General features: G+C 39.6%; 2 protein-coding genes across 47 annotated transcripts; both read right to left on the minus strand.

Moving 5' to 3' along the window:
• Positions 1-6147: 6147 nt before the first annotated feature.
• On the minus strand, positions 6148-7668 carry LOC117500120 (E3 ubiquitin/ISG15 ligase TRIM25-like). Its single transcript, XM_034152818.1, has 2 exons — positions 6799-7668; positions 6148-6738 (listed from the first exon to the last, which is right to left on the minus strand). Exons 1-2 carry the CDS (start codon positions 7666-7668, stop codon positions 6193-6195), a joined length of 1416 nt encoding a protein of 471 aa, XP_034008709.1. The 3' UTR covers positions 6148-6192.
• Positions 7669-28870: 21202 nt separating this feature from the next.
• On the minus strand, positions 28871-52188 carry LOC117500376 (inner centromere protein A-like). Of its 46 annotated transcripts, none has more exons than XM_034153266.1 (23): positions 52164-52188; positions 43203-43259; positions 42591-42650; positions 41980-42039; positions 41369-41455; positions 40759-40818; positions 40147-40233; positions 39536-39595; positions 38925-39011; positions 38313-38372; positions 37701-37760; positions 37090-37149; positions 36479-36538; positions 35868-35927; positions 35256-35315; positions 34647-34706; positions 34036-34095; positions 33424-33483; positions 32813-32872; positions 32402-32461; positions 31791-31850; positions 31183-31242; positions 28871-30376 (listed from the first exon to the last, which is right to left on the minus strand). In XM_034153266.1, the coding sequence occupies exons 2-23, from the start codon at positions 43225-43227 to the stop codon at positions 29208-29210; spliced, it is 2475 nt and encodes an 824-aa protein (XP_034009157.1). In that variant the 5' UTR covers positions 43228-43259; positions 52164-52188; the 3' UTR covers positions 28871-29207. The 46 variants fall into 46 exon arrangements, with proteins under 46 accessions (XP_034009157.1, XP_034009148.1, XP_034009147.1 ...); XM_034153257.1 differs by having other exon boundaries at positions 42591-42677; XM_034153256.1 differs by lacking the exon at positions 52164-52188 and adding an exon at positions 46820-46844.
• Positions 52189-72089: the final 19901 nt, after the last annotated feature.

The raw sequence follows: 72089 nt of genomic DNA on the forward strand, positions 1-72089 counted from the left end.
CAACAGGAGTTCCCGCAGCTCTGTCTGGAACGCAAGACACTGTTCTTGGGATGACAGGAGTGTTTCCTGTATCCCATTGAACTGTGGGGGGGGGGAGGCGAACTGCAGGGTGTACCCTCTGCTGATCAGCCTGCTCATCCATCTGTCCATCAGACACACGCGCTGCCACTCTGAGAAATTCTCTGAGAGCGGGCGCACATGGTCGAGATGTGTTGTGGTCGTCTTGGCAACGAGCCACGTCAGAGCCCTTGCCGCCGCTGCCTGTGAGGCAACCCAAGGTGGGCCTGACGCGAAAGGGCTGTGAGGGAGCCTCCACACGTTGCGTTTCACTCTGGCTCTCATCATGAGGCGTGTACACGCTCAGGGGATGAATGGAGACAGTGTTAACCACATGAGGCGTTATAACGGCGCTCATGGGTTTATTATGACCGTGTGTAGGAGACGTATCTCGGACAGAGGAATGCCGCGAACTCTGCGGTTTATTATCCGATAGGTTAAAACCAGCAGGTTTCTGCAGCGAGCCCTGCTGCCTACTAATCAACAGATTGGTGGCAGCTGGCTTAGTTGGCGAACTCTGCAGTTTATTAATCGATAGATTAAAAAGTGCAGGTTTTCGCAACGAACCCTGCTGGCTACTAACCGATAGGTTATAGACAGCTGGTTTACACAGAGTGGAGGATATGTGAGAAACACTTGATGATACTGATGACTCAGACAAAAAGTTGAAAAATGAACCCATTTTATTAGTCTCACTATCCCCCCCAACACGTCAAAGGCGGCTCTGTTTTTTTGGAGGCTCACGTGGAGCGGATACAGAGCGGGAGTGCCCCCCTCCCCGTTGGCTCACCGCCGAGAGACCCCTCCGTCTCTGGGGTGGCGGGGGAGCGGAGACGCGGGGTGGAGCCCCTGCCGCCGCCGACGGGCGCTGACGCCGCGGTTGCGGTTGGTATCTCTCCGCCTGCCGCCGTGACCGGGTTGGACGCTGCGGCTGCTGCGGCCGCTGCGGCTGCTGCGGGTGTTGGTGCCGCCCAGCAGGCTGGAGCCAGCTGACGTGCTGGCGGATGTCGTCCGCCTGTTCCGCAGCCGCCTTCATGGATTCCACCATGGCGTGGAACTGGGGTCCGAACAGCCCGTCCGGGCTGATTGGAGCATCCAGCAGCACTTTTCTGGCCGTTTCCGTAATGGACGCCTGCTGCAGCCAGAGGTGGCGCTGGATTTGCATCACCCACGCGGCGATTCTGGCCTGGGAGACAGCAACAGACGCACACAGTGTGAGCGCCGTGCTGGCAGCCTTGGCGATCTCTTCCGCTTCGTCAGCGGCCAAGGTGGTGGACCGCTCCACCAGCGTCACCACCGAATTGGACAGCAGCGCGATGTTGTTTGCCGCCGCCGTCGCCTGAAAGGCACACTGGTGCACCCGGTCGGCCTGGCGGGCAACATACTGGTCCCTGGGGGAGGCCAACGTAGGGCGCCGTCCGGCGATCATGTTGGCCTGCCTTACCCCAAAAAACGCCATCAGGCCCGGCTCCAGCGAAGGGGTGGCTGGGAATCCCACGTCTGTAAAACCCTCCACCTTGGTGAGGGGAACAAACGTGGACACCGGGGCCTTGAGAGTCCTCGGGTTCGCCGCCGCCCCCTCCTGGTACCTCCTGATGGCGGGAAAGCGTGGCCAGATCGGGTCACTCCTGACCGTCTGCACCCGCGAAAAAACTCCGGCCATGTCGTCCGGAGCACTCCTCTCCTGAGCTGGGGGAACGGGGAGACCTCTGCAGGCTCCCCGTTCACTTTCACATTAAAGAACAAAGACTTCACTTTTGTCTTCCTGTTATCCTCAAGTTTACTTTACACCTTTGATCCTTGGGGGTCATTTTGACCGCCCCCGTTTAAAGCTCAAGAAAATGATCACATTCAAAATTCTTACAAAGATGTGTTTCTGGTGCTTTATGTTTCTTTGTTGACTACCTAAATAACTATTTAAATAAAACATGACCCCCCCCCCCCCCCATTATACATCCAGAATCCCTATTATGTGACTATCCAAAGATATATAAAGCACCATCAAATCTTACTGATTGACATTTTAAAGAAACATCTTTTCGCTGTTGTTAAAGGATCTATATTATTTCTTAGTTTTGGCGTTTAATAAAAACAATGTATATTATCAAGGAGAGTAACGGACAGCAGCAGCTCAGTCTGTAGGGACTCGGCTTGGGAACCAGAGGGTGGCCGGTTAGAGTCCAGAAAAAATTAGGGAGTGTGGACTGGTACTTGGAGATGTCCCAGCTCACCTCCTGGGCCCTGCTGTGGTGCCCTTGAGCAAGGCAGCTGCCAACTGCTCCTAGTGCTAGGAGGGGTTAAATGCAGAGGTCAAAGGTCACTGTGTACATGTACATGTGTGTAACAAACAACTTTAATGTCAATCTTTCAGTTTGTGTGTACAGACAGAGAGATCGAAATGACGTTTCCAACAATCCCGAATACAAAAATACAATTATAAAACGGACAAGTAAAATCAAGCAATCTGATTGGTTCTTAGCCGTGGTATACTGAGCGTATACCACGGGTAGAATTGTAAGTTACTTTTCACAACAACTCAGTATCCCTCCGCGTCTGAGATAAACAGTATACAGTTGGGCTGTCAAACTGGAACAAGAAAGCAGCGGAGAAGTAACGGAGCAGAAACCCTCCTTTTTACGCAACGGTCCAGACATAGACATCAAACGGCAAAAACATATTCAGTGTGCAGTTCCTTTGGCATTAGGGCAGGGATATTTAGATACTTTCCAAGGTTTGACATAATGAATTGTGCTACTTTTAAAGCAAGCAACGATGTTTTCAAATCTGTAATCAAAAAGGTCCGCAAAAACATTTAAGATTAACTTCGACCTCCGGGGGGGGGTCTTACTATGGAGGAGTGGATTGAGCAGTGCCTATCTCCAGAACAAAAAGCACCTAAACGACGACATGTAGAGCTACGTGAAGAGCAGGTAGACCAACTGGAAAAGTATCACCATTCAAAAGCTTTCTGATGCGGGTCTTGAAACAAAGCAGAGAAATTATGACCGTTAGTGGCCACAGGTGCGAAAGCTCTCTCCAGAGCTACTGGAAGCCGAATCTCGGGGACCGGAGAAAGTGGAGCAATATTCTCGCCACGCCAAGCAACAGCCTAGAACAACCTCAGCCTATACAAGTAACCACGTAAGCCATGCTACTGATGCTGGACAGTTTTTCAGTGGGTGCACAATAAACGGCAACATACACATTAATGTAAATAAATAGCCAAATAATGGATCAACGCTCTCTGTCTAATATGTTCGCTAGCTGTTGTTAGTGTTGTTGCATAGCAACCACCTCGCACTATGTTTCGTGCAGAAGGCAACAGAGGGACTATTTTATTTTGAACATCATTATTTACTAATAAAAACTATTTAAATTAGAGTGTGTATTTTTCTTTCATATTGCCACACTTGGTAACCGTTTTATAAAAGCAATAGCTCACTTCAGGCCGTGATATATGCTCATTATATCACAGCTAAGGGGGTTGTCGACCCTCCGCTTCGCGTCGGGCCGAACCACGCCCCTTAGCTGTGATATAATGAGCATATACCACGGCCTGTCGTGAGCTATTGCTTAATTATACAATATACAGATATGTATACAAATATGTATAAAATATATATATCCTATATACACAATCAACAGACACATTTACACATATGCACACATTTAGATAAAAAACACAACAATCAATATATATAAAATAACAGTCACTTCAATATCAATATCTTTGGGATTTATTGCAAGATTGTCCATAGCAGCGTAAAGAAAGTGTCTGGTGACAAATAAAGAGGGTTACATTCCTCCATTTCTTCTAACATGTGTTGTGTTTGGGGTCAATAAGGAAACATTGCCCTTCCAGTGTCAGCAGTCCAAAGGCTTGCTGTTGCCTCTCCTTTTGATTCCTACACTCCGGCAAAAATGAGCAACAAAGTGTGGGCTTGCAAGTGGGTCCAACTCCTTCTAACTGTGCCACTATGCCCCCCCTCTAAATCCATCATCTCAAGTATATCCTTCTCATTGATGGTATTATGAAGAGCTCCAATGCTGACTTCATGTCTTACAGCGTATCTTGTGAGGCCTTGAACCATTTTCATGACATTAGACGCACTAAAGCTACTCTGTTGTTCAAGAGAGAGCGGAACCATGATAACTTTACATGTTTTGGAAAGTGTCTGCTTGTGTTTGAGAGACAACAGGAGCATCTGCACTGGGGTCTCATTGTCATCAGAGGAGGAAGCCTCATAATCAGAGTCCTCCTCAACATTATCCTCTGTCTCAGACACTGTCTCTTCTTCGTCACTTTCACCGTCAAAGAGCTGTGACAAAACTCTGCTGAGAGAAAAACCTTTTCTTCAAAGGTAATTTTCGAGTGAGAGAGAGACATAAGAGAAACCACACAGAGCACCAAGAGAAACGGTTCAGAAGGCTGCTTTGCAAGCTTTAGTATGTTTGCCCCTCCCCTACGTTGTGTAAACTAAATGTCCTCACAGGAACCAAATGTCCCATGTTGCTGGAAATATCAGAGTTCTCGCAATTTCCCACATCCACCACAAACTCTGCTTTTTGAAATGTGGGACTGCATTTGACAATTTCTCGAGCTTTCTGCGTTCATGATAACTTCACTTTGACTGTCTTTTTAGCTCTTTAATGAATAAGAAAAACCCCTGCAATTGTATGATTTCCAGACCTGAAGTGGTAAACATCTCTTGAAAGTGAATTTACAATGCAGTAAAAACTGAAAATCCATGCATTTCCCTCATGAATGATTTCAGTCCAGCTTCCCACAAACAGAAACGGGATAATGTAATCCTCTGGGATTAAAATATAATTCAGAATGGCTGCTGATGCTGCTAAAATAATACATAATGAAATGATACAATCAACCCTATCGGTAAGAAAACATAAGCGCTTCGTAACAACACCAAAACACACACACACAAACATTCACCCACCCACACACACACACCCACCGGTCTGACATCAAACTGCTGCTGGTGGAGAAACGGCTCACCAGCCTCCATTATTTATTTCCTGCTACATCTTAGCAAGAGATGCCTTTTTCATCTTGTACATGTATAGGCCTACACCTTTTTCAGCTCTGGTTTCAATGTCCTCCCGGTTTTACGGTCTAAAAAGTGTTGCAGCAGTTTACATCACTCTCTGAAGAACAAGAAGACATTTATTTTACCTTTTATGACTTTAAACTCGATGTTTAAGTTTAAAATGTACAAACTACGGTGGCCGGCAGGTGCAATAGCGTGTAGTAGCGTGCTGCAGTTTAAAAAACGATGAAACATATTAACAGCAATGTGCCAAAACACATGCGAATGAAGAGAAATCTACACCAACCTGACGAGACATGAGCAGGGTTTACTAAAAGAGCTGCATCAGCTAAAAGGCTTTCACATGTTTTTCTGAAAATAAATGAGAAAATCTGAATGTATTCTTTCTTTCTTAATCCTACTGATAAATACAATATTTATAAAAAAATTCAAATATCTTGTTTCAGAAAAATAATTAATAGATATTTTTATAATTAAAAAAACTAAAGACTGAGATTTTCCAAACATTTTATTTTTTACAGACAAGTAAATGTGGCACTCATCTCACATCTTGAAAATAGAAACACAATTTATTACAAACTCAACCTGTTAACTTTTCTTTTAATGTGTTTTATTTCCTTCTTCAAACTTTTATGCATTCAACACATTGAGACTTAGTCAAAAATAAAAGGCCTTTAGAATAACATATCTACAATGAAAGAAGCTCTGGTGCTTTCTCTCTCTCATGCTTTACAAGAGAAACAACATCATACAAATACATCAATATCAATATTCAACAAATATTTAGAGCAAAGTTTACATTTCCATGCAGAGAAATATGAGTTGAGGTTAACAGAAATCCTCCTGAGCAGTGACAGCCTCCATGGCTAAACAGACACAGGAAGGAGCGCCGCCTAAAGAAACTCCAACATCTACAGAACAACTCATGAGAAGATGTTAAAGCACATCCCATAATGTTTGATTGACAGCTGATCTCTGTGCAGTGAAGACATGAACAATCAGCTCTCAGCAACAATGATGGACACACAATGAGTTTAAGAAGTAGAAGAGTTCCTCAAATGACTTCAGGCTATTTCAGTTTACAAAACTCAGCAGTGGTTCCATAATCACAAAGCCAAACTCCAGCATGTAGCGGCTGAGTGAATGTGGTCTGGACTCTGTGGAGGAGAGTCATGGTTTCAGAGATGCTGTAGAAGGACAGAATACCTGCTCTGTGATCCAGGTACACTCCTACTCTGGAGGACCGAGGACCTGAGACGGGAGTGTAGATACTGTTGTAACGAAATAAATAACTGCTTTGGTTACAATCTAAGGTCCAAGATTTGTCATTGAATCCAAATAAACTTTCATACCCTGCTCTGCTGATATTCTTGTATGCGACTGCTACACGGACTTCTCTCCCTCTCCGCTCCACCTCCCAGTAACAACATCCAGTCAGACTTTCTCTACTCAGGACCTGAGGATAATTAGTGAATCTGTCTGGGTGACTAGAATAAAACTGTAGTTTCACGAATGCTGCTTTTCTGCTCCCCTCAGATAATAACAGCCGTGTGTTTGCTGTGTTTGGATCCAGTGTGATCTCCTGTGAATATTTTAAGAACCCAGCTCTGGTGGTGGGCTCTGCTGCTGACAGTAAAACATCCACTTCAGTCAGTGAGACGTTTGTCCATTCAGCGTCTCTCCTCTTCAGATCAGCCATCTCCTGCTCCAGCTTCTCCTGAAGCTCTTTGACTCGACTCACTTCACTCTTCTGATGGGATCTGACCTGCTGCCTCACATCAGAGCTTCTTTTCGCCATGAGACGGATCAGCTCAGTCAACATCTTCTCACTGTCCTCCACTGCTTTATCAGCAGAGCCATTGACGGCCTCCACCTCCTGCTGAAGCAGCTTCACCTCCTTCTCTCTGTCCTGGATGCTCTGCTGGATGTTTTGTCGACTCCCCTCCAGCTCTCTCTGCCTCTCAGTCCTTTCTGCTGCAGCTGACACTGTGTCGTGGCCTTTGTGTCCGTCCACAGAGCAGAGATGACAGATACACCGCTGAACAGCGCGGCAGAACATCTTCATCACCTCGTCGTGATGAGAGCAGATGTTCTCCTGGAGCTTCTTGGAGGGCTCCACCAGCTTGTGTTCTTTTAATGGAGCTACGTCATAATGAGGCTGGAGGTGTTGGTCACAATAAGAGGCCAGACACACGAGGCAGGACTTACAGGCTCTCAGTTTTCTCCCAGTGCAGACATCACAGGCCACATCTTCAGCTCCAGCATAGCAGAGATCAGCAGGAGCAGCTTGGAGTCCAGTCTTCTTCAGCTCCTCCACTAAAGCTGCTAACATGGTGTTTTTCAGCAGGACAGGCCTCGGTGTGAAGCTCTGCCTACACTGAGGGCAGCTGTGGATCTTCTTCTCATCCTCTCCATCCCAGAAGCCTTTAATACACTTCATGCAGTAGCTGTGTCCACAGGGAGTCACCACCGGATCCTTCAGTAGATCCAGACAGATCGAACAAGAGAAGGTTTCCCGGTCCAGCTGAACTCCTTTCTGCGCCATTTCACCTCTCAGTGGCAACGAGTGTCTGAGTTTCACTTCCTGAGCAGTGATGATACCTGTATTAAGCAGGTGAAACAGGAGCAATGAGGACACGGTGTGTTATGTTTCCTTCCAGATCGCTTCTCTGGTTGTTTTATTACACAACAAAATCATTTAAACATATTAACTCTCTCTAATATGCATTTCTGTTTTCATTTACATTCCCAAAGTGTTATTAATGTGATAATAAAGTGCTACTGAAGAGTGTAAAGTGTTAATTAAGGGTAAAGGGAACAGACCTGCTCTGTGTATCCGAAGCTGAGGCTGTAAAACAGCGTCCAGTAGTTTCTGGAGTCTCTTGTTCTCCTCTTTGGAAAGAGACAGCTCCTCCTCGTACTCTGCTATCGTTTTTTCAAACAGAGCAAATATATCTTCAGCAGCAGCAGTGAGTCGCTGCTTCTTCAACGACAGCAGCATTTGGACTTTACTCATGTTTACTAGTTCACCTTTTCCTGCAAACTCCGTTAAACACACCGTTTCTCTCTCCATCAAACTCTCAATCTGACTAGCGTTGCTAACGTGTTTCCAGCTAGCATGCTAAGCTAGCTCCTATAGTCCGAGGTAAACGCTCCAGAAAAAAGAGCACACAGTCCATTCAGAGGTTTATCCAAACACAGATGATGGATCAGTAGTGCTGGAGCTCAACTGGGAACAACTGTCGAATACAGAGTGGAGCTGGCTGTGTCTGAGAGCAGGAAGAAGAGGGAGGGCTTATCAAACTCTGACTCATTCCAGGAGGAGGAGCAGCGCTGACACTCTGAACTGTTTCCTCATTTACAAACGGAGCCTCGCTTACAACCTGCTCTACATTTGAAAACAGTCTTCAGCTGTAAAATATTTGTTTTAAATTCAGGCTTTCGTAGCACACAGCTCCACACTCATGGTAGCAGTGGTGAAAGAAGTACTCAGATATTCTACTAAAGTAAAAGTAGAAATACTACAGGGTAAAAATACTGTGTTACAAGTCAAAGTACAAAAGCATTGGTATCAAAATATACTTAAAGTACCAAAAGTAAAAGTACTCCATGCATAATGGCCCTTTTCAGAATCGTATATATATATATATATATATATATATTGAGTTACTGGGTTACTATAAGGATTATTGATGTGTTTTATCACAGTTAGTAAATGTAGAGCTCATTTGAATAACTGTATGTCCTGCTGCTGGCTATATTATCCCATAAATAACTGTCAAAGTGTGTTTAATAATTGATTTATATTTTTGAATTATCTACTAATCTATATCTAACTAGTAACTAAAAGCTGTCAAATGAATGCAGTGGAGTAAACAGTACAATACTGTCTTCTAAAATGTAGTGCAGTAGAAGTATAAAGCAGCATAAACTGAGACGTATTGGCATCAACCACTACTTACTACTTACTGTGCATAATGTCTCATTTTAGAATCATATATATTGAATTACTGGATTATTTCATTTTTTATACATTAATGTGTTTGTTACATCCCTATTAAAGTGTAGGGGAAATGGAGACAGTAACACACAACAACCAATAACAGTCAGGGTGAAAGAGAACACAAGTTTATTTATTTACACCAAAATAAATGCCAACAAATGTTCTTTAAGTGAGGAGACAAAGAAGATTATGCCAAATTAAATAAATGAATATAACAAAACTCAAACAAAAAGCCCTCACTATCTGTTCTACTAACAAGGAAACAAAACAACTACAGGGTGGCAACAATTGATTGATTGATTGAAAAGTTTATTAACAGCTTGTATATTGGGTACAGTACAGTACAGCTCAAAACATACAATTGTTAAGGGGATGCAGACCAGAGAAAGACTTTCGTCTTGTTTACATCAGGGTCCCCCATTTCCAATTCATCATATCATTTAAGACATATAAGACATATTTGACATACAGATGGCTTATTTACAATTTACATACAGGTGGTTTTTTACATACAGATGGCTTATTTACAATTTTCATTTTAGATTTCGTTCTAATACATCCTAACCGGACATTTAAGACATACCAAGTCTACAGATATACAGTTAGTAACAGAGTCTAAAATGCGAGTATATACATAGATGGGGGGGGGAAGCTGTCCATTGTACGACAGGTTGAGATTTGTACCATTACCGGGGCCAGTTTTGCAATGCTTTCCCCCGAAGGTGCTCTTTAAGAGAGGTTTTGAAGGTAAGTATAGTTTTACTTTCCTTTACAGTTGTGGGAAGAGCGTTCCACCTTGATGTGGCATAATTGCGAAACGTGTATTCCCCTTTTTTTGTGCCAAATCTGGGTTTTACATGATTTGTGGAGCTCCCTCTGGTGTTATGATCATGGTATTCCTTGACCTTTGGGAAGAATTTTGACATGTACATGGGTACCATAGAGGTGTAGTGGATCTTGTAGACCAGGCCCATTGCAAGTAGCTGTACTCTGTCGTCTACTCTAAGCCATCCTAGGTTGTCAAAGTGGGCAGAGGTGAGGTGGGTTCTAGATGAAAGGTCAAGCAGTAGTCTGACCAGTTTATTTTGCGATGTTTGAAGTTTTATTTTTAGCGCCTTGGAGGTGCTATGGTACCATGACGTGCAAGCATAGTCATAGTACCCTTGAATGAGTGCTCCTGCCAGAGTTTTCAGGGTGTTTTTGTTTACCAGAGAGGAGATCCGGTATAGGAATCTAGTTCTTTGATTGACTTTTTTTATTACATTGGATGCCATTTTGTCACAGGAGAGGTTTGCCTCAAGAATAGATCCTAGGTATGTAATTTCCTTCTTACTTGTGACAATAATGTCACCCACTGCAACTGAGAAGTCGTCGGATTTGCTGAGATTATGTTTCGAACCGAAGAGAATGGACTCTGTTTTACCCAGGTGTAATGATAATTTATTATCGGCGAGCCAGGTGCAGATTCTGCCGAGCTCGGAGCTGAGGGTTTTTTCAACCTGCAATCTGCTCCTGTCAGAGACCAGCAGGGCTGAGTCGTCCGCGAACAGGAACAAGTTGCAGTCACATGCTGATGACATGTCATTTGCATAAATTAGGAACAGTAACGGACCTAATATGCTTCCTTGTGGAACACCACAGCTCACTGGGAGGGGGGGGGACAGAGTACCGTTTACCTCCACCATCTGTTCTCTCCCCTCCAGGTAGGATTGCATCCAGCTCACCGATAGTTTATCAAAACCAATTGCTTTTAGCTTGTCAATCAGAATGGGGTGATTGACAGTGTCGAAAGCCTTTTGTAGGTCCAGCATCACCATGCCGCAGTATTTACCCTCGTCCACCTCTTGTTTGATGTGGTCGTTCAAATAAAGAAGGCATGTGTCAGTGGAGTGGGATGTTCTAAAGCCAGATTGAAATTCATAGATTAGTTTCTTTTCTGCAAGGTACTTTTCGACCTGTTCATATACTATTTTTTCCATGACTTTCGAGATGGAGGTAAGTATAGAAACAGGGCGGTAGTTGCCTGGGTCCAATTTGCTGCCCTTTTTGTGCAGGGGGGTTACTCTTGCAATTTTGAAGTCTTTGGGTACTTTTCCCTGTTTTATGGAGAGGTTAATTATGTAATCTACTAACCTAGTGTGTTTACCTATGTGAAGAGAGGTAGAGGGAACCCCAAACTTACCCAAATCCTCCCCCTCCCACCACACACACATTTAACAATACTAAAAACAAGATGGCAGAATAATGACCAAATCTATCAGAGACCACAAAGAGGCTCTGGAGTCAGCAGCAGGTCTGAGAGAGTGAAGGCTTCCTGGATTGCCTCCTATAATGACAGGCCCTGGCTACCTTCTTAAATGTTCAAATATGGAAATAAAATATAAATATAATGTCTTTGATAATTCACTATAACTAAGTTCTAAATGTGTCCTCTGTTAAGATGTTGAATTAACACCAGAATTGAATAAATTAATACATTATTTCTGATAGCAGTATGTGAAATTAAATCTGTAGCAATATGTTAAACTCTACTTGTATCTCATCAGTTAATTAGTTACAAAAATACATATAACTCTTCTCTGGTTCTTGCAGAAACAGTTCTTTCTGAAATGTTTTGGGACACTTTGTTGTACCCCTTTTAGTATGATAATTGGCCTATTATCATTAGCCAGACAGCATTGTGTGACTTGTTGAACTGGTTTACCTGCATGTGTGGGTGTAGGTATTCCTTTTATTATGATAATAGGCTAAGCCAGGTAGTATTGTGTGACTTAATAGGATTCAGATACTTGTTGCATCGGGAGACCTGGAAGGGGGTTGTGCATACATTCCTTTTAGTATGATAATAGGCTAAGCCAAACAGAATGAACACTGGTTCCACCTCCCTATCTATTCCTTCAGGTAATCTACTATTACAATATAATAAGCATATGTATTCAGCCTGTCGGGTGTTCTTTTACCCAGAATGACCGCCTCGCTGCACATTATCCTGTTTATTACAAGGCCACATTCTCAACAAAGTAACGACATGACTCCCAATATTAATTGAAATGCTTTTATAGATTTAGAAAATGTTTTTATTGATTTAAAAAATAGTAGGCTATTATTGATTTTAAATGACATGCATCCACTAAGAAAAATAGTCCGTTGTTACTGTTTGAACGTGGCAACGGCAGGAACTGCTTCGATAGTGTTTTTGCGGACCTGTTTGATTACAGATTTGAAAACATCGTTTCTTGCTTTAAGAGTAGCACAATTCATTATGTCAAACCTTGGAAAGTATCTAGATATCCCTGCCCTAATGCCAAAATAACTGGCAACTGAATATGTTTTGCCGTTTGATGTCTATGTCTGGACCGTTGTGTAAAAAGGAGGGTTTCTGCCCTGTTACTTCTCCGCTGTTTTCTTGTCCCAGTTCGAAAAGCATTGCTTTTCGGCCAAACATAGAGAGGCGAAGTCCCTCCCTTTCCGGTGGACCTCATGGGACCTTATTTCGGAAAAATTATGCATTGAAGTCAATGGCGAGAGAAAAGTTATCTTTCGATCCCATTTGAATTGTGCCACAAATTACACATAGATGTTTGTCAATTTAAAAGATAATTTTGCAAGTTAAAAAAACATTTTTTTGCCGTAAAATTGTGAAGTAAGACTTTTGTTGTGTGAAACCGCTCAATGAACTCAATCTCTGGTCTCGCACAACAACAGACGTCACCAAGATGGCCGTCACTACTGTCTTGCCAAACAAGGGATTGACTACCCTCACTATCACCACAATGAAACAAGTCCAGAAGAATGTCATGCAAAGCTGCCTGTCTGCATGCCTTCCTTCGATTCTCCCTGAACTGCCTGTTTTTTTTAATGTTCAATGTTAACCATTTGTGCAGATAGCATGAAGTACAAAAGATTGCCGATGCTAATGTAGAGTTAGTGTTAGCATGTCTCCCCGGGGGCACCCGGGCTTAAACGGTGTATTATAGAATGATCACACCGATGTGACAGTACTCTTCAAAGGGTTCACGAAATATGACTACTACTCTTACTGTATCACATTTTGGGTTACTTAATGTTACTTCATGTTAAGGCATAGCCGCGGGAAGTAGGGGTGCTGGAGGTGCTGCAGCACCCCCTGTTGGCGAATGGTGTACATTTGAAAAACTGAGCGACCACCTAAATACAAATGATCAAACTACATAAAATAGTTAGGATTTGACTTAAAATAAAGTAATCCAAAATCACCGACTGTGTGAACGTGAAAATGAATAGAATATCACCTCCCATCTTCAGAGCAATCTGACTATTATAACATTAGCGTTAAGAAAGCTTACTTAATTATCTGCCACAACATAAGTAACCGGATCAAAGTAACATTACGTAGCCTACAGTCCGCGGCACTGTGAGTGCAGACGTCGATGTGTCCCATTATCATTCATATCTCATGATATCACATCATAATGTATCATATATTTCCTTATCTGAGTCAGCTTCTTGAGCCGTATCTGGCGTGCAACACTCAGTGTCACATAGGCCTACTGTATGCAGAAGTATTATTTTAAGCAACACATTAAGTTGACGAAACACTCGAGTCAAATGTAATTAAAGTCAGATCCACTCGTGTCTTAGCAGTGATATCATAAAACTGTTAATGAACGTATTAAAACACTTTTTCTTTTACCAGCAGTATTCACCTTGCAGCTGCAACTATGTGGCTTTTATCCTGGATAAAGTGTTTAAGTCATGACTGTTTAAAGTTTAACCTGTTCCACTCTGAGCCTGTTTTTCAGGTCTCAGGCTCGAAAATGACATTCCCAGAACAAATGACCATATCTTCCCTTCTAAAAGGGTTAAATTAATAATCTTTTCTCAAAGTAATGATAAACCTGTGAGTTGGATGTAGAAGTGTCAGAATCAATATAAATGTTTTTTATTTTAAAGAAAATTCAGATTTTACATAGTAAAAAACTGTAAATTATAGTGTCCGTCCAAAAATTATTTTTTACAGATAGTGAAAACTACCCTTGGATGATGGGTTAGTAGACTCAAAGCTTTAGGAATCCAAAGTACAACATATAATAAGTACCCTGTATCAAGATTGATGCAAAACAAGTGAAATTTGACCTTTTTAGAGAGAATTAGCCAAAAACTGGGCCATCTGGGGTCATTTGGGTGGATTTGACCTATCTCTGGCCCCCCTTGCTCGATCTGGTTGGTTGACATACCCTTGTGACCGTTAGAGCCAATAGAATCGAAGGAGGAGACTCACATAGACACACATTATAAAGAAAAAATGTTGCCGCTTCGCGTGTGGAAAGCGAAACTAAACTGGAGGAATGTCTCCTTCTGGAGTTTGGAAACTAAAACGCAGTTGTATTGCTTATGGATTATCAGAAATAATTTCAAAGAAGGCACAGACACATAGGATGAACCTATGGATTAACTGCAGCATCGTTTTTTTATCGTTTTAATGCCATTGAAGACCACTTTTGACCAAGGTGAGCCATATTTACATGTTTAGCTTCTTGGCTCCACATGTGATGATGTACGCTTTCGTTGATAGCGTCGCGAATGTTTATCACTGAGTGTTGAGGTGGGCACCGTTAGATTCAGTGTCTCCAGGACACCAAAAAATAGTGTTTGGTTGTGCATCTAGGATAAGTAATAAGGGAGTTCTGAGTGAGTTTATGTGCCTTTGTCGGTCCCGTTTTTTCGATCGAGGCTAATTCAGAGGCTGAGTGCTAGCATTGTGGGTTTTTTTTGAAAAAAAAAATTAAAAAGATCAGTTAGCTGAGTTTCTTCCCGTTACATGGATATAACACATTCATAGTTTTATTCAATATTAAGATTCCTTAGACGTTGTTTCCTGCAAATGACGCGTTTATCCGCCCGGTACCGGGGGGAAGGCGTGAAACAGGTTTTAACGTCTTCATATTTGTCTAATATTAGTTTACTTTTCATTCAGGAAATTATGACGCGCTGCGCTGTCAGTACACGGCTTGTCCATGTTTGTGATTGGTCGATCACTCCAAATACCACCCCTTTTATGTGAACGCGCACCTAACTAGATAGGACACGGCTGGCTTGAGCGATCAAGTTGATAGCTAGTGTCGTAGGACAGTTTAGCGAGAGCGGGTTTGTTTTGGATTAAGTCAACCGGATAACTCAAAACATATCCAGGATATGTTGAACTAGATTCGTAGTATAGGCCCCAGGCCTCTGGTCACAACTTTAAATATTTGACCATGTTTATGTGCAAATGAAGAACTCTCACTGGTTCAGAACCTTTTTCCTTAAAGGTAGGGTAGGTAAATTTGAGAAACCGGCTCGAGATACACTTTTTGTTATATTCCATGGAATGCTCTTAACATCCCGATAGCAATGAATATCTTAAGTGCTTTGACAAAAAATCCATAAAAAAATGTCATCTGTGGAAGCCGTAATACTGTAAAAAGTACGACCAATCATTTTAGCCGGCCCGGCTAAAATAACTGGATGGCCTACCTGCCTGTCAGCCTTCCATCGGTGCACAAACTTATCTCGTGCCCTCATTGGTCATGTGCGCTCTGTAAGGAAGTGGCAGATTTTCTCCGGTTGTGTATTTTCAAATTCTAGCGCACTCGAGCTGGTTTCTCCAACTTACCTACCCCACCTTTAAGTGAGTCTCTTTTCTTTTCTGACTTTATGGGTATTTCACTTTATATTAAATACATAACAATAATAGTGCAGAACATCTAATACACTTCACTATGAATCCAGAACAATACAACTGCAGGAGTATGGATAAAGCGAGATGTTTGCATGCATTTTGAGCAGATTTGGGCAGAATCCATCAGAGTGGATCGTGCTGTTCATCCTATGTAATCTATATGTAAAGAAAAAAAGTTTAAATATTTAAGATAAAGCTGTGAAACAATCTCAATAATTTTTTTTAATTGGAATAAAAGAATACATGTTGAGATTTGAAGTTCTAATATCTTAAGAGAAGAGCTTGAATATTAAAAAATACAAACTCTTTTGGCTCCTTCCTGTCGTTCTACTGGGTCTTTCTTGGCTTTGTACTGGCTATCTTCTAGCTCTATTCAGGTTTTAGAGTTTCTTTCTAGCTCTATCCCTGATAATTTTCAGAACCTGAAGGCTCTATACGGACTATCTTCTGGTTCTCCTCTGGATCCATCCACTATCTCTTGTCTCTGTCCAGTGAATTACACTTGTGTTACTGGAGCAGGTAAAGCATACAACAGATACTTTCAGCATTATTGGAGCACAAAGTGGAAGCTTGGATGAAACACAGCGGACTTCTAAACAATGAACACCCGCAACTTGGAAGAAATAAAGTTTGTTTTTATGCGTTCTAATATTGCAATGCAAACCCATGATGTAAGGACAGTAATTAAGAATCATTTAGTCATTGAATGCTCATTTCAGTAGATTTAATCAAACAAAACATAAACATATTGGACATGGCCTCAAGACTGTAACCTCTTCACATTCTGTTGAAATAGTCAATTACTAGCCATATCTCACACAATGCTGTTTTGAATCATTAATATGTGGATGACAGTTGAACTGGATGATGTAACATGTATGCCATCTGCTGGAAAGAAGACGTATCGCTCTGTTGGCGTTGTTTAGACAACTAAAACAGAATGAAGCTCTCATTTCATAAACAATCTTTGAGTACAGGCACCGTCCTGCAGAGAACACAACAGCACGTTTTTGGTCTAGCATCACTTTACAAAACGTTTGCATTAAGACACTAAGACTAGCTGGTCCCTTGTAAAGGTGGGTCCACCTTAAATGAGCAGTGGGTGATCAGCAGGTGAAAGGCAGGACACGGGAACTTGGTCCTGAGGAGATGTAACGATTATTAAACAAGAAATCGTTAGGCATTAGGTCATCAGGATACAAAATAGACAAATGTATTCCCTTACAGTTACAGAAGCAGACGACCAACACACTTGTGTCTTTTGAAACGATTATGCCATTTAAATCTTTTGTCACAAACATTGCAGCTCTATTTTTCCTCTCCTGTGTGGACTCTCATGTGTACCTTTAAACTATCACTCCGTGAAAAAGGTTTTTTACAGACTGAGCAGCTAAAGGGTTTCTCTCCTGTGTGGATTCTCATGTGTTTGTTTAAACTTCCACTCTGTGCAAAAGCTTTCTTACAGACTGTACAGGTGAATGGTTTCTCTCCTGTGTGGACTCTCATGTGTGACTTGAAACTTCCACTAAATTCAAAAGATTTGGTACAAACTGAGCAGCTAAAGGGTTTCTCTCCTGTGTGGATTCTCATGTGTGCCTTTAAATGTCCACTGTGTGAAAAAGCTTTCTTACAGACTGAGCAGCTGAATGGTTTATTTTCAGCACTACGTCGTGGATCACTGACAGATTCATGTCTATTTTTCAATGAGTTTGAGCCTGATGCAGGTTCTCTGGTCTCTTTCCAATCAGCACTGTCTTCAGTTTCAGGTTCAGAAGAGTCTCCTGTGTCTTCCTCAGTCTTTGGTTGTAAACTGCTCTCTGGAACCGAGTTCCTGGCTGGTTCTGGTCCTCGACAGTCATCTCCATCAGCTTCTGTTTCCATGTGTTCAGTTTGTCTTTGATGAGGCTGTGAGGACTGAGGTTTCTCTTCATCATCTTCACTCTTCACAGGGTCAGGAGTGAAAGTGGACATGGTGATATCAGCCTCCTCCAGCTCCTGAAGCTGCTCTCCCTCCTGACTGATCCTGAGTTCCTCCTGTTCCTGCTTAATGTGTGGGGGGGGCTCTGGGTCCTCCTGGTCCAGACTGGTGCTCCACTCCTGCTGGTCAAGGAGAACCTCTTCTTTAACCACCACCAGCAGCTGGACATCTGCAGGAAACAGGAAACACTCAGTCAGAACAAACTGTCAAGTGTTAGCATTTACAAATCTAATCACCATTAAAATGGGAGACATTTTGCAGCCCTAATTAATGCCTTTGTTTTTATATTTTCACATTATCTTTCTTAGTCCCACCTATTGTGTATTTGTGTTGGCTCAATTCACCTTATGTAGCCCAGCCCCTTTCCACTTCCAGTTCAAAATGAAAAAGGTTTTTTTCTTCTGGCGTAGCACTAGCTGCAATGTAAACAATGACTTTTATTTGGGATCGTTCACAGATACACTACAGTATAGAATTAAAATACTCTGTTACAAATTAAAATCCGGCATTCAAAGCTTATTTAAGTAAAAGTATGCAAGTATTAACAGAACATTTTACGGCACCTCCTTATGTAAAAGTAATGATGGTGCAGTAAAATGTTCCCTGTCAGTGTTCAATTTATGATGTTTCTTGATTATTTCGTATGTTGCATTTTACTGCTGTACATGTTCAAAGTTGCGCTTGTATAAATGATTATAGATGAGGGAACCTGCTAAATATTAAAATGTGTGTGTTTTATATACAGTACCAGTCAAAGGTTTGGACACCTACTCATTCAATGTTTTTTTTACTTGTTTCTATTTTGTAGATTAATACTGAAGACACCAACAATTTGAAAGAACACATATGGAATTATCTAGTTAACAAAAAAGTGTTAAAAAAATCAAGAATATGATTCTTATTTTAGATTCTTCAAAGTAGCCCCCTTCTGCCTTGATGACAGCTTTGCACACTCTTGGCTTCTCTCAGTCAGCTTCATGAGGTAGACACCTGGAATGGTTTTCAATTAACAAGTGTGCCTTGTCAATGTGTCAAGGCACTCTAGTGTGCCTTGTCAATGTGTGGAATGACTTGCCTTCTTAATGTGTTTGAGACCATCAGTTGTGTTGCAGAGGTAGAGTTAGTGCACAGTGGAAAGCCCTATTTGACTGCTGTTGTAATCCATATTAAACGACTCAACCCAGTAAAGAGAAACGACCATCCATCATCACTTTAAGAAATGAAGGCCAGTCGATCCGGAAAATGTCAAGAACTTTGAATGTATCCTCAAGTGCAGTCGCAAAAACCATTGAATGCTATGATGAGACTGGCTCTCATGGAGGACCCCCCCCCCCCCCCCCCCCCGGGAAAGGAAGAGCAAGAGTTACCTCTGCTGCAGAGGATAAATACATCAGAGTTACCAGCCTCAGAAACCGCAAATTAAAGCACCTCAGATTAGAGCCCACATAGATGATCACAGAGCTCAAGGAGCAGACAATCTTAAAGGTCCCATGACATGGCCATTTCTACTGATCGTAATTCCATTGTTGAGGTCTACTAGAATAGATTTACATTGTTCAATGTTCCAAAATCACATTGGTTTCTCATACAGCATCTCTGTATAGTATGTGTATTCACTCTGTCCTACACGCCTTGTTGGAGCTCCTGCCACCCCCCCCCTCCCTGTGAGCCCACTGTGCTCTGATTGGTCAGCTCGCCAACTCTGTTTTGATTAGTCCACCACCGTTACAGCGGAACATCAGTGATTATGTGTTACAATGGCGTTAGCAACCAGAAAATGACACCAGTAATGACAAACAGATGAGAAAGTTGCGTGGGGTCTGGGTGCCGTGTTGGCGGGACGTTGCGGGGCTCGCTGCTCCTCCCTTTGAGGCTCGAGGAGCAGACAGTGTGAGCTGGATTACTGGTGTCGTTTCCTGGTTGCTGCATGGGGTCAGCGAGACATCAAGACACCGCAGAGCTCAGCCTGGGCTCTGAGTGTGTTTGTGTACGGAGCTCCGCGCAGCACCGCGGCTGAGAAAAGATAAGGTTGAGTGAGTGAGAGTGTGTGTGTGTGCGGAGATCCGCGGATTGGTCCATTTGGACTTCGTTACGACAGTATGCCCCGGAAGGAAAAAATGGAAAAAGAAAAATCTCCAACGAGGCGTTCTGGGGCAGCAGAGATGTTACGTGCTCCCCTCCTTGTTGTCTTTTCTGTCTCCCTGCTGCACCTGGTCTGCCCCTGGCTCCGCCTCTGCCCAGGTGTTCCTAATTCCACTCAGCCGTATTATAAGGAGAAACTGGAGGAGAAGGAGGTCTCGCCTATCCTAACGCCGGGAGACACTCGCTTTTAATGATCTCTCTGCTACTTTTGAGCTGTAGACCATTTATCTGCTGATGTTTTTATGTTTAGCCTGGAGGACCAGAGGCCTGTACTACGAAGCCGGATTTTCCTAACCTGGATATGTTTGAGTTAGCCGGTTGGCCCAATCCAAAACATACGCACTCTGGCTAAGCTGTACTACGACGCTGGTTATCAAGTGGATCGCTCAAACCAGCCGTGTCCTATCTAGTTAGGTGCGCGTTCACATGAAAGGGGTGGTATTTGGAGCATTCGACCAATCACAAACATGGACAAGCGTACTGACAGCGCAGCGAGTCATACTTCCTGAATGAAAAGTGAACTTTAATATTAGTCAAATATGAAGAAGTTAAACTTTAAACATCCATGACTTAAACACTTTATCCAGGATAAAAGCCACATAGCTGCACCTGCAAGGTGAATACAGCTGGTAAAAGAAAAAGCGTTTGAATGCGTACATTAACAGGTTTATGATATCACTGCCCCGTCTAAGACACGAGTGGATCTGACTTTAATTAGGAGAATTTGACTCAAGTGTTTCGTCAACTTAATGTGTTGCTTAAAATGATACTTCTGCATACAGTATGTGACACTGAGTGTTGCACGGCCAGATACGGCTCAAGAAGCTGACTCAGATAAGGAAATATATGATACATTATGATGTGATATGATATGAATGATTTTTGCCGGCCGTCTTTCCTGCAACGGCAGTTTTTCTGTATTTCCTCTATCCTGTAATATGACTTGATCGCTTTAAACTCCGCACACGGAGCTCTGATTGGTCAGCAAGCGGTGCTTTCACTGAGTTGATCTCTTAGCTTGCAAACTAACCTCCTCCCGAGAAGGTTAGCCGCTCAGCATAAGTTACCATGGAGATCTAGCCCGCTAAAAAGAGAACCAGCGTCGTAGGACCGGAAAGTCCGAGTTTTCCCTGAAGTCAGCCGGCTAAGCGAAAATCCGGCTTCGTAGTACAGGCCTCTGGTAGTCCAGTTTCTGCTGCTTTATTTTGCTTCCCATAGGGTATTTATTTGATTTCTGGTTAGGGGAGGGAAACTCGGGGTCCTACGGCCCGTGGTGTGGCTTGCTCGGGTTCCCTCCTTGTTTGTTTCTTTTGGCCAGTCCTCCAGACCTCTTTTCGTTTGCCGGATTGCTTGTGTGAGTAAACGGCTGTACTTCAATAAATTATCGATATCAAGTACTGGTTTTTGCGTGTATTATTTTATGTTGCGGGTCTCCCCACGAGCCACTACCACGGAGTAGAGGGCGGGTCGTAACAATAGACACGTCTTTTCTGTGTTAGAGTTTTACTCGCTACAGGGTGTACTTTGAGGGTTTGTGACTCTGCAGAGCGTTTACAGAAAAAGCTACATAACACACAAGGGGACGGGTAATAACAGGAAAAGCATGACATGGGACCTTTAACATGCAGCGTCCACATGGCGGCGTGCGTTGAAGCTTGCCGGTGAGCTTGTCTAAAACTCAACCAACAACATGAATCTCCCGCCACACAAGCACGCGGTTTGATTGACTAGAGCTCAGTGTTTCCCCTACCATTGTCTTGGAGGGGCGCTGCGCCCCGCCAACGGAGCCCCCCCTGAAATTCAAGGTGTTTAATTTTTTTTTTATAATAATATATATATATATATATATATATATATATATATATATATATATATATATATATATATATATAGCACCAAATAGCAACTAATATATATATAGCACCAAATTGCAACTAATCTATATCTACTGTCACTTTTCACATTAAACATGTGCTCTTTTATTAAATAAACGAAACGCTCTCTCTCTCTAGCACACAGAGATCCGCGGTGGAGAACAGAGCGTTCAAAAGTGACAATCTAATCTACAGAGCTTGATGTGGTCAATCCTCGTTTGCCATAAGTATTTTCGCGGAAACACAAGCAATCTGTCCATCAGCTGGCCAAAAGGCATCATATTCATACGGAGAAATGCACCGTTTTCAACTCGGAGTTCTGTTGCTCCAATTACGTGTAAGGTGGAAGAAGTACCCAGATCAAGTACTTAAGTAAAAGTAGTATACTGCAGGGTAGCTTGTGAATTTACTCCAGGTGGAACTAAAGTCTGATTTAAGAGTTGATTATATTTCACATCATTAATCCAGATCTGCAAGTAACTACATAGTGGAGTAAAAGTACACAATTTACCTCTGAATTGTAGTGGAAGAGAATTACAAAGAAGCAAAAGTGGAAATACTTAAGTACCTCAAAAATAAGTACAGTACTTGACTAAATCTACTTAGTTACTACCACTGCAGGTATTTTATGTGTGCGAGCAGCCCATAATCCACACTATACATAAAATAAATCAATGTGAATTCTGTTTCTAATTTGTTTAGTTTTTCCCCTGATAAAGAACAAAAATAACCTATAAAATACTGTTAAAGAACCGGATCGATAAGCAGTACTTGTAATTGTTTCAATTAGGCCTCATTATTTCACAGTGGCACAGGATCATCTGCCAATACACCAATACAAAAGCACTTTTGTTCATGTTCAATCCATAATAAAATATAAAATTATAGTTGGATCTTTTTGTCTTGTTATTATTAGCAGAGAACATGTAGAACATGTTTGTAAAACTATAAACAATTAATTTTACCAATCTCGGTGGGAACCGGATTAGGGGGGGCTCGAAAATATTTCCAATTACACAAGGGGAGACTGACTGAAAAAGGTTGGGAACCACTGCATTAATCAATAACAATTAGGGTTGCAAAATTCCGGGAATTTTCAAAGATGGAAACTTTCCATGGGAATTAACGGGAATAAACTGGGAATTTTCAAAATTGAAGGTTGGCTCTTCGTAGGGAACTTAAATATAGTTGGGGAAAGTATATTTTAGCATAATCTTGACTAAAACAAACAGATGCCATTCAAGTACACTTGAATATCCATGCCATAGCACACTGCTTACTGCATGGCTATTGAGACCACACCCCCTACAGGCACTGTGCATTCCTCCATCACATGCACAGATGATTTCGAGAAGACTGGATCACACTTTTGAGCCCAAAGCACAAGACATTTTGAATGGGACTTTGTGGGGATTTTTGGATGGGGGGGGTGCATTTTTGTTCATTTTTTAATGAGTGGGGTTTAACTCAACATTCCTGTTTTCGTTCTTCAATGAAACAAATAATTGTTCAATAAAATAATTAAAACTTGTTCTGTTCTACTTAAAAAAATAAAAATCTGTTGAAATGTCATGTTTTTTGTTTAATTTTGCATCGAATATTTCCAAAATTCCCCAGCTTAACTTCCCATGGAAACTTTCCGGCAATGTACCTGAAAGTTTCCGCCCCTTTGCAACCCTAATAACAATAAGAGTGTAAAGTGTTAATTAAGGGTAAAGGGAACAGACCTGCTCTGTGTATCCGAAGCTGAGGCTGTAAAACAGCGTCCAGTAGTTTCTGGAGTCTCTTGTTCTCCTCTTTGGAAAGAGACAGCTCCTCCTCGTACTCTGCTATCGTTTTTTCAAACAGAGCAAATATCTCTTCAGCAGTGAGTCGCTGCTTCTTCAACGACAGCAGCATTTGGACTTTACTCATGTTTACTAGATCACCTTTTCCTGCAAACTCCGTTAAACACACCGTTTCCCTCTCCATCAAACTCTCAATCTGACTAGTGTTGCTAACGTGTTTCCAGCTAGCATGCTAAGCTAGTTCCTATAGTCCGAGGTAAACGCTCCAGAAAAAAGAGCACACAGTCCATTCAGAGGTTTATCCAAACACACAGATGATGGATCAGTAGTGCTGGAGCTCACACACACTTTCTCAGGAACACAGAGAGATAGAACCGTAGCGACGAGACGCCACCTCGATACCATGCTCGATACGGTTCTTCTTCTTCTTCTCTCGGTTTTTGGCGGATTGCAAACAACTTTAAGGTGCATACCGCCACCTACTGTACAAGAGTGTGTATCACCATATCATCCTATCACCACTTGTGGAATTATACCACTGTATTCACGTTGTTTTAAATTCTTCCAATCAATCCTGTTTCACTCAAATACTTAAGAATGGCCTTCCTGGTAGCTCTCACCCCCTCACCTTCTGTTCCCAGTATCCCCATCAGGCTCCACTCCCTTCCTGCCTCTCTGACCCTGTCTCTTAGTTTTTCCCTCTCTGTTTTGTACATGTTGCAGTGTAATATGATGTGTTCCACATTTCCTTTCACTCCACACCCCCTGCATTCTTCAACTTCGCTTTTTCCCATTAAAAACATTGTGCCGTTTAATCCTGTGGTCCAATCTGAGTCTAGTGATAATGATCTCCTCCCGTCTGTTCCTTTCTGTATAGATCTTTATTATGACTGATTTTTGTAACTTGTGGTATCTCCTCACTTTCTGATCTTCCTCCCACCTTTTCTGTCATATTTCCATACCCTCCTTCTTAATTATTGCTTTTCCTTCTCCTTTTCCAAGTGAAACTGGTATTGCTATTTCCTTTTGTAACGCCTCTTTTGCTAACTTATCAGCATGCTCATTCCCTTTAACCCCCTCATGTGCACCCAGCATAACTGCACATATATTCCCCTCCTCTGAAGTCTCAGTAAGCAGTGGTTAAGTTCAATGATTAAATATTCTCTAACTGTTATTGTCGACTGTATACTTTCCAAAGCAGATAGTGAGTCTGTGCATATCACCACCCTATCAGGTCCGACCTCTTCAAATCATTGTAGCCCAATAATTGCTGCGAGTATTTCTGCTGTATAAACTGATATACATGCCTATCCCCACGCATTCTTGCTTCTTAGATCCATCTGTGTAAATGTGTAGGTAATTGTAATACTTTTCGTTCAGATACATATTCGTTTTAATTCTCACTTCATTTATTTGCCACTCTTTTTTCCTGTCTATGATACTCACATCTATATTAGCTTCTGGGAAAAGCCATGGGGGAACACTACTAAATGGGCTTGCTTTGGCAAACTTTATGGTCTCCACTCCATATGCCCTCGTTCTCTCCTTACTTGTCCAGCCAAACCCACGCCCCTGGAACTTTGTATATTCCCAGCAATCCTGTAGTATTCTGTTTGTGATATTTTCCTCTCCACTTCCTTATAGCCTGACCCAGTATGACAGAGCAAGTTTCTCTCTTCTGATCTCCAGAGGTGTCTCTCCTGCTTCTATCAGAACTGCATTAATAGGGGATGACTTTATTGCTCCAATACACAACCGCAATGCTTTATATTGTAGTCTATCCATTTTTAAAAGCAACGTTTTTGCTGCTGCTCCATACACTATACAACCATAGTCTATTGTGGACCTCATAATTGATCTGTATATGTCTATTAATGCTTGTTTGTCTGCGCCCCAGTTGCATCCAGCTACAGCTCGCAATAGATTTAATACTTTTTTGCATTTTGTTTCCACTTGTTTAATATGTATTTTCCATGCATATTTGCTATCAAACCACAGTCCTAGGTATTTGAACTCATTCACCTTTGTCATTGGACGATCATATGTCAGCTGTTCAGCGGCGGAGCCAGCACATTTTCAGTGGGGTGGCCAGGATGGAACCAGTGATCATTTTGGGGTGGCATTGAAATCACTATTATATGAACATAAAAATACATCTCACTATAAAATAAGGGGTTATTTAAGGCACCTACAACACACCTCTACAGTATTTGGGATTAAGCTAGTGGTGGAATAGATAAAATAATATTCAGTATATCTAACTATTTTTTTCTTATTCCCACAGGCAAAGTATCAACGAAGCTTACATTATACAAATGTAATGCAATATACAGACTGTTTAGCTTATGGTGATCAGCAGCACTATGAGCTCATTCTCTCAGTGTATCATCAGGAATACAGAGACACACACACATAATTTAAATAAGAGTTTTTAAATTAAATGATTGGTTAAGAATAAACATCTTAAAGTAAATAACAATAAACAATAGCCCTTAACCCTGGAAGGCCCCCGGTTGTAATTGTACAACATTACTTTAAGCTATCCAAAAAAGTCAGTAAATGTTTTTGTTTTTTTAAAAGACTACATTTACATAGTCAAAAGGTTCTTTTGTTCAGCCTCACAATGCTATTGTGTTTATAGGTCCTGCCCTCTGGCCATACATATAAGACTAACATTCCTGACAATAGATCTCAATAGTCATCTTTTATGGTGTAAAAGCCTTTTTAATAATAACATTTTTGAATGGAACATTCTCAACATGAATGCATAAATCCAAATAAATATAACTTAAATATGTGGGGAAATACTGTGTTTGAAATGTATAATTGAAATGAGATGTTAGCTTTTTGTTTTGATATATATATATATATATATTTATTGTATTCCAGTCTCCCTTCAGATATGTTACGTGGCACGTAATTCAACACAATGCTGCTTACCTCCTTCAGTTGGGAGAAAAGCTGGTTCAGGTTTATTTCCCCTCTAGGCTTTCACGTTCATGTGATATGATTTTATTCAACCTCTTATTCAGGGACTCAAATGATTTATACCCTTACATTACCCATTAGAATGTATTTTCCTTTCACTTTTACATAACTGCCCTCAGTAAACCCTGGTCAACCCTTCAGCATTTACAAGAAATGCCCTCTGTTCTTCTAAATGGAACAAACACGTGCAGACTGTAGTCAGCACTTGGAATTGTAGCTCAAGTGGAGCTCTTCCTAGCTTCAGTCTTCCCCACCATCACATCCTGAGCACTTCATCATTCTACGTATCTGCTATCTGACGAGAAGGTTGAAAAGATAAACTATTTATAAAAGTTCGAATTTTTGAAATTTCAATGCAAAAGTAGGATTTATTTTCAGACACACATTCCAGATTAATGCAATTTCACAAGCTACTTTTAATGAACTGATCCACACTTTTACAACAGCCTGATCTTTGTCAAAGTGTTTTTAAAAGAAAAATGGAAAGGCTGGCTGCAGTCAAATAGTCAAAAAATCTGCCCCTATCGTCTATTCCTTAACCTCTGTGTGAAACGTCACAGGGTTAAGGAATAGTGGATAGGAGAATTCAAAAGGATTTAGGAGAAGAGACTGCGGTACTTTGAGGGTGTTTCTCAATCGCGAGTACGCTTGCTTGGTAGCACATGTCTGCCGAGCATCTTGCTTCAGAAGCGAGTCAAGAATACTTCCTGGCATTCGGAAAACGAAGAGTGGAACAGGCTAGCAAGTGTGCAGGTGTGCGTCATATGAGAGGCCCCGCCTTACATCTTCCGCCACAGATTTGGGGAAATTGGTCCGTGCGCAAAGCATTGTGGGGATTTTAAGACCGCGGAGTCTACTCATGTGCAGCCTCGATATTTCTCCAAACGGAGTACGCCGGGCTCGGTAGATTTCCAAGTATACTGGAGATTGGAATAGTACTTCGGCGGCACTCGATGACGTAGTATGCTTGAAATAGTGGCTCTGGAGCAGCTTTACTCGCGATTGAGAAACACCCTGAGAATCCGACTGCACTTTCACTAAACGTAGTATTTATGATGCGCCAGCGGACGTCATGAATGTGCGTCTGCTGTGGGGAAACTCGTTTTTTATACAGCGGACTACATGGATGTATAATAAGAACGACGGACTACTGCAAACACATCAAGAGACTTTGCACCACGCTCTGATTGTGTTGTTTTATGCTTTATGAACGTGGACAACAGAGAAACATATTCTTCATGACCAAAGTTGGAATTGAAATAAAAAAGGAAAGTGAAACTTAGGCTCGTCACCCTCTCCCTCTGGTCCACATTAATACAAATGATCCCAATTACCAATATGTATGATTGTATGAAAAGATCTTTAAATAAATACAAATGTATTCATTATAAACGTTAGTCCTTAACATCTATCACTGTGTAAATCACCATTAAACATGTTTTAAAAGTTGAACAAACCCCACACAGCTCAGTAAAGACTGTGTAATGTTGACTTTATTTGATCATTTCAGTAAAAACTAACATTTATATTTCTCTTTTTGATTATAATACTGATGAACATCATCATTCAACTGGTCTAGTGTTAAAAACTGCAGCATTTTATTAAACGGGTGGCAGTGGCTCAGTCTGTAGTGCCTTGGCATTGGGACAGAAGGGTCACCGGTTCACTTCCTGCACAAGTGCCCATGAGCAAGCCACTAAATGAGTTACAACATTTAATTGACATTCTTGAGTTTAATTATCAAGTTTTGTTAATACATTTTGGTTCTGACATGTTTCTGAAATAAGTTGAAAAGACTTTTCACCTTTAGATAAATGCTCTTCTTTAAAGAGTAAAACATTTTTCCTCAAACCCTTATCATGTTTAAAACAAAGATAAATAGTTCCATGATAACTTAACCCTTTAGATATGTTGATGCAAACGACTTGGCTGTGTTTTCAGAAGAATTGTCATGCTACAAACAAATGTATTTACCAGATTTTCCTTAAAGTACCTATCCAAAGCTGTAGTGATTGGTTGTCCAAACCAATTAAAAAGTTCAGCTATTATTGAGATAATTAATGAGTTTTGGGTATTTCTGGATTTAAAGGTCAATAATGGAAAATCCTTAAAGTTACCACAATTGAAAATGCTCAGATTCAGCACACATTCATTTCCAGTTTGCTGTTAATGGGTTCAGGCATTATTTCTTATTTTTTATGATGACATGACATTTTTTTGTTTAGATCCAGTTGTGAATAATACTGTGATTTCTAATAAGATAGACCCTTAAAACTGTCTTTTATGTCCTTTATTAAACAACAGAAGCACATAACACACTCAATGTGAAGTCAACAGTCTTTTATTATGGCACATTATTGATCACTATGTTTGTCTTTACACAATCATTTCTGTTCCAACATTTTCATATTGAATTACAAAATTCATTGCATATATAGATTTTAACCTTTCATTTTACAAAAGCCAACATTACGCCAGTTACAGGAAAGCCAAAGAAAACCTTACTCACCACTGAAATAACTGATATTACTATAAATCACATCAAACAACAAAATCTAAAAGGGGGCTGTGAAGATTAACAAGGGGGTATTCCAGCGGGTCAGACTGTATCATCAACGCCCAAAAAACCAAGACCTCACACCTTTTCCCATAGCGTTCACACCTTGTTCCACAGCGTTCACACCTATTTTCGCAGCGGAAAAAAAGTCGTCAATCCATGAAGCGTTCTCCTCAGCATCCTTCCTGGCCCTCCTGTCCTCCTCTTCTCTTAATCTCCTCTTTTCCTCCTCCATTTCTCTTTTGTGAGCTTCTCTCAGCCTTTCCCCCTCTTCTTGTATTCTCCTCCTCTCCTCCTCTGTTGATCTTTTGCTAGCTTCTCTCAGCCTTTCCTCCTCTTCTCTTAATCTCCTCATCCCCTCCTCCATTTCTTTTTTGCTAGCTGCTTTTTGCTTTTGATGCTTTTCTCTTTTTTTCCTCATCTCCTTCTCCATTTCTCTTTCACAAGCTTCTATCTGCCTTTCTGACCTCTCCCTATCCTCTTTGATTTTTTGTAATTGTTCCTCATTCTTTTTATCTAATCTCTTTTGAATTTCCTCTTCCTGTTTGCGTATTTCCTCTTCTCTCTCTTCAAGGATTCTCTGTTTTTCCTCTTCTAGCTCCCTCTCTGCCTCCTGGAACATTTCATTGGTGTAATGGCTTCCTCCGTTCTTCTCTGTTATCTTTCTGATCTTGTTGAGCAGCTCTTTGACCTGAGAACGATCCTCCACCTTATTATTGAAGACGTGGCACTGGCCGTTACATCTGTCCACAAGTTCCTGCAGGGCTTCGCTTTCCTTCAAGAACTCTTCAATAGTTTTGTCTTCGAGCAGGTCACCGTGGGTAAAGAGAACCATGCTGTATTTGTTCGCTTCCTCTCCAAAGATTTCCTGAATCTTCTGCACTGTCTGCTTTTCTTCATCTGTGAATCTGCACAGTTTGATGACGACCAGGAAGATATGAGGTCCAGGAGAAGCAAAAGCAACACTCTTACCAACATCTTTTCTGGTCTTCTCTTCATCAATGCTAGTGTCAAACAGACCAGGAGTGTCAATAACCTTAACTTTTTGTCCATCAACTTCACCAAAGGCATTAGAACAGTCTACAGTCATGGATTTAGCAGAGAACTTTGATGGAAAGAACTCTTTTCCCAGAATGTTGTTTCCTGTGGCGCTCTTCCCAACTCCGGTCTTCCCCACCATCACAATCCGGAATAACTCGTTATTGTATGTGTTTGATGGAGGGTCTGAAAAAAATGAATAAATATTTAGCAATCTAGGTATTTATAAAATGGTTCAACTACCAAATGAATGATGTTGACAGAGAGGGGGGTGGGCTCAAGATGGTTTAATAATCTAGAACATGTCTAGGAACTATGTGATTCAATTGATGTTTTTCATTTATTCCTGTAGACGCTATTCGCAACATAGAAAGCGTTTATTAGGTGAATGGCAGGTTTGGTGATAAAGGTAGTGGGTCTGTCAATGTCAAGTGATGCACCTTGAAGGGACCTTGTTTTTTCTTTACCGGAGCAAGAGAGAGGCACCATGATGAACTCAAATCAAACTAAATGGTAATCTTACCTGGATGTTTGACTTCTTAACTGCCTGTCTACAACCTGCACTGAAATGGTGCAGCAGCGGCCTCTAGCTGTACGTTTATTTTAATAAGATTTTTTTTTGGACAAATACTCACTAAAACATGTTTAGTTTATATCTTTCATACTTCTACAAATTACCCCATTTTAGGCCTAAAAAAACTTTGAAGGGTATAAGTTGCCTTTAGTTATAATCAGGACAGGAGCCCAAACAAACTTCGTACTGGCTACCCCTAAATAGTCTTGTGAAGAATGTAATACAAGCAAGTAAAAGCAGTGTCGCATTCGCAAAATCACCCAAGCTCTTAAAATGCTCGGAATTTAATAAATATTAATTTTGTATGAACTGTTTTGATCTGTTCATTATTAGGAAATATGTCACGCTACCTATCCATCTATAAATATGTATTTAGATAAGTTGCAATCATCATTAACAATACAGTTTATTCACTTACCATATCGGGCACGTTTGATGGCCATAGTTGGTGATGGAGGGAGGAGCTGGTCATTTATTCCTGTAGACACCATGAACAAAAATACTGGAAATTAAAATCACACTAAATGGTAATCTTGCCTGGATTCTTGACTTCTTAATTGCGTACAACCTGAACTGAAATGGTGCAGCAGTGGCCTCTAGCTGTACATTTATTTTAATGAGAAAACATTTTTGACAAATAGTCCTTACAACATGTTTAGTTTCTATCTTTCATACTTCTACAAATTACCCCATTTTGTGCCTTACATTTTTTTTAAGGGTATAAGTTGCCTTTAGTTATAATCAGGAGCCCAAAGAAACTTCTGACTGGCTACCCCTAAATATTGTTATTATTCTTAATAAGTTTCATGTAGTCTTGTGAAGAATGTAATACAAGCAAGTAAAAGCAGTGTCGCATTCGCAAAATCACCCAAGCTCTTAAAATGCTTGGAATTTAATAAATATAAATTTTGTATGAACTGTTTTGATCTGTTCATTATTAGGAAATATGTCACGCTACATATCCATCTATAAATATGTATTTAGATAAGTTGCAATCATCATTAACAATACAGTTTATTCACTTACCATTTTGGGCACGTTTGCTGGCCATAGTTGGTGATGGAGGGAGGAGCTGGTCATTTATTCCTGTAGACACCATGATGAACAAAAATACTGGAAATTAAAATCACACTAAATGGTAATCTTGCCTGGATTCTTGACTTCTTAATTGCGTACAACCTGAACTGAAATGGTGCAGCAGTGGCCTCTAGCTGTACATTTATTTTAATGAGAAAACATTTTTGACAAATAGTCCTTACAACATGTTTAGTTTCTATCTTTCATACTTCTACAAATTACCCCATTTTGTGCCTTACATTTTTTTTAAGGGTATAAGTTGCCTTTAGTTATAATCAGGAGCCCAAAGAAACTTCTGACTGGCTACCCCTAAATATTGTTATTATTCTTAGTAAGTTTCCTGTAGTCTTGTGAAGAATGTAATACAAGCAAGTAAAAGCAGTGTCGCATTCGCAAAATCACCCAAGCTCTTAAAATGCTTGGAATTTAATAAATATTAATTTTGTATGAACTGTTTTGATCTGTTCATTATTAGGAAATATGTCACGCTACATATCCATCTATAAATATGTATTTAGATAAGTTGCAATCATCATTAACAATACAGTTTATTCACTTACCATTTTGGGCACGTTTGCTGGCCATAGTTGGTGATGGATGGAGGAGCTGGTAATTTTTTACTGTAGACACCATGATGAACAAAAATACTGGAAATTAAAATCACACTAAATGGTAATCTTGCCTGGATTTTTGACTTCTTAATTGCGTACAACCTGAACTGAAATGGTGCAGCAGTGGCCTCTAGCTGTACATTTATTTTAATGAGAAAACATTTTTGACAAATAGTCCTTACAACATGTTTAGTTTCTATCTTTCATACTTCTACAAATTACCCCATTTTGTGCCTTACATTTTTTTTAAGGGTATAAGTTGCCTTTAGTTATAATCAGGAGCCCAAAGAAACTTCTGACTGGCTACCCCTAAATATTGTTAGTTGCAATCATCATTAACAATACAGTTTATTCACTTACCATTTTGGGCACGTTTGCTGGCCATAGTTGGTGATGGATGGAGGAGCTGGTAATTTTTTACTGTAGACACCATGATGAACAAAAATACTGGAAATTAAAATCACACTAAATGGTAATCTTGCCTGGATTTTTGACTTCTTAATTGCGTACAACCTGAACTGAAATGGTGCAGCAGTGGCCTCTAGCTGTACATTTATTTTAATGAGAAAACATTTTTGACAAATAGTCCTTACAACATGTTTAGTTTCTATCTTTCATACTTCTACAAATTACCCCATTTTGTGCCTTACATTTTTTTTAAGGGTATAAGTTGCCTTTAGTTATAATCAGGAGCCCAAAGAAACTTCTGACTGGCTACCCCTAAATATTGTTATTATTCTTAGTAAGTTTCCTGTAGTCTTGTGAAGAATGTAATACAAGCAAGTAAAAGCAGTGTCACATTCGCAAAATCACTCAAGCTCTTAAAATGCTTGGAATTTAATAAATATTAATTTTGTATGAACTGTTTTGATCTGTTCATTATTAGGAAATATGTCACGCTACATATCCATCTATAAATATGTATTTAGATAAGTTGCAATCATCATTAACAATACAGTTTATTCACTTACCATTTTGGGCACGTTTGCTGGCCATAGTTGGTGATGGATGGAGGAGCTGGTAATTTTTTACTGTAGACACCATGATGAACAAAAATACTGGAAATTAAAATCACACTAAATGGTAATCTTGCCTGGATTTTTGACTTCTTAATTGCGTACAACCTGAACTGAAATGGTGCAGCAGTGGCCTCTAGCTGTACATTTATTTTAATGAGAAAACATTTTTGACAAATAGTCCTTACAACATGTTTAGTTTCTATCTTTCATACTTCTACAAATTACCCCCATTTTGTGCCTTACATTTTTTTTAAGGGTATAAGTTGCCTTTAGTTATAATCAGGAGCCCAAAGAAACTTCTGACTGGCTACCCCTAAATATTGTTATTGTTCTTAGTAAGTTTCCTGTAGTCTTGTGAAGAATGTAATACAAGCAAGTAAAAGCAGTGTCGCATTTGCAAAATCACCCAAGCTCTTAAAATGCTTGGAATTTAATAAATATTAATTTTGTATGAACTGTTTTGATCTGTTCATTATTAGGAAATATGTCACGCTACATATCCATCTATAAATATGTATTTAGATAAGTTGCAATCATTATTAACAATACAGTTTATTCTCTTACCATTTTGGGCACGTTTGCTGGCCATAGTTGGTGATGGAGGGAGGAGCTGGTCATTTTTTACTGTAGACACCATGATGAACAAAAATACTGGAAATTAAAATCACACTAAATGGTAATCTTGCCTGGATGTTTGACTTCTTAATTGCGTACAACCTGAACTGAAATGGTGCAGCAGTGGCCTCTAGCTGTACATTTATTTTAATGAGAAAACATTTTTGACAAATAGTCCTTACAACATGTTTAGTTTCTATCTTTCATACTTCTACAAATTACCCCATTTTGTGCCTTACATTTTTTTTAAGGGTATAAGTTGCCTTTAGTTATAATCAGGAGCCCAAAGAAACTTCTGACTGGCTACCCCTAAATATTGTTATTATTCTTAGTAAGTTTCCTGTAGTCTTGTGAAGAATGTAATACAAGCAAGTAAAAGCAGTGTCGCATTTGCAAAATCACCCAAGCTCTTAAATTGCTTGGAATTTAATAAATATTAATTTTGTATGAACTGTTTTGATCTGTTCATTATTAGGAAATATGTCACGCTACATATCCATCTATAAATATGTATTTAGATAAGTTGCAATCATTATTAACAATACAGTTTATTCTCTTACCATTTTGGGCACGTTTGCTGGCCATAGTTGGTAATGGATGGAGGAGCTGGTCATTTTTTACTGTAGACACCATGATGAACAAAAATACTGGAAATTAAAATCACACTAAATGGTAATCTTGCCTGGATTTTTGACTTCTTAATTGCGTACAACCTGAACTGAAATGGTGCAGCAGTGGCCTCTAGCTGTACATTTATTTTAATGAGAAAACATTTTGACAAATAGTCCTTACAACATGTTTAGTTTCTATCTTTCATACTTCTACAAATTACCCCATTTTGTGCCTTACATTTTTTTAAGGGTATAAGTTGCCTTTAGTTATAATCAGGAGCCCAAAGAAACTTCTGACTGGCTACCCCTAAATATTGTTATTATTCTTAGTAAGTTTCCTGTAGTCTTGTGAAGAATGTAATACAAGCAAGTAAAAGCAGTGTCACATTCGCAAAATCACCCAAGCTCTTAAAATGCTTGGAATTTAATAAATATTAATTTTGTATGAACTGTTTTGATCTGTTCATTATTAGGAAATATGTCACGCTACACATCCATCTATAAATATGTATTTAGATAAGTTGCAATCATTATTAACAATACAGTTTATTCTCTTACCATTTTGGGCACGTTTGCTGGCCATAGTTGGTGATGGATGGAGGAGCTGGTCTTTTTTTACTGTAGACACCATGATGAACAAAAATACTGGAAATTAAAATCACACTAAATGGTAATCTTGCCTGGATTTTTTGACTTCTTAATTGCGTACAACCTGAACTGAAATGGTGCAGCAGTGGCCTCTAGCTGTACATTTATTTTAATGAGAAAACATTTTTGACAAATAGTCCTTACAACATGTTTAGTTTCTATCTTTCATACTTCTACAAATTACCCCATTTTGTGCCTTACATTTTTTTTAAGGGTATAAGTTGCCTTTAGTTATAATCAGGAGCCCAAAGAAACTTCTGACTGGCTACCCCTAAATATTGTTATTATTCTTAGTAAGTTTCCTGTAGTCTTGTGAAGAATGTAATACAAGCAAGTAAAAGCAGTGTCACATTCGCAAAATCACCCAAGCTCTTAAAATGCTTGGAATTTAATAAATATTAATTTTGTATGAACTGTTTTGATCTGTTCATTATTAGGAAATATGTCACGCTACATATCCATCTATAAATATGTATTTAGATAAGTTGCAATCATCATTAACAATACAGTTTATTCACTTACCATTTTGGGCACGTTTGCTGGCCATAGTTGGTGATGGATGGAGGAGCTGGTCATTTTTTACTGTAGACACCATGATGAACAAAAATACTGGAAATTAAAATCACACTAAATGGTAATCTTGCCTGGATTTTTGACTTCTTAATTGCGTACAACCTGAACTGAAATGGTGCAGCAGTGGCCTCTAGCTGTACATTTATTTTAATGAGAAAACATTTTTGACAAATAGTCCTTACAACATGTTTAGTTTCTATCTTTCATACTTCTACAAATTACCCCATTTTGTGCCTTACATTTTTTTTAAGGGTATAAGTTGCCTTTAGTTATAATCAGGAGCCCAAAGAAACTTCTGACTGGCTACCCCTAAATATTGTTATTATTCTTAGTAAGTTTCCTGTAGTCTTGTGAAGAATGTAATACAAGCAAGTAAAAGCAGTGTCGCATTCGCAAAATCACCCAAGCTCTTAAAATGCTTGGAATTTAATAAATATTAATTTTGTATGAACTGTTTTGATCTGTTCATTATTAGGAAATATGTCACGCTACATATCCATCTATAAATATGTATTTAGATAAGTTGCAATCATCATTAACAATACAGTTTATTCACTTACCATTTTGGGCACGTTTGCTGGCCATAGTTGGTGATGGATGGAGGAGCTGGTAATTTTTTACTGTAGACACCATGATGAACAAAAATACTGGAAATTAAAATCACACTAAATGGTAATCTTGCCTGGATTTTTGACTTCTTAATTGCGTACAACCTGAACTGAAATGGTGCAGCAGTGGCCTCTAGCTGTACATTTATTTTAATGAGAAAACATTTTTGACAAATAGTCCTTACAACATGTTTAGTTTCTATCTTTCATACTTCTACAAATTACCCCATTTTGTGCCTTACATTTTTTTTAAGGGTATAAGTTGCCTTTAGTTATAATCAGGAGCCCAAAGAAACTTCTGACTGGCTACCCCTAAATATTGTTATTGTTCTTAGTAAGTTTCCTGTAGTCTTGTGAAGAATGTAATACAAGCAAGTAAAAGCAGTGTCGCATTTGCAAAATCACCCAAGCTCTTAAAATGCTTGGAATTTAATAAATATTAATTTTGTATGAACTGTTTTGATCTGTTCATTATTAGGAAATATGTCACGCTACATATCCATCTATAAATATGTATTTAGATAAGTTGCAATCATTATTAACAATACAGTTTATTCTCTTACCATTTTGGGCACGTTTGCTGGCCATAGTTGGTGATGGAGGGAGGAGCTGGTCATTTTTTACTGTAGACACCATGATGAACAAAAATACTGGAAATTAAAATCACACTAAATGGTAATCTTGCCTGGATGTTTGACTTCTTAATTGCGTACAACCTGAACTGAAATGGTGCAGCAGTGGCCTCTAGCTGTACATTTATTTTAATGAGAAAACATTTTTGACAAATAGTCCTTACAACATGTTTAGTTTCTATCTTTCATACTTCTACAAATTACCCCATTTTGTGCCTTACATTTTTTTTAAGGGTATAAGTTGCCTTTAGTTATAATCAGGAGCCCAAAGAAACTTCTGACTGGCTACCCCTAAATATTGTTATTATTCTTAGTAAGTTTCCTGTAGTCTTGTGAAGAATGTAATACAAGCAAGTAAAAGCAGTGTCGCATTTGCAAAATCACCCAAGCTCTTAAATTGCTTGGAATTTAATAAATATTAATTTTGTATGAACTGTTTTGATCTGTTCATTATTAGGAAATATGTCACGCTACATATCCATCTATAAATATGTATTTAGATAAGTTGCAATCATTATTAACAATACAGTTTATTCTCTTACCATTTTGGGCACGTTTGCTGGCCATAGTTGGTAATGGATGGAGGAGCTGGTCATTTTTTACTGTAGACACCATGATGAACAAAAATACTGGAAATTAAAATCACACTAAATGGTAATCTTGCCTGGATTTTTGACTTCTTAATTGCGTACAACCTGAACTGAAATGGTGCAGCAGTGGCCTCTAGCTGTACATTTATTTTAATGAGAAAACATTTTTGACAAATAGTCCTTACAACATGTTTAGTTTCTATCTTTCATACTTCTACAAATTACCCCCATTTTGTGCCTTACATTTTTTTTAAGGGTATAAGTTGCCTTTAGTTATAATCAGGAGCCCAAAGAAACTTCTGACTGGCTACCCCTAAATATTGTTATTATTCTTAGTAAGTTTCCTGTAGTCTTGTGAAGAATGTAATACAAGCAAGTAAAAGCAGTGTCACATTCGCAAAATCACCCAAGCTCTTAAAATGCTTGGAATTTAATAAATATTAATTTTGTATGAACTGTTTTGATCTGTTCATTATTAGGAAATATGTCACGCTACACATCCATCTATAAATATGTATTTAGATAAGTTGCAATCATTATTAACAATACAGTTTATTCTCTTACCATTTTGGGCACGTTTGCTGGCCATAGTTGGTGATGGATGGAGGAGCTGGTCTTTTTTTACTGTAGACACCATGATGAACAAAAATACTGGAAATTAAAATCACACTAAATGGTAATCTTGCCTGGATTTTTTGACTTCTTAATTGCGTACAACCTGAACTGAAATGGTGCAGCAGTGGCCTCTAGCTGTACATTTATTTTAATGAGAAAACATTTTTGACAAATAGTCCTTACAACATGTTTAGTTTCTATCTTTCATACTTCTACAAATTACCCCATTTTGTGCCTTACATTTTTTTTAAGGGTATAAGTTGCCTTTAGTTATAATCAGGAGCCCAAAGAAACTTCTGACTGGCTACCCCTAAATATTGTTATTATTCTTAGTAAGTTTCCTGTAGTCTTGTGAAGAATGTAATACAAGCAAGTAAAAGCAGTGTCACATTCGCAAAATCACCCAAGCTCTTAAAATGCTTGGAATTTAATAAATATTAATTTTGTATGAACTGTTTTGATCTGTTCATTATTAGGAAATATGTCACGCTACATATCCATCTATAAATATGTATTTAGATAAGTTGCAATCATCATTAACAATACAGTTTATTCACTTACCATTTTGGGCACGTTTGCTGGCCATAGTTGGTGATGGATGGAGGAGCTGGTCATTTTTTACTGTAGACACCATGATGAACAAAAATACTGGAAATTAAAATCACACTAAATGGTAATCTTGCCTGGATTTTTGACTTCTTAATTGCGTACAACCTGAACTGAAATGGTGCAGCAGTGGCCTCTAGCTGTACATTTATTTTAATGAGAAAACATTTTTGACAAATAGTCCTTACAACATGTTTAGTTTCTATCTTTCATACTTCTACAAATTACCCCATTTTGTGCCTTACATTTTTTTTAAGGGTATAAGGTGCCTTTAGTTATAATCAGGAGCCCAAAGAAACTTCTGACTGGCTACCCCTAAATATTGTTATTATTCTTAGTAAGTTTCCTGTAGTCTTGTGAAGAATGTAATACAAGCAAGTAAAAGCAGTGTCGCATTCGCAAAATCACCCAAGCTCTTAAAATGCTTGGAATTTAATAAATATTAATGTTGTATGAACTGTTTTGATCTGTTCATTATTAGGAAATATGTCACGCTACATATCCATCTATAAATATGTATTTAGATAAGTTGCAATCATCATTAACAATACAGTTTATTCACTTACCATTTTGGGCACGTTTGCTGGCCATAGTTGGTGATGCATGGAGGAGCTGGTCATTTTTTACTGTAGACACCATGATGAACAAAAATACTGGAAATTAAAATCACACTAAATGGTAATCTTGCCTGGATTTTTGACTTCTAAATTGCGTACAACCTGAACTGAAATGGTGCAGCAGTGGTCTCTAGCTGTACATTTATTTAAATGAGAAAACATTTTTGACAAATAGTCCTTACAACATGTTTAGTTTCTATCTTTCATACTTCTACAAATTACCCCATTTTGTGCCTTACATTTTTTTTAAGGGTATAAGTTGCCTTTAGTTATAATCAGGAGCCCAAAGAAACTTCTGACTGGCTACCCCTAAATATTGTTATTATTCTTAGTAAGTTTCCTGTAGTCTTGTGAAGAATGTAATACAAGCAAGTAAAAGCAGTGTCGCATTCGCAAAATCACCCAAGCTCTTAAAATGCTTGGAATTTAATAAATATTAATTTTGTATGAACTGTTTTGATCTGTTCATTATTAGGAAATATGTCACGCTACATATCCATCTATAAATATGTATTTAGATAAGTTGCAATCATCATTAACAATACAGTTTATTCACTTACCATTTTGGGCACGTTTGCTGGCCATAGTTGGTAATGGATGGAGGAGCTGGTAATTTTTTACTGTAGACACCATGATGAACAAAAATACTGGAAATTAAAATCACACTAAATGGTAATCTTGCCTGGATTTTTTGACTTCTTAATTGCGTACAACCTGAACTGAAATGGTGCAGCAGTGGCCTCTAGCTGTACATTTATTTTAATGAGAAAACATTTTTGACAAATAGTCCTTACAACATGTTTAGTTTCTATCTTTCATACTTCTACAAATTACCCCATTTTGTGCCTTACATTTTTTTTAAGGGTATAAGGTGCCTTTAGTTATAATCAGGAGCCCAAAGAAACTTCTGACTGGCTACCCCTAAATATTGTTATTATTCTTAGTAAGTTTCCTGTAGTCTTGTGAAGAATGTAATACAAGCAAGTAAAAGCAGTGTCGCATTCGCAAAATCACCCAAGCTCTTAAAATGCTTGGAATTTAATAAATATTAATTTTGTATGAACTGTTTTGATCTGTTCATTATTAGGAAATATGTCACGCTACATATCCATCTATAAATATGTATTTAGATAAGTTGCAATCATCATTAACAATACAGTTTATTCACTTACCATTTTGGGCACGTTTGCTGGCCATAGTTGGTGATGGATGGAGGAGCTGGTAATTTTTTACTGTAGACACCATGATGAACAAAATACTGGAAATTAAAATCACACTAAATGGTAATCTTGCCTGGATTTTTGACTTCTTAATTGCGTACAACCTGAACTGAAATGGTGCAGCAGTGGCCTCTAGCTGTACATTTATTTTAATGAGAAAACATTTTTGACAAATAGTCCTTACAACATGTTTAGTTTCTATCTTTCATACTTCTACAAATTACCCCATTTTGTGCCTTACATTTTTTTTAAGGGTATAAGTTGCCTTTAGTTATAATCAGGAGCCCAAAGAAACTTCTGACTGGCTACCCCTAAATATTGTTATTATTCTTAGTAAGTTTCCTGTAGTCTTGTGAAGAATGTAATACAAGCAAGTAAAAGCAGTGTCACATTCGCAAAATCACTCAAGCTCTTAAAATGCTTGGAATTTAATAAATATTAATTTTGTATGAACTGTTTTGATCTGTTCATTATTAGGAAATATGTCACGCTACATATCCATCTATAAATATGTATTTAGATAAGTTGCAATCATCATTAACAATACAGTTTATTCACTTACCATTTTGGGCACGTTTGCTGGCCATAGTTGGTGATGGATGGAGGAGCTGGTCATTTTTTACTGTAGACACCATGATGAACAAAAATACTGGAAATTAAAATCACACTAAATGGTAATCTTGCCTGGATTTTTGACTTCTTAATTGCGTACAACCTGAACTGAAATGGTGCAGCAGTGGCCTCTAGCTGTACATTTATTTTAATGAGAAAACATTTTTGACAAATAGTCCTCACAACATGTTTAGTTTCTATCTTTCATACTTCTACAAATTACCCCATTTCGTGCCTTACATTTTTTTTAAGGGTATAAGTTGCCTTTAGTTATAATCAGGAGCCCAAAGAAACTTCTGACTGGCTACCCCTAAATATTGTTATTATTCTTAGTAAGTTTCCTGTAGTCTTGTGAAGAATGTAATACAAGCAAGTAAAAGCAGTGTCGCATTCGCAAAATCACCCAAGCTCTTAAAATGCTTGGAATTTAATAAATATTAATTTTGTATGAACTGTTTTGATCTGTTCATTATTAGGAAATATGTCACGCTACATATCCATCTATAAATATGTATTTAGATAAGTTGCAATCATCATTAACAACACAGTTTATTCACTTACCATTTTGGGCACGTTTGCTGGCCATAGTTGGTGATGGATGGAGGAGCTGGTCATTTTTTACTGTAGACACCATGATGAACAAAAATACTGGAAATTAAAATCACACTAAATGGTAATCTTGCCTGGATTTTTGACTTCTTAATTGCGTACAACCTGAACTGAAATGGTGCAGCAGTGGCCTCTAGCTGTACATTTATTTAAATGAGAAAACATTTTTGACAAATAGTCCTTACAACATGTTTAGTTTCTATCTTTCATACTTCTACAAATTACCCCATTTTGTGCCTTACATTTTTTTTAAGGGTATAAGTTGCCTTTAGTTATAATCAGGAGCCCAAAGAAACTTCTGACTGGCTACCCCTAAATATTGTTATTATTCTTAGTAAGTTTCCTGTAGTCTTGTGAAGAATGTAATACAAGCAAGTAAAAGCAGTGTCGCATTCGCAAAATCACCCAAGCTCTTAAAATGCTTGGAATTTAATAAATATTAATTTTGTATGAACTGTTTTGATCTGTTCATTATTAGGAAATATGTCACGCTACATATCCATCTATAAATATGTATTTAGATAAGTTGCAATCATCATTAACAATACAGTTTATTCACTTACCATTTTGGGCACGTTTGCTGGCCATAGTTGGTGATGGATGGAGGAGCTGGTAATTTTTTACTGTAGACACCATGATGAACAAAAATACTGGAAATTAAAATCACACTAAATGGTAATCTTGCCTGGATTTTTGACTTCTTAATTGCGTTCAACCTGAACTGAAATGGTGCAGCAGTGGCCTCTAGCTGTACATTTATTTTAATGAGAAAACATTTTTGACAAATAGTCCTTACAAACATGTTTAGTTTCTATCTTTCATACTTCTACAAATTACCCCATTTTGTGCCTTACATTTTTTTTAAGGGTATAAGTTGCCTTTAGTTATAATCAGGAGCCCAAAGAAACTTCTGACTGGCTACCCCTAAATATTGTTATTATTCTTAGTAAGTTTCCTGTAGTCTTGTGAAGAATGTAATACAAGCAAGTAAAAGCAGTGTCACATTCGCAAAATCACTCAAGCTCTTAAAATGCTTGGAATTTAATAAATATTAATTTTGTATGAACTGTTTTGATCTGTTCATTATTAGGAAATATGTCACGCTACATATCCATCTATAAATATGTATTTAGATAAGTTGCAATCATCATTAACAATACAGTTTATTCACTTACCATTTTGGGCACGTTTGCTGGCCATAGTTGGTGATGGATGGAGGAGCTGGTCTGCTGCTGAGTTGAGGAAGGGAAGTTAGTCTACAGCAACACCTCCTTAAATGCAGACTTCATGCAGCAAACCACACCCACACACACTGCTGACATCAAAGTCTGAAGTTCAGCTACAGTGGGATGATTCTTAGTTTAAAAGTATAAAATCCTTCTCTTAATAAATAAGAACAAGGGGAAATATAGCCTTGTGTGTTTATTTTAATTGAACAGACTACATATTTTAGATATATAAATCCTCAATGCTCTTTACATATCAACATTCACCCATTCACACACATTCATACAGAGGCAGAGGCTGCCATGCAAGGTGCTCAGGGAGACTAACATTCACACACACTCACACACGTTGTCCAAACCAATTTGTGGTTAAGTAGGTATCTTGCCCAAGATCACATGGACATGTTATTTACAGTTTGACTGCACCTTCAGCAGTCTGCAGCTCTCAAAGCGTTTTAAAAGAAACATGGACAGTTGGCTACAGCCTTTTGCATAATAGTGATTTAATCTAATCTGGCTTCATATTATTAAAAGAAACATGAGCATCAACCCGACGCAGTCCGCCATTGTTGTGGTTGTGAGTGGCTGGGAACACAACTGGGACTAAAAAGGAGAACCAGTTCAGAACCAGAAAAGCATGGAGCTAGGTTTGGTGGAAAGGGGCATGGATGTGTTTAAACTGCCATTTATTTCCCCGCTAGGTTTTCACATTCATGTGATATGATTTTATTCAACCTCTTATTCAGGGACTGAATGATTGATACCCTTACATTTCCCATTATAATGTATTTTCCTTTCACTTTTAGATGACTGCCCTCAGTAAACCCTGCTCCCCTCTCCCTTCAGCATTTACAAGAAATGCTCTCTGTTCTTCTAAATGCCACACACACATGCAGACTGTGATCAACACTTTGAACTGTTGCTCTCCGAAACCGGCTCGAGATACACTTTTTGTTATATTCCATGGAATGCTCTTAACATCCCGATAGCAATGAATATCTTAAGTGCTCTGACAAAAAATCCATACAAAAATGTCATCTGTGGAAGCCGTAGTACTGTAAAAAGCACGACCAATCATTTTAGCCGGCCCAGCTAAAATAACTGGATGGCCTACCTGCCTGTCAGCCTTCCATCTGTGCACAAACTTATCTCGTGCCCTCATTGGTCATGTGCACGTTCGTGTGTGTTGGAGGAGGGGCTCTATAAGGAAGTGGCAGATTTTCTCCGGTCGTGTATTTTCAAATTCTAGCGATCTCGAGTCGGTTTCTCAAATTGACATACCCTACCTTTAAACTCATACTGTTGAATCCTCATATAAACTTAAACTCAAAGTGGTTTTGCTTGTATTGAAGATTGTAGTGTACGGTGCAAGGGATTCATTTTAAGTTCTGATTCCCAGAATGGTGTTTCAAGTGGAGCTCTTCCCAGCTTCAGTCTTCCCCTCCATCACAATCCTGAGCACCTCATCATTGTATTTGATATCAGAAATGTCAATGCACAAATGGGATTTATTTTCAGACACTGACACGCAGTCCAGATGAATGCAATTTTAGATGCTACTTTTATTGACAATTTATAGTTTGACTCTAGCTCCTTCAGCAGCTGTTGTGTGGGACTGATCCACACTGTTACAGCAGCCTGAACTTTGTCAAAGTGTTTTCAAAAGAAACATTGATTGGCTGATTCAGGATATAGCATAATAATTAAACTGACCATCTTCATTATTTTACTGCCATTTCTTTCCCAGCTAGGTTTTCATGTTCATGTGATATGATTTATATTCAACCTCTTATTCAGGGACTCAAATGATTGACACCCTTACATTACCCATTAGAATGTATTTTCCTTTCACTTTTAGATAACTGCCCTCAGTAAACCCTGCTCCCCCCTCCCTTCAGCATTTACTAGAAATGCCTTCTGTTCTTCTAAATGCCAAAAAAACCTGTAGACTGTAGTCAACACTTTGAGCTCTCAGTCTCTGTTCATGACAGGATGTGGCAGTTAACATGCTCCAAATGGCCCAAAACGTAACATGTTTGATAATGATGCAGCCCTCAACACATCTAGACGTATTATGAATTTAAATGTCTCTAAAACCCAGGAATTGATCATTGACTTTAGACGTCACAAGGATGTTCCTAAGGAGTGCATCACAGGGTTGGGAGGGTTACTTTGTAAATGTAATTAGTTACTGAATACTGAATACATGGCTCTGAAAGTAATCCAAATACAGTTACAGTTACGTGTCTTAAAAACGTATTCAGATTACTTTTAGAATACTTTCTTTTTCCATAACAGATGGGTATGTTTTGGTGAACAGGAGACACGTATTTTACTGTTTTAATGGCTTATCAAGAGCACAACTCAAACACGACATCTTGGCGTCATTCTGGACAGCTCCCTCTCATCTGCGCCCACATAAAAAACATCTCACGGACTGCATTCTTTGTACTGTCTTAAACCTTTCCTTAGAATATGTTATGAATTGTAAGGTGTCCTTGGGTGCTTTGAAAGGCGCCCCTAAATAGAATGAATTATCATTATTATTCATTATTATTATTATTATTATTATTATTATTATTATTATCTGAAACGATGTAATAACTTTTAAAACGTTTTCCAGTCACTTGCCCCATGCATTCAGCAGCAGCATTCACTTTGATTTTATCCCGTTATGAAATGTCATCATTTCAACACTAAAGAAAAGCTACATAAACGTTTTCTTGCACATTTTATCGAACCATCTCCGTTTCTAACTTTCAATATATTTAAAAAGAGATCTCTCTCTCTCATCTGCGTGCCGGGTCGGGGCCTCAAAGACACACTGGCTACATCTCTCTCTCGCTCACAGACATGCTGCAGCGCTGTGCACACAGTTCTGCCGGTAATGAATATTACATTTTGTGAGGAAACTTTTCCACCAATAATTCCAATAAGTATTCCAAAATGTATTCACTTCAGGTTTACGAAAGTCACTGTAATCAGATTACTCGTTTTTCAAATGTAACGCGAGCTGAATACAGTTACTTGTATTCTGATTACGTAACGCAGTTACATGTATTCCGTTACAACCCAACCCTGATCATACACAATGACAAGGTTGACATTTTCACATCATATAAATACTTGGGCACCATTTTCTATGACCACCTCAAATTTGATGTGAATACTGAGTGAAGCGGGGTTGTTGTGGAGATTCAGCACTCACAACAGGAAAGAATGAAACAGAGAGGAATCAATAAAACACAAACACAGAAATAGTTGAGATTAATCATTATTATTTAGTTGTTGCAACAAACAAACAACAATGGGGAAACATTGTTGTTTGTCTCTAATAGAGGTGTCATACATAATAACCTAATAAAAGTAAATGTAACAACTACTACAGTGCAACAAAACAGGAAGATTAAATGTGGTCTCTTAAACATAAGATCTCTAGCATCTAAAGCAATGTTGGTAAATGATTTAATATCAGATTATAATATTGATATATGCTGTCTCACTGAAACTTGGTTGAGACATGAAGAATATGTCAGCATAAATGAGGCCACTCCACCCAGCCATACCAATACTCATATTGCTCGAGGCACAGGCCGATTGATCATGTTGTTGATAGTGCTACAGATGCGCTGCGAATACAATTAGACTCTGTTGCTCCTATAAAAAAGAAGAAAATAAAACAACATAGATTAGCTCCATGGCATAATGCCGAAACCCGCAAAATAAAGCAAAAGTCGAGACAACTTGAAAGGATATGGCGTTCCACTAAACTTGAAGAATCTCGTTTAATTTGGCATATTACTCTCAATGAATATAAGAGAGCACTGCGTAAAGCGAGAGCAGCTTACTACTCTTCATTAATAGATGAGAATAAGAATAATGCAATATTTCTTTTCAGCACTGTAGCCAGGCTGACAGAGAGCCACAGCTCTATTGAGCCTTCTATTCCCATAGCACTCAGTAGTAATGATTTTATGTGCTTTTTTAACGATAAAATTGTTACTCTTAGAAACAAAATGAATGACCTCTTGCCTTTGACCAGTATAGTGTTATCAACAGCTCCCGGAAACGTAAGTTCTAATATTACACTAGATAGTAAATTAGAATGCTTTTCAGCCATAAACCTTGAACAATTAAATTCAATGATTCTCTCTTCTAAACCATCAACGTGTATCTTAGACCCGATTCCAACTAAGCTGTTAAAGGACGTTTTTCCATTAGTTAGCACTTCTTTATTAAATATTATGAATATGTCTTTATTATCAGGCTATGTTCCACAATCATTCAAAGTAGCAGTGATAAAACCGCTTCTTAAAAAACACAACCTCGATCCAGAGGTTTTAGCCAACTATAGACCTATTTCTAATCTTCCGTTCCCCTCACAAATTCTTGAGAAAGCAGTCGCAAAACAGTTGTGTGATTATTTAAAAAACAATGATTTATTTGAAGATTTTCAGTCTGGCTTTAGAACACATCATAGCACAGAGACAGCTCTGGTTAAAGTCACAAATGACCTTCTAATAGCCTCAGACAAAGGACTTGTCTCTATTCTTGTTTTGCTCGATCTCAGTGCTGCATTTGATACTATCGACCATGACATCTTATTTCAAAGACTAGAGCACTTAGTTGGCATACAGGGAACTGCTTTAGGCTGGTTTAGGTCCTATCTATCTGAACGCTCTCAGTTTGTATGTGTCAACGATGAATTTTCCATGCAGACCAAAGTTAGCCATGGAGTGCCACAGGGCTCAGTGCTTGGACCTATTTTGTTCACATTATATATGCTTCCGTTAGGCAATATTATAAGGAATCATTCTGTACATTTTCATTGTTATGCGGATGATACTCAACTATATTTATCAATCAAGCCTGATGAAATTAATCATCTAAATAAAATTCAAGACTTCCTCAAGGACTTAAAAACGTGGATTACCTTACATTTTGATGTTAAACACGGCCAAAACTGAAGTTATTGTACTCGGCCCAAAGAATCTACGAAACAAATTATCTAAAGATAGACTAACTATGGATGGCATTCATTTGGCCTCCAGTGAGACTGTAAGGAATCTTGGTGTAATATTTGATCAGGATTTATCTTTTAACGCCCACATAAAATCAATTTCAAGGACCGCCTACTTCCATCTACGTAACATTGCAAAAATCAGGCATATCTTGCCTCAAAACGATGGAGAAACTAGTCCATGCATTTGTTACTTCAAGGCTGGATTATTGTAACTCTTTATTATCAGGGTGTACCAAGAAGTCAGTTAAGTCGCTTCAGCTGATTCAAAATGCTGCAGCGCGTGTACTAACCAGAGTTCGGAAAAGGGACCACATTACTCCTGTTCTGGCTGCCTTACACTGGCTCCCTATAGAACACAGGATAGAATTTAAAATTCTTCTTCTCGCCTACAAAGCCCTTAATGGGCAGGCGCCATCTTACCTTAAATAACTCATTATACCCTACTGTCCTACTAGGGCATTGCGTTCCAAGAATGCAGGGTTGTTGGTTGTTCCTAGAGTCTCTAAAAGTACAATGGGAGCCAGACAGGGCTGGACTGGCCATCTGGCATACCGGGCATTTTCCCGGTGGGCCGACGTGCCTTTTGGGCCGACACGTCATTTTTTTTTTTTCTGAAGTCCCGGCCCATAAGACGGGTAGATTCGCCCTCTGTTTAAATGTTTTTAGTAATTGACACTGGGCCGGGCCAATAAAATCTTTAATCACCTCCCCCTTTGGGCCGCTCGGTGTGCATGATTAAATCACGCCCCCAGGAGGTGAGCCGGCCGTTGAAGCCAAACTGCCTTTTTTTTCGAAAAAAAAAAAAAGTTCGAGTTAGAAATGGAGAAGGCGAAGGCGAAGACGAAGGCCAAGCGAAAAGGGGGAGCAGAAAAATTGCGGGCAAGAAAAAAGCAGGCCCTTCGTGCTGATGCTGCCGCTTGTGTCAAAATAACCGACATGTTTAGTACAGGTGCAGGTCCATCTTCAGCACCCGTGGCCGATATTGGTGGTGAGGAAGATGATGAGAGGGAGAGAGATCAGCGCGAGTGGGGAGAGGGAGGAGAATTCGCGGTAAGCAGAAGCTAAGAAAATTAGGAAAAGATTATTATTAAGGTTATGATACTCTGTAGTTCTTGAACCCATTAATATCCCCTTGATGAAGCACTAATAAGACAAATATTATAAGAGAAACATTCGTTAGCCTACAAGCTAGTAAGCTGTCTTTTTTAGGTTTTCCCTGGCAAGTTAAAATATAGCTTAATGGGACTCTGATACGTTGTCTCATTGAAAGAATGTCATTATTTTGTTAACCATCATTCATGAACAATTACTGTCAGCTGGCAGCTTGTTTTGTTTAGTTTATTTACTTATTTGGTTATAAGGGCAACAGTGGTCTTTTGGGACCTGAAACATTTTTTTATAGTCAGCTTTTTGTGGTAGTTTTTCACAGAACCACGCCGCTCCCAAATACTGCACTCAAAGACCTCAGTAATTGTCTTATCAGATTTGACAGCAGGGCTACAGTGGAGAATCTACAGTCAGAGCTGATAGGTTTAGCTGGACAGTGGGACAGGCTTAAAGCATCACATGTGGAAGAATATAAGACCAGAACGGTGGAAGATGGATCAGAAGGAAAGGAAGAGGAGACTGAAATTGTGCATAAAAGCTGCTCCTCCTGCAAAAATTGCCCACTGTGCTGCTATGAGATACTCAGGCGGTTCAACATGTTGTCAGATGCTTATCATGTCCTTGGGCTTGCATATAAGTTCCTGCTGACCCTTTCCCTAACTCAGGTGGCCTGTGAAAGAACATTTTCAACGCTCAAGTTCATAAAGAGCCGACTCAGAAGCAGTCTGTCAGAGAACAAGCTGGAGACTTTTTTATTGATGGCCACTGAGAAAGACATCCTCATGGCATTGGACTCCGACGTGGTCATTGATAGGGTTGCTGAGAAGAGTGACTTATTGAGAAAGATGATTTTGTAGCTTAATAAGGTGAGATTAAGTAAATAAAATGATTCAGAAAATTCTCATTGTAATTAGCCAGCTCTGTTTTCTTAAATCCTGAACTTCACCCTCTCTTTGACAGGATGCCATCACTTGCCTTTTAAAGGATTCATCCAAAGAGGTCACCTGCATCCTTTTTGACTCTCCCAAAGCCCCCCAACTATACACACACACACACACACACACACACACACACACACACACACACACACACACACACACACACACACACACACACACACACACACACACACACTCCTACCCCGAGGAATGGACGCTGGACATAGTGCCCCTCTCCACAACAAGCATTCATTTTAGTTATTTCAGTCTAGTATATAAGTTACTTTGTGTGTACAGTATATATATACAGTATATATATCTTGCTAGTTGTGTACTTTTGTAATTTATGTGGGATTTCTGTCAAATGTTGCTTCAACTCCCTTTGTAAATTTAAATCTGTCTCTTTCAAACCTATTCTCAGGAAAAAAAATAAAGACAGTGGATAGTATTTTTGGTTAAGCCTGTGTTCCTTCAGTTCTGTGTGCTCTGTGAGGTTCTGAGAAACCAGCCGCCTAAAACTTGCACTATAGCCCCTTGCGTGCGTCAATCAATCAATCACATTTTATTTATATAGCCCAATATCAGAAATTACAATTAGTCTCAGAGGGCTTCACAGTGTGTACAGGTACGACATCCTCTGTCCTTAGACCCTTGCAGCGCTCAAGGAAAAACTCCCCAAAACAGAGTCCCACAATTAACAGTGGAAAGTAGGAAGAAACCTCTGTGAGAGCAACTTTTAATTGACAATTTATAGTTTGACTCTAGCTCCTTCAGCAGCTGTTGTGTGGGACTGATCCTCACTGTTACAGCAGCCTGAACATTGTCAAAGTGTTTTCAAAAGAAACATTGACAGGCTGATCGAGGATATAGCATAATAGTGATTAAATGGACCATCTTCATTTATGTACTTCCATTTCTTTCCCCTCTAGGCTTTCATGTTCATGTGATATGATTGTATTCAGCCTCTTATTCAGGGACTCAAATGATTGATACCCTTTACATTTCTTATCAGAATGTATTTGCCTTTCACTTTTAGATAACTGCCCTCAGAAAATCCTGCTCCCCCCTCCCTTCAGCATTTACAAGAAATGCCCCCAGTTCTTCTAAATCCTACAGAAACTTGCAGACTGTAGTCAACACTTTGAACTGTAGCTCTCAGTCTCTGTTCATGACAGGATGTCATATTATGCTGCACTCATAAGCTTGTAAACTTTCAAAACCTTCAGCAGGGCTTTGATATAAACACATTATTCTTCAATTCCTTAGGAATTAAACTCACTGTTGAATCATATAAACTTCCACTCAAAGTTGTTTTGCTGTATTCAAGATTGTAGTGTACGGTGCAAGGGATTTATTTTAAGTTCTCTTTCCCATAATGCTGTTCCCTGGGGAGCTCTTCCCAGCCTCAGTCTTCCCCTCCATCACAACCCTGAGCACCTCATCATTGTATTTGATATCTGAGGCTGAAGAAGGCTGAACAAAATAAACAATTTCCAAAAGTTCAATGCGTTGGAAAATGTCAATGCACAAACAGGATTTATTTTCGGACACTGACACACAGTCCAGATGAATGCGATTTTAGATGCAACTTTTAATTGACAATTTAGTTTGACTCTTAACTTAACCACTTTTAACAGAATTGCGTCGGTAAGCACGCCCAACAACTTTGCGCGAAGAAATAGACTACATGAGCACGACAGGGCTGAGTCTAACTTTAACAGCAGTAATGGCGCTGGCATGCATTAAAATGTCGATGTTTTGTTCAAAACAGTGAATACAAGAAAAGTAAATAACACTTGCTAGTTAAAAAGCAGTAATTAATAACTCAGGTGGCATGCTTACTTGTTTTACGATGGTTTGAGGAGGATCCAACACAAACACGTGTCCAACTGCTGAAGAACTGCTGCAAAGAGGAACAGGAAGTCTCACACCGCGGTATTCTCGTTTGAGGGCGTGGCATGACCGTGGCGTTGACAAAAGCATTTTTATTACGTTTTCCAAAACGTATTTTTAAAGAAAGTTCAGAAAATGTGATATTAATTTACAAATTAATGAGTTCTTAAAACATGTTCTCATTGTTGCTTAAGTGTTACTTATTTAAACGCACATTGAAAAAAAACTAATTTAGGGCAAGTAAATTCCATTAAAAAATTGAGTTTTGTTGACTTCACCATCAGAACTGTTTTTACAGTGTAGGCTTTCACGTTCATGTGATATGATTCTATTCAACTTCTTATTCAGGGACTAAAATGATTGACATCCTTACATTTGTCATTAGAATGTATTTTCCTTTCACTTTTAGATAACTGCCATCAGTAAACCCTGCTCCCCCTCCCTTCAGCATTTACAAGAAATGCACCTTGTTCTTCTAAATGCCACAAAAACCTGCAGACTGTGGTTAGCACTTTGAACTGTAGCTCTCAGTCTCTGTTCATGACAGGATGTCATATTATGCTGCACTCATAAGCTTGTAAACTTTCAAAACCTTCAGCAGGGCTTTGATATAAACACATTATTCTTCAATTCCTTAGGAATTAAACTCACACTGTTGAATCATATAAACTTCCACTCAAAGTTGTTTTGCTGTATTCAAGATTGTAGTGTACGGTGCAAGGGATTTATTTTAAGTTCTCATTCCCATAATGCTGTTCCCTGGGGAGCTCTTCCCAGCCTCAGTCTTCCCCTCCATCACAACCCTGAGCACCTCATCATTGTATTTGATATCTGAGAAGAAGGCTGAACAAAATAAACAATTTCCAAAAGTTCAATGCGTTGGAAAATGTCAATGCACAAACAGGATTTATTTTCGGACACTGACACACAGTCCAGATGAATGCGATTTTAGATGGAACTTTTAATTGACAATTTAGAGTTTGACTCCAGCTCCTTCAGCAGCTGTTGTGTGGGACTGATCCACACTGTTACAGCAGCCTGAACTTTGTCAAAGTGTTTTCAAAAGAACCATTGACAGGCTGATTCAGCATAGAACATAATAGTGATTAAACTGACCATCTTCCTTTATTTACTGCCATTTCTTTCCCCTCTAGGCTTTCACGTTCATGTGATATGATTCTATTCAACTTCTTATTCAGGGACTAAAATGATTGACATCCTTACATTTGTCATTAGAATGTATTTTCCTTTCACTTTTAGATAACTGCCATCAGTAAACCCTGCTCCCCCTCCCTTCAGCATTTACAAGAAATGCACCTTGTTCTTCTAAATGCCACAAAAACCTGCAGACTGTGGTTAGCACTTTGAACTGTAGCTCTCAGTTTCTGTTCATGACAGGATGTGGCAGTTAAGCTCAGATGCTGTGAAGCAGAGAAAGGCAGGCAAGGCAAGGCAAGTTTATTTATATAGCACCTTTCAACACAAGGCAATTCAAAGTGCTTTACACAAAATGAAAGACATTATGAAAATGGCATTTAAAATCAGTCATTAAAAAGCAAAGATAATAAAATAAACATTAAAAGAAAAAATACATGGATAAAAGTTACAGTGCAGTTTAAGATGTGAATAGTTCAATTAAAAGCAGCGACAAAAAGAAAAGTCTTTAGCCTGGATTTAAAAGTAGTCAGAGTTGCAGCGGACCTGCAGGTTTCCGGGAGTTTGTTCCAGATATTTGGAGCATAATAACTAAACGCTGCTTTACCATGTTTAGTTCTGACTCTGGGGACAGAAAGCTGACCAGTCCCTGAAGACCTGAGAGATCTGGATGGTTCATAACTTAGCAGGAGGTCAGAAATGTATTTTGGGCCTAAACCATTCAAAGCTTTATAAACCAGCAACAATATTTTGAAATCAATTCTTTGACACACAGGAAGCCAGTGTAAAGACTTCAGAACAGGAGTGATGTGATCCACTTTCTTAGTGTTAGTGAGGACTCGAGCAGCAGCGTTCTGAATCAGCTGCTGCTTTCTAATAGATGTTTTAGTGAGGCCTGTGAAGACACCATTACAGTAGTCCAGTCTACTGAAGATAAAAGCATTGACAAGTTTTTCCAAATCCTGCTGTGACATTAGTCTTTTAATCCTAGATATGTTCTTTAGGTGATAGTAGGCTGATTTAGTAATTGTTTTAATGTGACTGTTGAAACTCAGGTCAGAGTCCATGACTACACCTAGATTTCTGGCTTTATCTGTTGTTTTGAACATTGCAGACTGAAGCTCAGCGCTAACTTTTATACGTTCTGCCTTGGCTCCAAAAACCACTACCTCAGTTTTATCTTTGTTTAATTGGAGAAAGTTCTGACACATCCAGTCATTGATTTGTTCAATGCACTTACTCAGTGTTTGAATTGGAGCATAGTCTCCTGGTGAAATTGTTATGTAAATTTGTGTGTCATCCGCATAGCTATGGTAACTTATTTTGTTGTTTTTCATTATCTGAGCCAGTGGTAGCATGTAGATGTTAAAGAGAAGAGGCCCCAAGATGGAGCCTTGAGGTACCCCACATGTCATATTTGTCAACTCAGATGTGTATTTACCTATAGAAACAACGTTTTTTCTGTCCTTTAAGTAGGATTCAAACCAATTTAGAACTGTTGCCGAAAGTCCCACCCAGTTTTCTAGTCGGTCTAGTAATATGTTATGGTCAACAGTGTCAAACGCAGCACTGAGATCTAATAATACTAACAATGAAGTTCTGCCACTGTCTGTGTTTAAGTGGATGTCATTGAAGACCTTTACAAGAGCAGTCTCAGTGCTGTGGTTTGGACGAAAGCCTGACTGGAACACATCGAAACAGTTATTTAAATGCAAGAAATTACTCAACTGTTAAAAAACAACTTTTTCAATGATTTTACCTAGAAATGGCAGGTCTGATATTGGCCTGTAATTGTTCATTACTGAAGCATCAAGATTATTCTTTTTTAAGAGCGGTTTAATGACTGCAGTTTTCAGGGCCTGTGGAAAAATACCTGAGTGAAGAGATTTGTTTACTATATGAAGTAGATCTGAGGCCATGCAAGGAAAAACATCTTTGAAAAAGACTGTTGGAATAATATCAAGGCAGCAGGAGGAGGATTTCAGAAGTTGAATAATTTCCTCTAGGTTTTTATCATTAATCTGATGGAATTGTGTCATGGTGTTTGAATTGATATTAGGTGGACACAGGGACAACACATTTGCTGTACCTGATGCAGAGGCACTGACTGCTTGTCTGATTTTCTGAATTGTGTCAGTGAAGAAGGAGGCAAAATCATGGCAGGCCCTGGTGGATAGAAATTCAGAGGCTACTGACACTGGGGGGTTTGTCTGTTTTAGTCTGTCGACAGTAGCAAACAAGGCACGTGCGTTGTTTTTGTTTTTGGTAATGATGTCAGAGAAGAAAGACTGTCGTGCGTTTTTCAATTCCAAATTATAAAGGCCAAGTCTCTCTTTATAGATTTCAAAATGAACCTGGAGATTTGTTTTTCGCCACCTACGTTCAGCTTTTCGACACTCTCTTTTTTCTGTTTTCACGGTCATGGCCTTTCTCCATGGAGATATTTTCTTGCCAATCACTTCCTTTACCTTAGTTGGAGCAATGGCATCTATAACATTTTACATTTTTGAATTAAAATGATCTACTAGCTCATTTACTGAGATGTTAGCAGGGGCAAGTGTGCCCAAGTAAAGTCTATGTGTGGGAAACCCTGCTATCTTACCAGTTCTTATGCAACTCGCAAATATCTCTCTCTCTCTCTTCTCTCTCTTCTCTCTTTTCTCTCTCAATGTTGGTGCGCAAATGCCCCTTTTTTCAAATGATCCGGTGCTCTTTTTTTGGCGGGGGGTGCGTATGCGCACCTGCGCACGAGTTATGTGCAGCCCTGTCTATAGATATTTAGGAACAGAGCTCGAGAGGAGCATTTCAGCTGAAGGGCCACATATTCAAAAGAAGCAAAGTTCCCATAAGATGTCTTCCTGCATTGAATGGAATCATTGAACAAAATAGCAACTCCACCCCCTTTCTTATGCATTCTTTCCTGACTCATAAAACTAAAGTTGGGAGGGGTTGATTCGATAAGAACAGCTGCACTGTTATTTTGTTCAATCCAAGTATCCGTTAAAAACATAAAATCGAGATTGTGCTCAGTGATAAAATCATTGATTAAAAATGTTTTTCCTGCCAAAGACCTGACATTTAATAAAGCTAGTTTAAGTTTGTTAAATACACTATCAGTAAGATTTTTTGTGACAAGCTGTGGCTGACATGGAATCACTGCTAAATTTGATAAACTCACACAAACGTTTGAGCACTTCCTGTTTCTAAGCTGATTCACCGCTCTTAATCTATTACCTATCAACACAGATATCAGCAAAACTACAGGCAGGCAGGGCCCCGGCATGTCCTGGAAAGAGTTGAGAGTGCCATATGCCCTTGAGCCTGGACCCAACACATATCAGTTAGAGTTTGTTGCGTTTTGTACACACACATCCTTATCAGGCTTCAGAGACCGCAGATGCTTTCTTGGAGGGGGGGAGGTGGTTGACGTAGGCACGGTGATGAAGACGAGGTAGATGGTGCGCGTCTCTGCTTCGGTGATTTTGGTGGGCGTCGTTCAAGGGCGGGGGTAAAGGACATGCTGCCAGGGGGGGAGGTGGTTGACGTAGGCACGGTGATGAAGACGGGGGAGATGGTGCGCGTCTCTGCTTCGGTGAGTGTGGTGGGTGTCGCTGAGGAGCGGGGGTAAAGGACATGCTGCCAACCCTGCGTATCGCCTTAGTTTGGTCGTTGAACTCCAGGAAGGAATTGGTGCCAACCCAGATTTCAGAGCGCTGTGCTCTGCCTGTTGTTCGTCCTCCCAAATCCCATGGAAATGATTTACTCTTCGGCCTTGCACCCAGAGAGTTTGAGGGAGGACTACCACTTGTAGATGTATTACCCAGTACACAGCCCTCCTGTTCCTTGGAATTCTTGTAGCTGCTAACTAGCTTTGAGTTAGCATGCCTTTGTCCATTCTTTTGCAACACTGGTAAAGTGGTGTCATTCCAACCTAGTCCATTCACTTCCACGTTAACTTCCAACCGTTGCATTTTCATTTCCAACACGGCCATCTTCTGTAGAAGTTTATGAAAGTCATCTGTAGAGAACGGAGGCATTTTGCTGCTAACTAGCTGAAGCTAAATAGCATGCTGTACCAGGCTTTAGCTGTTGCTAGGCCACGCTACTGTAAGACTGAGGTCGTCGTAAAAATATTGAAATATGGCTGAAACCCTCCGTCTATTTACGAAGAATAACTGTCCCAGTGATAAGTTAATGTCCAGGAGCCGCTGCTCGAAGTTTTCAGAAAAGAAAAATAGAAAAACAGCTTAAAAAAGTAAGCAGAGGCAAGAGCAAGCAGAAAAGCGTCTGCACTGTAAGAAGGCTGCACTGATAAGAAAGGTCAACTTTGATTTAAGGCGAGACACGGCAGGCAAAAACATCGTTTTTCCTGCACTGGTCAATTTTGAGATTTTGTGCTATTTTGATTCCATAACATGTTTTCTTTCAGGCTTTTGGAAGGAAAACGTACAAAATACACATTTAAGTGTTTATTTTACTATAGTTTGTCTATTTGCATCTGTAGATTTCTCCTACATTCACCAAAAGTTAGCATTCTAACGTAACATAAAGTACCGCGACCGCTGTTTGCACCATGTCTTCAGAGGTATCGTTGGAAAGCTCCGTCTCTCCTGCACAATCTCATCGGATCCAAATATGGTCATTTCCTTTGTATCAGCAACCAATCGTGAAAGTGCAAAGGGGTCTTAAACCAAGAAACGAAATCTCATTGGCTGGTGTCAATTTCTGACAACGTGATTCGTTCAGATGCGTCACGTGGTGTGCTAAAGCACTTCCTGGTTAGCTTTCCGCTAGAAATTTAAATCTGAAAATGGCAAAATAACGGAGAAAAAAACGTTCACAGAGAAGACGACAACAATTGTCACTTGCACAAAGCAAGGTTATAAAAAAAACAAATGACCCCGAACATGAAATACCTTCACGGAGTGCGTCGATGCGCAAGCTATCATCCAGATAACAGGAAGGTTTAGCTAGCGTCACACTGCAATCTTTAAAGGTCGTTTTCTCAAAATGAGTTTTTTCTCCTACTCTGAGTTCGAGATTTCCACTTCAGTAGCAGTTACATACACCAAACCTTCCAGTTATATTCCTATCAATATTATGAAGGCTTTTACAGAAGGGTTTGGTCATATATAATTCATAGCCTGAATTATATAACATTTTATACCTAAAAATATGGTGAAAATTGATATTTTAGGGCTGTTGACAGTATTTTCTGATTTATGGAGTGATACCAAGAGATATCCAAAATCCCTTCTGTAAAAGCCTTAGATACTAATATGACTACAAAATGAAACAATAATTTTGATCCTGGCTTTATCCAAAGTTCAGATTTCGGTTCCTGAAATGTGTTAAAATATGCGCATATTTCATGAGATAATGGTTAATTTGCATATTTAAACATGCTATTTCAGAAAACTTGTAATACAAAAAACAATTGCCTTATTGTAAGTAATTAACTGGAGAAATATTTAGCTGATATCTTTAAGTTAAAAAAATTACCCTATTCACCTGGGGTGTCTCGCCTTAAAACCTTGAGATACAGCACCCTCATGTGGCTGGCAACCAATGGTTCAAGAAAAAAGGGAAAATAATACTGTAAGGCCTACATTTATCATTTTTATTCAAGAAAATATTACAGTAGCATTATCAGCTAAATGTACTAGAAGTACCAAAAACGCCCATTAGGTGACATTATGACCCTGTTGCCCTTTTCACACCAACGCGGTTCCCGTTCTAGCTCCGTGCTTGCGCTCTTCTGGTTCGGAACAGTTTTTTCTTTTCAGCCCCCGTTTTGTTCACACCTCCCAGAGCCCGACTGGAGCTGCGTCATGACGTCACCGTTCACGTCGCTGATTTTCTCCCTTACGGCGCTCACAATAACAACAATGGGGCACTGCATCGGGTCGATGGTCGTGTTGCTTTTAATCATACAAAGCCAGATTAAATAAAATAACTACTTCTCAACCCTTATACTTTTCTCCAGAGTGCCGTGGTTCATTATTTATTAATGTGTTTCAGCGGCATTTACCGACCGCTGCAGTGCTGCCTGCTGTTTGGCATCACAACGCTGTTATGAAAGTTTATCTGGTATAAAATGGGTGATGTTAGCATAGCAACCGAAGCTAAACTGACTATCTTGACCACTTGTTGCTATCCTATCGTGGCATAAGCCGTTTTCTACAGGCACATTTTACTGGCGTATTTTTCATTGTGATTCTACTTCCGTCCGATAGCTGCTATAATACAAAACAAAACGTCTGCCTGCGCTCCACAATGATCAATAACAGCGTACGGATGGTCAAAGTAAGGTACAAATAAACAGAATCACACTAAGCCTGGCAGTGGTTAGTGTTGCCTGACTTTATAGAGTGTTTTTTTAGAAAGTGTGTGGTTGCGTTCTAGTCACTTTGCTCAGCGCTACTGCTTGTTACAACTTTTATTTGCCGTTCTCGCCATAAACTGTTAGCTCAGCTTGATCTCGCCCCCTTCCGACGTAAGCGTGACGTATGCGGTTCTTGCTTCTATACCGACATTTTTTTGGTGCTTGGTAAGAACCGGTTTTCGGGGAAAAGAGCCGGCTCCGCTGCGGTGTGAACAGGAAAAAACGGTGCTTATTAGGCTCTAGCTCCGAACCGGCCCTGGAACCGCTTTGGTGTGAAAGGGGCATGTGTGAGTGGTATATTATGTTTTTTTAGTTGTTATTGTATGCTAGTAGTATAAGTAGCATTGTAATGCTGCCAAGGATTTTCATTGTAACATTTTTAATTTTGCCCCCAAACTAAGGCAAGTCCCCGCAATACTAATGGGACCCACAACATCCCTAATACAGGTACACAAACTGAGTTTAAAGTTCCCATGTCATGGCCATTTCTACTGATCATAATTCCATTGTTGAGGTCTACTAGAATAGATTTACATTGTTCAATTTTCCAAACTCACATTGGTTTCTCATACAGCTTCTCTGTATAGTATGTGTATTCAATCTCTGTCCTAAACGGCTTGTTGGAGCTCCTGCCCCCCCCCCTCCCTATGAGCCCACTGTGCTCTGATTGGTCAGCCCGCCCACTCTGTTCTGATGAGTCAACCACTGTTACAGCGGAACATCAGTGATTATGTGTTACAATGGCGTTAGCAACCAGAAAATGACACCAGTAATGACAAACAGATGAGAATGCTGCGTTGGGTCTGGTTGCCGTGTTGGCGGGACGTTGCGGGGCTCGCTGCTGGAGCGGACAGTGTGAGCTGGCTTACTGGTGTCGTTTCCTGGTTGCTGCGTGGGGTCTGCGAGACACAGCGAAACTCAGCCTGATCTCAGCCTGAGCACACACACACACACACACTCGTAGCCTGCCTGTGAGTTTGTTTTGTGTGCTCAGACTGAGTTTAGGCTGAGTTTCGCTGTGTCTCACTGTCTCAGGCTGAGTTCAGGCTCAGAAATCCGCGGAGCTGCAGCTGAGAAAAGATAAGGCTGGATGAGTGTGTGTGTGTGTGTGTGTGTGTGTGTGTGAGGAAGTTACGTCACTTTACCCAAGAAGACAAAAATGGAAAATGAAAAATTTCCAACGAGGCGTTCTGAGGCAGCATAGACAGGTATTTTCTGTGTTAGAGTTTTACTCGCTACAGAGTGTACTTTGAGGGTTTGTGACTCTGCAGACCGTTTACATGCAGAAAAAGCTACATAACTCACAAGGGGACGGGTAATAACCAGAAAAGCATGTCATGGGACCTTTAAATAAATGAAGCCACAGATTGAGTTGCAACATTTTATTGACATTCTTGAGTTTAATTACATAAAAGTACATTTTGTTAATGCATTTTGGTTCTGGTATGTCTTTGAACTAAGTTTAAAGATGTTTTCACTTTTAGTTAAATGCATGGAAGCCACCGTGATACAACTTGAAGATAAATGAAAAACACTAATATTTTGATCAGTTTACTAAATATTTTAAAAGGTATTTTAGATAATGAAGCGTGAACCTGCCTGAACTCTTATTCAGAGTTTTGCACATTTCTTTTTCGTATACAGCTATCACATGTGAGCTAGAAATGAACTGCAGCCACTACAAAGTCCTCTTAGGCACTGATAAACAAACATGTCAATAGTCATATTATGCTAATACAAGGCATTAAATGAATCATTCAAGAGGTTACATTATATATTTCTGTGTGTCTTCATTATGAAATCAATGTATTTAAATGTACAAGGCATGATAAAGAAACCGAATGAAATTTCTATTAAGATAGACACTCAAAACTCTCTTTTAGATCCTTTATTAAACAACATAAGCACATTACACACTCAATGTGAACTCAACAGTCTTTTATTATGGGACATTATTGATCACTCGATGTTTGTCTTTACACATTAATTTGTGTTCCAACCTTTTCATATTTAATTACAATATTCATTACATATATAGATTTTAACCTTTTATTTTACAAAAGCCAACATGGCCATGACGCCTTCAGTAATTGTGGAAAGCCAAAGAAAGCTTAATCAAGAGCTCTTTATCCGTATAACAATTTAAAAGCATATTTTCTGTTATGTTAAATTGTTTTTGGTTCTTTGGTGCATGCTCTCTCTCCCCCCTCCCTTCTCTCTTCTCCTTATCTGCAGGACTTGTATGTGGCATTCTCCTGGCTGCAGAGGAGGCACACCTCTTCCCAATCACCCAACCAACCTGCTCCATAAAAGCCCAGTCCTCACTCCACTTGTCTGCCAGATAATTCCATGTAGTTAGATGAACCAGCATGACTATCTGCAGCCTAGATCCATGATTTCCAGATATCCAGTGTTCTTGTGCCAGAGATGGAGTACTCGAGTCCTGGACTCGGACTCGAGTGCCGATTTTCGGGACTCGTGACTCGACTCGGACTCGCGCACTGATTGACGCGACTCGGACTTGGACTCGTGAATTCTCGCGCACGATGACTTGGACTCGGACTCGGACTCGTGAATTATCGCATACGCTGACTCGGACTCGGACTCGTGAATTTTTTCCCCCACGATGACTCGGACTTGTACATTGACGCTCCGACTTGGACTCGGACTCGGACTTCTGCTTCCACATTGGAAAAGAGCAGCGCAAAATGCTCTATGTGGAAACAATATTGAAGAGAAGGCTCCGTAACACATTACTCTAAACATCAGTTCAGACATATAGGCTGTCTTGAACACTATCATCAGAGTAACGTGATCTAATCAATAAATAAAGATTCAGCCGATAACACGAAAGCATATGGCTACTTAACATGCAGAATGACGTCATTTTGCATGTTAAGTAGCCATGTGCTTTCTGGGGCTTAATCTTCATCAGTAAACCGATTTAACCGGTAAAAGTTCCTTCAAAATAAGAGTCCCGATCTTATTACTATCAAAATAAAAGTGCAAAACGAAAACTTTACCATAGGAAAATATTGGCATACAAATATAATCACTTCTCTAAAAGGTAACTCATTTTAAACATAGTTTATTTATATATAATAATAATAATAATAATAATATTAATATTAGTAATAAGCTTTATATTTGTATAGCACCTATTACAAGAATTGTAGCCAAACTGGCTTCACAGCAGTTCAATAGACAGATTAGTATAACATGACAGGATAAAAGCAATGTAGAGGAGCAGCTACATTTCAACACATATATCCACGAAGATTAATACATGAAGACTTTTGACTCGGACTTGACTTGGACTCTTCTTAGGTGACTCGGACTTGGACTTGGACTCGAACACAGGTAATGATGACTCGGACTCGGACTCGACTCGGACACTCCTTGGTGACTTGGACTTGGACTCGGACTCGAACACAGGTAATGATGACTCGGACTCGGACTCGACTCGGACACTCCTTGGGTGACTCGGACTTGGACTCGGACTCGACTACGACTCTCCCTTGGTGACTCGGACTTGGACTTGGACTCGAAGAGTGGTGACTCGAGAGTGACTTGGACTTGTGAATTGGTGACTTGACTACAACACTGTCTTGTGCGAACTCCAGTGCTTTTTGCTCTCTGCTACCCAGCTAGCTTCCTAGCTATCACTGCCTGCCTTTTTGTTTGCATTTTCCTTAAACACCTTGACAACTTTACCTGAATCAGTCTCTGCTTTGGGGTCCTTTAAATAACAGAGTGTCACATTTTCATCATATTAATCATGATATATATTTTTATATATATATATATTTCTTTTTTTTGTAAAAGCAATAGCAATCAAAGAGCAAATCAGAGATCTTGGTTCAAGACAATTTTGTTTAGTATTTGGTCACAACAAATAATAATTGAAATAACTGATAAAACTATAAATAACACCAAACAAATAAATCAAAAAGGGGACATTGAAGATTAACAAGGAGGTTTGGTAAATCTGCTGCTGTCCAGCATCAGAAGGTCAGACTCTCTCATGCAAAACATCTCAGTTGTTAGGTATTATCTAAAAAAGGAATCTATGAAATTGTACATTTAGATTTCTTTTCTCGGCTTCCTCTCTGGCCCACCTTCCCTCCTCTTCTCTTATTCTCCTCCATTTCTCTTTTGCTAGCTGCTTTTAGCCTTTTTTCTCTTCTCTTATTCTCCTCCTCTCCTCCTCCATTTGTATTTCATGAGCTTCTATCTGCCTTGCTAACCTCTCACCATCCTCTTTGATTTCTTTTTAATTGTTCCTCATACTTTTTATCTAATCTCTTCTCCATTTCCTCTTCCTGTTTGCGTATTTCCTCTTCTCTCTCTTTAAGGATTCTCTGTTTTTCCTCTTCTAGCTCTCTCTGTTGAATTATGAAATGTAATATATGAATTCTGTTTATTTAATACTCTTATACTAATCACTTCCTGTATTCCCGTGATAAAAGGGACATGCGCAATAAAACGTGTCACTTCCGATTGAAGCACAGCTGATGGTGTATGTGTGTATTTATTCCTCTGTCACGTTAAACTATGTTCACGGTATTCCTGCCCTAAGATCATGGCATCGCTAACAGGTTATGGGCCCAGGAGGGACCATGGAAGCCGGTGGAACCGTTTGTGTTTCGACGGAGATGAGAAGAACTACGAGTTATGGGAGACAAAGTTTTTGGGTCACCTGCGACTGCTAGGATTGAAGGCTGCCATCCTAGAGGAGCCAGGTGTAGAGGATGAGGCTGATGATCAGAAAAACGAAGAAGCCTATGCGGAATTGATCCAGGTACTGGACGATAAAAGCCTTTCACTGATCATGAGAGAAGCAGCGGACAACGGAAGAAAAGCATTACAAATATTGAGGGACCACTACGCTGGGAAAGGGAAACCACGGGTGATCAGCCTCTAGTCTACACTGAACTAACGTCGCTGCAGAAAGCCGCTAATGAGAGCGTCACTGACTATATTATTCGTGCCGAAACGGCAATTACAGCACTGAGAAATGCTGAAGAGACTCTTAGCGACGGGCTGCTGATAGCCATGATTTTAAAGGGACTGCCAATCTGTTTTAGGCCGTTTGCCATCCACATTACACAAGGGGATGAGAAGCTAACTTTTGGTGAGTTCAAAACAAAGTTGAGGAGCTATGAAAGCACAGAAAAATACAATGCCAACTTGAGTGAGGAATCTGATAATATTATGAAAGCGAGTGGATGGGTGAAGTGGAGAGATGGCCCCAATATCACCTGCTACAACTGCGGTCAGAAAGGACACCGGGCTCGTGAGTGTCGAAGTGCGAGTAGCAGCAACAGCAAAGACCAGAGACAGTGGTGCAGTTTTTGCAAAAATTCCACACATATCGATGCAAACTGCAGACGCAAAGAGAGAGACAATGCTAAACAAGCAACTGACGTTGAGGACCACTCATTTGTTTTTAAAGTACGTGACAGTCCAGTAACCGGAGTTACACATAAAGGGCTGATGGTCGACACCGGAGCAACGTCACACATAATAACGAACATCGACAAGTTTAAAAGGTTCGATAAGACTTTTCAACCGAAAGACCACTTTGTTGAATTGGCTGACGGGACAAGAACAAGTGGTGTCGCTTTGAGGCGGAGGTCTGCCTGCAAGACACGGAGGGACGACGAGTGACAGCGATGCTGAAGGACGCGCTCTATATACCGTCCTATCCACAAGACATTTTCTCTGTTAAAGCAGCGACAGCCAACGGAGCATCAGTGAACTTTCGTCAGGGTTGTAACCAGCTGATTCACCAGAGAGGTAAAATATTTGACATCAAGGAATATGATAGACTTTATTTTTTAAACACTGTGGACTGTGAAGCTGAGGACGATGCATGTTATGGATGTTATGACATTCAAACATGGCATGAAATACTTGGTCACTGTAACTATGATGATGTGTCACAACTGGAAAAAGTCACTGAGGGGATGAAAATTAAGGGTGGGATTGATAAATCTAACCTTAACTGTGAAGTGTGTACTCGAGGTAAATTTGCTCACAGTAGGAACAGACAACCAGATGCAAGAGCTAAAGCAGCGCTCAATCTTGTGCACACTGATTTAGCAGGTCCCATTGAGCCAGAGGCTAAGGAGGGATTCAGATACACATTGGCTTTTACAGATGACTTTTCAGGGGCAGTATTTGTGTATTTCCTAAAAGCTAAAAGTGATACTTTCAAAGCCACAGAGAAATTCATTGCTGATGTCGCACCTTATGGTAAAATCAAATGTATAAGGTCTGATAACGGTACAGAATTCACCGGGACAAACTTTCAATCGCTCCTTAGACAACATGCAATACGACATGAAACTTCAGCACCTTACTCACCCCATCAAAATGGGACAGCTGAGAGAAACTGGAGAACACTTTTTGAAATGGCAAGATGCATGCTTCTTGAGAGCAATTTACCAAAGAAGCTATGGACATATGCCGTCATGACTGCAGCTGTAATACGTAACAGATGTTACAACAGACGTGTAGGACAGACACCTTATTATATGCTGACAGGACGTAAGCCGAACCTCTCGAAAATGAATATATTTGGATCTGTATGCTATGCATACAAGCAGGAAAAGAAAAAGTTAGACTCGAGGTGTGAGAAGGGTATTTTTGTAGGGTATGATAAAAACAGCCCAGCATACCTAGTCTACAACCCAGACACTGGTAGTGTTCGAAAACACAGGCAAGTGAAGTTTGTCACAAAAAGTATAGTCGAGCGACATACACAGACTGATTTTGAGGCAAGTGATGATGATTTTTATGAGAAAAGGTTTGTATCCACCAAGCCAGAAACCCAGGGGACTGACTCGTGTCCAAAAGAGACACAGGAGGCTCGAACTGAGACAGATGACACAAACACTCAGACAGGAAAGGGAGCAGAAGGTCAAAATAGAAGCTATCCCCAAAGAGAAAGGAGGAGACCTCAGTATTTAGAGGACTATGAATGTAAAGTACAGTGTGACGACCAGAAGTATGTAAATATTGACTACTGCTACAGAGTAATGTGTAATGTACCAAACACCTTTAAAGAGGCCATGAATTCAGCAGAGTCAAAACTCTGGACTGATGCTATGCAGGAGGAAATGAATTCTCTTAAGGAAAATGACACATTCACATTGACCACACTACCAGAGGGCAAAAATGCAGTGGGGGGTAGATGGGTCTATACAATCAAAGACAACACAGAAAAGACTGAGATATATAAAGCCAGATATGTTGCAAAGGGATATAGTCAAGTGGCAGGAATAGACTATAAGGAGACATTTTCCCCGACTGCAAACATGACATCACTACGAAGCTTGATGCAACTGGCAGCTCAACATGACTTACACCTACATCAGATGGATGTTAAAACTGCATATTTACACGCTCCAATTGATTGTGAGCTCTATGTACAGCAACCTGAAGGTTTTGAGGTCAAGTCAGACACAGATGAAAAGCTAGTCTGCAAGCTGAATAAATCACTGTATGGGTTAAAACAATCTGGAAGAAACTGGAATAAAATGTTGCATGATCATCTCTGTGAGAACGGTTTTGCACAAAACCCAGCTGATCACTGTGTCTACAGTAAAGGAATAGAAAATGAGAGGATCATTCTGATTATTTGGGTGGATGACTTGGTTATCGCAGCTAATGATATTCACACAATTAATACTGTGAAAGAAATGTTGAGCACAAAATTCAAAATGAAGGATCTTGGGAAACTTAAACATTTCCTAGGCATTGACTTTACTCAGGAAAAAGGAGTAATAAAGATGGGTCAAAAGAAATTCATTACAAAAATACTGGAAAAGTTTGGTATGAATGACTGTAAGCCAAGGTCCACCCCATGTGAACAGAAACACAATTTTGATGATGATGGTGAAGCTGTTGATGCAACACAATATCGTGAAGTGGTAGGCAGCTTAATATATTTAATGACATCTACACGGCCTGATCTAAGTTGGATAGTCAGTAAACTGTCACAGTATTTTTCAGAGCCAAAAGAACAACACTGGTTAACTGCTAAACATGTATTGAGGTACTTAAAGGGCACAATTAATCAGGAGCTATGTTTTAAACAACAAGATGAAAAACTGAAACTTGTTGCATACTGTGATGCGGATTGGGCAACAGACCAAAATGACAGACGGAGTATAACAGGGTACTGTTTTAGTCTAACTAGCAATGGGCCTGTTATTTCTTGGAGATCAAAGAAACAGCAAACAGTAGCTTTGTCGACATGTGAGGCAGAGTACATGGCACTGGCTGCCACAGCACAAGAGAGTTTGTATCTTGTGCAGCTAATAGAGAGCATGGATAGTGAGGGTCAATATACTCCTGTGAAAATCTTTGAAGATAACCAGGGTGCAATTGCTCTATCCAAGAACCCAGTATGTCGTCAACGATGTAAACATGTGGATGTCAAGTATCATTTTGTTCGAACTGTACTGAGTGATAACATGATAACCATTGACTATTGCCCTACAGCTGATATGGTTGCTGATATTTTCACTAAGCCTGCAACAAAGGTAAAAAGTGAGAAATTTGTAAAGTATTTGTTTGGAATGTAAATAACCCCAGAAGTTTCAAACACTGTGTTATTGTGCAGGTGTATAAGGTGTTTACATTTTGAATTCATGTTGAGAAATTGTGCAGTATAAGAGTAAGTGGGGGTGTTGAATTATGAAATGTAATATATGAATTCTGTTTATTTAATACTCTTATACTAATCACTTCCTGTATTCCCGTGATAAAAGGGACATGCGCAATAAAACGTGTCACTTCCGATTGAAGTACAGCTGATGGTGTATGTGTGTATTTATTCCTCTGTCACGTTAAACTATGTTCACGGTATTCCTGCCCTAAGATCATGGCATCGCTAACACCCTCTCTACCTCCTGGAACATTTCAGTGGTGTAATGGCTTCCTACGTTCTTCTCTGTTATATTTCTGATCTTGTCGAGCAGCTCTCTGACCTGAAAACGATCCTTCTCCTTATTATTGAAGACGTGGTGCTGCCCGTTACATCTGGCCACAAGTTCCTGCAGCTCTTCGCTTTCCTTCAAGAACTCTTCGATAGGTATTCCTTTGAGCGGATCACCGTGGGTAAAGAGAACCATGCTGTATCTGTCGGCATCCTCTCCAAAGATTTCCTGAATCTTCTGCTTTTGTGAATCTGCCGAGTCTGATGACGACCAGGAAGACATGGGGCCCGGGAGCAGCATAATAATTGCTCTTAACAACATATTTTCTGGTCTTCTTGTCATCAACCTTGGTGTCAAACAGACCAGGAGTGTCAATAACCTTAACTTATTAGAAATCACAGTATTATTCACATCTTAATAAAAGTGTTTTTCATTTATCTTCACAAAAAACTATAAATGTCTACACAGTGACTCTCAATAGACCGACATATCTGCAAAAACACGCAACTTTTTATTTTATTTGATTGAAACCTGTTTTTTTTCAAAATAAAAGCCCAATAAATACTAAAAGGCGAAATCTCACCTTTTAGATGTTGCTGTTTGATGTGATTTATAGTAATATCAGTTATTTCAGTGGTGAGTTGCAATCAAATACTAACAGGGTGACTGATCGTCAAGAACCAAGATGTTAACATATATTTTGACCTTAAAGGTGGGGTAGGTAAGTTTGAGAAACCGGCTCGAGATACACTTTTTGTTATATTCCATGGAATGCTCTTAACATCCCGATAGCAATGAATATCTTAAGTGCTTTGACAAAAAATCCATAAAAAAATGTCATCTGTGGAAGCCGTAGTACTGTAAAAAGTACTACCAATCATTTTAGCCGGCCCGGCAAAAATAACTGGATGGCCTACCTGCCTGTCAGCCTTCCATCTGTGCACAAACTTATCTCGTGCCCTCATTGGTCATGTGCGCGTTCGTGTGTGTTGGAGGAGGGGCTCTATAAGGAAGTGGCAGATTTTCTCCGGTTGTGTATTTTCAAATTCTAGCGATCTCGAGCCGGTTTCTCAAACTTACCTACCCCACCTTTAATCGAAATATTCGGTTATTGTCAAAAGCTTTTTTAGTCTGATGCTTCGATTCATTTTAAACAGACCGTTCAACAAAAGGATACCCAAAATCTAAATATTGGATTGTTCTTTCTTAGTAAGATCCCATTTTCATTACAAATGTGGTCTTACCTTGACTTGAATATGAAGTCCATGCTATCCTTCTGGACAACAATCTCTATTACTTTTTTGTAAAAGTCCTCCTTATCTTCCTGTAGTTTCAAAAGTCTAGTTTGTTGTTTGCGTCTACCGTCTCTCCGTAGAATTACAGTAGCAACAAGAACCTGTGGGCTCATGTGCGCCCCCTTCAGTGCGGCAGAGGTTATGGCTGCCTCCCCTGGTGATTTTTTCATTGCCGTTGTATGATGAGACCAGCGAGCCTAAATATCATATATACGTGAAATAAGTTATTTAGAGACTATGGATGGCGAGGATAAATGTAATAAAGGGATCTACAAACATTACATTGGTGACCTACAGTGAGATGGTAACAGGCATGCGCTTAGGGCCCGCTTTCCAGTCAGTTTCTGTGGGGTGACACATTCTGAGGTGAGGCAGAGCTCATCTGTGCCTCACCTCACCCCACAGTAACTGGCTTGAGCGCGCTCACAAAATAAGTGTCCACGCTAAATTAGTGCCCGTGCTCCAGGAAGTTACTGTGGGCTTACGAGAGGCAGAGCTCGTCCATTGCCATTTATTGTCTTGCTTATAATAATGATAATAGTGAAAAGGAATCTAACTTCGATACAACAAACAAATGTTAATACCTAGGCCGTCTCCGATACGAACTCCGGTGCTGATAAGGCTCCGGTGAACGGCCGTCCAATCTTTTTAGGACTTCAAAACCCCCCAAAATCTACACGCAAGATCAACGTAATCTGCTTAGGGGGGAGTTTACAACATGGCCTCTAACACCACGCTGCCCGTCGTATCCCTATTTCTGGCACTCCAGCCACGGATGTCCGACCGCTAGGATAGCAAAACAGTGTGTATGGTGTAGTAGGTGTTGGTGGGCTGGTAGAACCCCAGAGCAGTATCAAAACTGCCCCTGGAGGAGAATCCCTCGGTTAATGGGAGACTCCCTGGTAATTAGGGCAGCTTCAGAACCCACAGTCCCTAACCCCACCCTCTCTTGATCCCCAAATATATCAATCAAAACAATGCAAATGTAATATCAAACACAGCCAAAGTCAAACATCAATGTCACAGCAGTGACATCACCAGCCAGAGTCAAATATTCAATATCACAGCAGTGATATTACCACATCAGTAGAGCATATGTCAACCACCTCAACCACAGTAACCAATGTGAAACTATAGTTTAACCTTAGCAGAGTTTATATTCCCCTTAAACAATTTAAATCCAAATTATCAACTAATGTCAGCCTTTTCCAAGGAAGGGTATTCTTACCTCACTCTAAGACCAAGCAGATACCTTCAGATACCACGAGAGAGAGACCAGGAGTTTGGGTCGAAGTGTACAAAGTACAAACAGGATTTATTAAGGTTTTAACAAAAATTGAGGATTAAAAAGAATCCTTAAAAAATAATAAAGACAACAAGTCAAAATACAATAGCAACAGGTTCACAAGTCAAATATCCTCAAGCCGTCCAAAAGAGCCCAAGCCCAGGCCCAGGGCTTCCAAAAAAGCCTTGTTCCTTCTTCTCCATCCTTCTTTATAGTCTTCTTACTCCTCCCTCTCTGCATCAGGTGGTCTCCCCCTTTCTCTCTTTCAGTCAGAAGGAGGTCACAACTGTTCAACTTTTAATTTTTGAACATTAAAAAATGTAAGGTTTAAAAATTAAACAAATACAAACGTATAGTACTGATATGTAATTTTAAAGAGAGGGAATATGAACATTTTTCATGAAAGCAGAACACATTGTCAATGTCATGTCTTTAGAATCAAATTATTTTCTTTAAACATTTCAATTTAAAATATGCAAACTTTATACTTGAATTCATTAACAGAGACTTTATTTATTAACAGACAAATATGGGCAGCTTGTCTCTACGATTCACTGACCCAGGAAGTTGATTCGAATCTGCGTAGGTTGCCTGCATCCTGTGCCTCATTGTCTTCATACCCGCTGTAACCGCTCTCAAGGTGTCAAAAACCACAAGCGCCTTCTCTGAATGGTAGCTGGAACTTCTACGCTTTTATTGCACCATCTAGAACAGGGGTGGGCATTTTACGGCCCGCGGGCCACATCCGGCCCGTTGGCCAGCAACCTTTTCAAAATAAAAGCAACACAGCTGTATTGCTTGCATGGC

Source organism: Trematomus bernacchii, unplaced genomic scaffold (assembly GCF_902827165.1).
Source record: "Trematomus bernacchii unplaced genomic scaffold, fTreBer1.1, whole genome shotgun sequence".
NCBI classification, from domain to species: Eukaryota; Metazoa; Chordata; class Actinopteri; order Perciformes; family Nototheniidae; genus Trematomus; species Trematomus bernacchii.

Bases quoted from the DNA above. Each gene is read 5' to 3' on its own strand.
- LOC117500120 (XM_034152818.1), bottom strand. From the start codon at position 7,668: ATGGCGCAGAAAGGAGTTCAGCTGGACCGGGAAACCTTCTCTTGTTCG. The intron at 6,739-6,798 runs GCTGAATGGACA...GCAGCAGAGCCC, and splicing joins CTGATCTGAAGAGGAGAGAC to ACCACCAGAGCTGGGTTCTT.
- LOC117500376 (XM_034153249.1), bottom strand. The intron at 39,596-40,146 runs GTAAGTGAATAA...TGGTGTCTACAG, and splicing joins CAGCAAACGTGCCCAAAATG to TAAAAAATGACCAGCTCCTC. The intron at 32,462-32,812 runs GTAAGTGAATAA...TGGTGTCTACAG, and splicing joins CAGCAAACGTGCCCAAAATG to TAAAAAATTACCAGCTCCTC.